Source organism: Staurois parvus, unplaced genomic scaffold (genome assembly GCF_062004578.1).
Source record: "Staurois parvus isolate SC_StPar_1 unplaced genomic scaffold, SC_StPar_1.0 ptg001928l, whole genome shotgun sequence".
NCBI lineage: Eukaryota > Metazoa > Chordata > Amphibia > Anura > Ranidae > Staurois > Staurois parvus.
The window spans coordinates 1-58,793 of NW_028319724.1; the positions used below are offsets into that span (position 1 = coordinate 1).

At 46.8% G+C, this 58,793-nt stretch overlaps 1 protein-coding gene across 1 annotated transcript; it reads right to left on the reverse strand.

Annotated features, from left to right (window-relative positions):
- Positions 1-2,853: 2,853 nt before the first annotated feature.
- Positions 2,854-48,142, reverse strand: IQCB1 (IQ motif containing B1; the record flags this gene model as incomplete). The annotated part of the gene is made up of 11 exons (XM_089664512.1): positions 48,005-48,142; positions 36,528-36,643; positions 30,197-30,359; positions 27,344-27,473; positions 22,547-22,640; positions 22,364-22,463; positions 22,213-22,246; positions 14,562-14,763; positions 10,415-10,524; positions 6,072-6,181; positions 2,854-3,029 (listed from the first exon to the last, which is right to left on the reverse strand). Coding segments are annotated over exons 2-11 (1,228 nt in total), but the record flags the coding sequence as incomplete, so codon positions are not given.
- Between the last annotated feature and the right edge of the window lie 10,651 nt (positions 48,143-58,793).

Below are 58,793 nucleotides of genomic sequence, written 5' to 3' on the forward strand. Positions count from 1 at the left end.
GGGAGCAGTGGGGGCCAGTGATTACCTGTATCAGGAGCAGTGGGGGCCAGTAATTACCTGTATCAGGGAGCAGTGGGGGTCAGTGATTACCTGTATAAGGGAGCAGTGGGGGCCAGTAATTACCTGTATCAGGGAGCAGTGGGGGCCAGTGATTACCTGCATCAGGGAGCAGTGGGGGCCAGTGATTACCTGTATCCGGGAGCAGTGGGGGCCAGTGATTACCTGCATCAGGGAGCAGTGGGGGCCAGTGATTACCTGCATCAGGGAGCAGTGGGGGCCAGTAATTACCTGTATCAGGGAGCAGTTGGGGCCAGTGATTACCTGCATCAGGGAGCAGTGGGGGCCAGCGATTACCTGCATCAGGGAGCAGTGGGGGCCAGTGATTACCTGCATCAGGGAGCAGTGGGGGCCAGTGATTACCTGCATCAGGGAGCAGTGGGGGCCAGTAATTACCTGTATCAGGGAGCAGTGGGGGTCAGTGATTACCTGTATAAGGGAGCAGTGGGGGCCAGTAATTACCTGTATCAGGGAGCAGTGGGGGCCAGTGATTACCTGTATCAGGGGCAGTGGGGGCCAGTGATTGCCTGTATCAGGGAGCAGTGGGGGTCAGTGATTACCTGCATCAGGGAGCAGTGGGGGCCAGTGATTACCTGTATCTGGGAGCAGTGGGGGTCAGTGATTACCTGCATCAGGGAGCAGTGGGGGCCAGTGATTACCTGCATCAGGGAGCAGTGGGGGTCAGTGATTACCTGTATAAGGGAGCAGTGGGGGCCAGTAATTACCTGTATCAGGGAGCAGTGGGGGCCAGTGATTACCTGCATCAGGGAGCAGTGGGGGCCAGTGATTACCTGTATCCGGGAGCAGTGGGGGCCAGTGATTACCTGCATCAGGGAGCAGTGGGGGCCAGTGATTACCTGCATCAGGGAGCAGTGGGGGCCAGTGATTACCTGCATCAGGGAGCAGTGGGGGCCAGTAATTACCTGTATCAGGGAGCAGTTGGGGCCAGTGATTACCTGCATCAGGGAGCAGTGGGGGCCAGTGATTACCTGCATCAGGGAGCAGTGGGGGCCAGTGATTACCTGCATCAGGGAGCAGTGGGGGCCAGTGATTACCTGCATCAGGGAGCAGTGGGGGCCAGTGATTACCTGCATCAGGGAGCAGTGGGGGCCAGTAATTACCTGTATCAGGGAGCAGTGGGGGTCAGTGATTACCTGTATAAGGGAGCAGTGGGGGCCAGTAATTACCTGTATCAGGGAGCAGTGGGGGCCAGTGATTACCTGCATCAGGGAGCAGTGGGGGCCAGTGATTACCTGTATCCGGGAGCAGTGGGGGCCAGTGATTACCTGCATCAGGGAGCAGTGGGGGCCAGTGATTACCTGCATCAGGGAGCAGTGGGGGCCAGTGATTACCTGTATCAGGGAGCAGTGGGGGCCAGTGATTACCTGCATCAGGGAGCAGTGGGGGTCAGTGATTACCTGTATAAGGGAGCAGTGGGGGCCAGTAATTACCTGTATCAGGGAGCAGTGGGGGCCAGTGATTACCTGCATCAGGGAGCAGTGGGGGCCAGTGATTACCTGTATCAGGGAGCAGTGGGGGCCAGTGATTACCTGTATCCGGGAGCAGTGGGGGTCAGTGATTACCTGTATCAGGGGCAGTGGGGGCCAGTGATTACCTGTATCAGGGAGCAGTGGGGGTCAGTGATTACCTGCATCAGGGGCAGTGGGGGCCAGTGATTACCTGTATCAGGGAGCAGTGGGGGTCAGTGATTACCTGTATCCGGGAGCAGTGGGGGTCAGTGATTACCTGCATCAGGGAGCAGTGGGGGCCAGTGATTACCTGTATCTGGGAGCAGTGGGGGTCAGTGATTACCTGCATCAGGGAGCAGTGGGGGCCAGTGATTACCTGCATCAGGGAGCAGTGGGGGCCAGTGATTACCTGTATCAGGGAGCAGTGGGGGTCAGTGATTACCTGCATCAGGGGCAGTGGGGGCCAGTGATTACCTGTATCAGGGAGCAGTGGGGGCCAGTGATTACCTGCATCAGGGGCAGTGGGGGCCAGTGATTACCTGTATCAGGGAGCAGTGGGGGCCAGTGATTACCTGCATCAGGGAGCAGTGGGGGCCAGTGATTACCTGTATCTGGGAGCAGTGGGGGTCAGTGATTACCTGCATCAGGGAGCAGTGGGGGCCAGTGATTACCTGCATCAGGGAGCAGTGGGGGCCAGTGATTACCTGTATCAGGGAGCAGTGGGGGTCAGTGATTACCTGCATCAGGGGCAGTGGGGGCCAGTGATTACCTGTATCAGGGAGCAGTGGGGGTCAGTGATTACCTGTATCCGGGAGCAGTGGGGGTCAGTGATTACCTGCATCAGGGAGCAGTGGGGGCCAGTGATTACCTGTATCTGGGAGCAGTGGGGGTCAGTGATTACCTGTATCTGGGAGCAGTGGGGGCCAGTGATTACCTGCATCAGGGAGCAGTGGGGGCCAGTGATTACCTGCATCAGGGAGCAGTGGGGGCCAGTGATTACCTGTATCTGGGAGCAGTGGGGGTCAGTGATTACCTGTATCAGGGAGCAGTAGGGGTCAGTGATTACCTGCATCAGGGGCAGTGGGGGCCAGTGATTACCTGCATCAGGGGCAGTGGGGGCCAGTGATTACCTGTATCAGGGAGCAGTGGGGGCCAGTGATTACCTGCATCAGGGGCAGTGGGGGCCAGTGATTACCTGTATCAGGGAGCAGTGGGGGCCAGTGATTACCTGCATCAGGGAGCAGTGGGGGCCAGTGATTACCTGCATCAGGGAGCAGTGGGGGCCAGTGATTACCTGTATCTGGGAGCAGTGGGGGCCAGTGATTACCTGCATCAGGGGGCAGTGGGGGCCACTGATTACCTGCATGGACAATCTCCAGCAGAGTGAGCTGCTTCTCCCGGAACATTCTCATAGCTCGGAGTCTCTGCAGGTGCAGTTGTTCCCGCAGTTCCTCTTCCTCTTTCTGTCTCTTCAGTTGAGTCATTTCTTGCTCTCTTTTTGCTCTACAAGTTAATAATTAGAAACAAAATTGACTTTCGAAGGCCTGACTATAAGTCCATTTCATACCATAGATTAGTCAGTTTAACTTTCTAGGTGATTTCTATATCAGTTTGAGAATGTTCAGATTGAAGCATCATCATTAATACTGGTTTGTTTCCTGTGTGAGATAAAAGGTACGTACAGTGATCTGCCACACTCGGGTACAGACGTATACCCATGATAAGGTAGGGCTCATTATCTGGATTAGCAGAACAAAGTATATATATTCTTGTTGCCCACGTCCTCTGACATAACTTAACCCCCCCCCCCCCGCCCTCTCTCTCTCCAGATGCACACTTTCCTCGATCCGATGGCCATGGTGTCTCTGTTTGTTTACATCCAGCCCCACAAATCTTCACTGTCCTGGCCGTGCCGGTGTATTAGTGCTGCATAGATTTCTATGGGGCTGTTAATCAAGGCCAGAAATGAACAGAGATGATCTAATTGAAGAATATGGGACTGTAAGACACAGACACAGCCAGGAGAGTGAGAATTTTGGAGCTAGTAGATGTAAACAAAGAGAACCATGACAGAAAAAGAGAACTATGCATCTGCGGAGGAGGAGGGTGGATTAGGTTAGGTTAGGTCAAGGGAAAATAGGATAAGTGCACTTATAGGGCCAATTCACACTGACTTATGCTAGAATATGAAAAATGGATATACATTTCAATCCTTTTTAGTCGCGCGATGACGTCTGTTGACATACATTTTGACATCCGTTGTTGTACGTTTTGACATCTCTTGACATGCATTTTAGCACGCATTCAAGTGTACTGCATTTTCACAGGATATCCTGTCCATTGCGTTGACATCCACTTACATCCGTTGAGTTGAGCTAAAATGCATACATGTTGCATTTTAGCGCAACGCAGGTCAATGCAGCGGTATGGTTTGAATAGGATACAGTGGAAGTCATTGTTTTTCAGATGTCCTTCCGTTTTAGCGCAGATCAACGCACTGGTGTGAATTGGCCCTTAATGTCACGTGCCCGATGAAGGGGTCCTGCCAGGCTCCAAAACATTGCTATTTTCTGTAACAATGTGATCGTGAATAAATCTTTGGACCCGTTCTGGAGATCCATGGTGCGCTGGTTACATTTTCTCGCTCCCACTTATTTTTTTTAAAGTGCACCCCACCTTTAATAGATCCAAATCTTAAATAGATAACATCTAGTTTGCTCTATTATAAACAATATTTTTTTTCCTGGAAAAAACGTTTTGCACCTTATTTAAATTTTTGGTTCCCCATCTACTGCTGCAATCAGCAATTTCCTAATTATGGGCACTCACTCCAGTGTGAGCTGCACCTCAGTGTTAAGGACTGGTAAACCGATTGTGACAATGGGTGTTCTATGCCAATTCAATGTGGGGCAGATCGTGGTCTCCACCAGGGGAGCATGTGCCATGCTGACAACCCAGGAGCACGATTGGGAAACATGGATCCCATAACAGGAAGTGCCTGAATAAGGACTGACATGGCAGGGTCATCAGGTATTATTATAATGAAAGCTACATCAGTTTTAGTAAGGACTTGTGAGAGCGGATATGCCAGAGACAAGTGAAGATGTCATACCGGCAGGGCGCTCTGAACATCCCGACATGGCCAAGATGCCTTGAATAGGATTACGAAAGAGCATGCACAAGTGAAGTCACCAGGAATAAAAATATGTCTCATGAATGGAATGGCTTGGGAGGACTTGGATGCTATAAACCAGTAATTATTATTATTATACAGTATTTATAAAGCGCCAATAGTTCGCTCAGCGCTGTACATTACAAAGGGGGACAGAACATGTGACAGAACAACAACAATACAATGCAAAACATGAGGGGATCGAGGGCCCTGCTCCTTTGAGCTTACAATCTTGGAGGGAGGGGATGGTGGCACAGGAGGAGATAGCTGTGGGGGATGGAGTGGTAGGAAGAGTGGAGGAGGTCGGCAAGTTAGCAGGGGGTGGGGTAGGCTTCCCCGAAGAGATGGGTTTTCAGGGTGCGCCTAAAGGAGAGGAGAGTAGGTGATAATCTGATGGGTTGGGTCAGGGAGTTCCAGAGGATGGGTGACACCCTGGAGAAGTCCTGGAGGCGGGCATGGGAGGAGGAGACCAGGGAACTAGAGAGAAGGAGGTCTTGTGAGGAGCGGAGTGTGCGTGTTGGGCAGTACTTGGATATTAGGTCGGTGATGTAGTTCGGGGCAGTATGGTGGACGGCTTTGTACGTCAGTGTTAGGATTTTGAATTTGATCCGTTGCGCAATCGGAAGCCAGTGGAGGGATTGGCAGAGGGGGGTGGAGGACACTGAGTGGAGGCCAGTGGAGGGATTGGCAGAGGGGGTGGAGAACACTGAGTGGAGGCTAGTGGAGGGATTGGCAGAGGGGGGTGGAGGACACTGAGCGGAGGTCAGTGGAGGGATTGGCAGAGGGGGGTGGAGGACACTGAGCGGAGGTCAGTGGAGGGATTGGCAGAGGGGGGTGGAGGACACTGAGTGGAGGCTAGTGGAGGGATTGGCAGAGGGGGGTGGAGGACACTGAGTGGAGGCTAGTGGAGGGATTGGCAGAGGGGGTTGGCAGAAACGGAGCGGTTGGAAAGGTGAATGAGTCTGGCAGCCGTATTCAGGATGGACTAAAGCGGGGATAGCCAGCGGTGAGGCAGGCCAGTGAGGAGGGAGTTGCAGTAGTCGAGTCGTGATATGATGAGGGAGTGGATGAGCTGTTTAGTGGTTTCTGGGGTTAGGAACGTGCGGATTTTGGCGATGTTGCGGAGGTGGAGTCTGCACGGGTTTGTTAAAGATTGGACTTGGGGCTGCAGTAATGAGTATAATCACATTGTAGAGAAGTTGTGATTGTGACGTTGCAAACAGAATAATAATGTTGTCTAAAGAGCACCCAGAGTAACAACAACTGAGACCGAACATTGAACACAACTAACAGTTTGCTGCTCTGTAACTCATAGGATGCTCTACCATGGGTGGTACAAGGGAGATGTAGGAATATTTCACGGATGTTCGTACCTAAAACTTCTCTGTAGTGATGTCACCAACCGTGGCAGCTTCTTCACCCTCCTTCGCACCAGGAATCCCCTCCACACAGCCTGAATGATGAGGGCGGCACGGTGTAGCCTCTATTCACACAACATCAAATTTCTGGTGAGTCCGCAAAGAAGCAGAAACTGAAAACACAGTCATACACAGAATAATGGTGGGAGAGGTTCTCTCTAGAAAGCAGATGCTCCACTCCTAATAACCCCCTAGTAGCACTTGTTCTTGTTTTTCAAGGAAACCGAGGTGCAGCAGATGTGACTGCAAGTGTCAGAATTAAACGCTAGTATATATGAAAAATGGATATACATTTACATCCATTTTAGTCGCGTGATGATGTCTGTTGACATACAGGTGAAACTCAAAAAATTAGAATATGGTGCAAAAGTTCATTTATTTTAGTGCAGCAACTTAAAAGGTGAAACTAATATATGAGACTCATTACATGCAAAGCAAGATAGTTCAAGCCGTGATTTGTCATCATTGTGATGATTATGGCTTACAGCTCATGAAAACCCCAAATCCACAATCTCAGAAAATGAGAATATTCCATGCAATCAATAAAACGCGGATTGTACATAGAACAATATCAGACCTCTGAAAAGTAGAAGCTGCATATGTACTCAGTACTTGGTTTGGGCCCCTTTTGCAGCAATTACTGCCTCAATGCGGCGTGGCATGGAAGCTATCAGCCTGTGGCACTGCTGAGGTGTTATGGAAGACCAGGATGCTTCAATAGCGGCCTTCAGCTCTTCTGCATTGTTCGGTCTCATGTCTCTCATCTTTCTCTTGGCAATGCCCCATAGATTCTCTATGGGGTTCAGGTCAGGCGAGTTTGCTGGCCAATCAAGCACAGTAATCCCACGGTCATTGAACCAGGTTTTGGTGCTTTTGGCAGTGTGGGCGGAGCCAAGTCCTGCTGGAAAATGAAGTCAGCATCCCCATAAAGCTCGTCTGCAGAAGGAAGCATGAAGTGCTCAAAAATCTCCTGGTAGACGGCTGCGTTGACCCTGGACTTAATGAAGCACAGTGGACCAACACCAGCAGATGACACGGCTCCCCAAATCAACACAGACTGTGGAAACTTCACACTGGACTTCAAGCATCTTGCAGTGTGTGCCTCTGCATTCTTCCTCCATACTCGGGGTCCTTGTGCCTCTCCATTCTTCCTCCATACTCGGGGTCCTTGGGCCTCTCCATTCTTCCTCCATACTCGGGGTCCTTGGGCCTCTCCATTCTTCCTCCATACTCGGGGTCCTTGGGCCTCTCCATTCTTCCTCCATACTCGGGGTCCTTGTGCCTCTCCATTCTTCCTCCATACTTGGGGTCCTTGGTTTCCAAATGAGATGCAAAAGTTGCTCTCATCAGAAAAGAGGACTTTGGACCACTGAGCAACAGACCAGGTCTGTTTTTATTTAGCCCAGGTAAGACGCTTCTGACGTTGTTTGTTGTTCAGGAGTGGCTTGACAAGAGGAATACGACATTTGAAGCCCATGTCCAGGAATCGTCTGTGTATGGGGGCTCTTGATGCACTGACTCCAGCCTCAGTCCACTCCTTGTGAAAGTCCCCAACACTTTTGAATGGCCTTTTCCTGACAATCCTCTCCAGGCTGCGGTCATCCCTGCTGCTTGTGCACCTTTTTTTTCCACACTTTTCCCTTCCACATAACTTTCTATTAATGTGCTTTGATACAGCACTTTGGGAACATCCAACTTCTTCTGCAATTACCTTTTGAGGCTTTCCCTCCTTATGGAGGGTGTCAATGATGGTGTCAGGTCAGCAGTCTTTCCCATGATTGTGATTCCTACTGAACCAGACTGAGAGACCATTTAAAGGCTCAGGAACCATTTGCAGGTGTTATGGCTTAATTAGCTGATTAAAGTGGGACACTTTGAGCCGAGAATATTCCACCTTTTCACAATATTCTCATTTTCTGAGATTGTGGATTTGGGTTTTTTTATGAGCTGTAAGCCATAATCATCACAATGATGACAAATCACGGCTTGAACTATCTTGCTTTGCATGGAATGAGTCTCATATATTAGTTTCACCTTTTAAGTTGCTGCACTGAAATAAATGAACTTTTGCACCATATTCTAATTTTTCAAGTTTCACCTGTACATTTTGACATCCGTTGTATGTTTTGAGATCTGTTGACATGCATTTTAGCATGCATTCAAGTTTACTGCATAGTCACAGAATATCCTGTGCATTGCGTTGACATCTGCTTACATCCGTTGCATAAATGCAACATGTATGCATTTTAGCTCAATGCAGGTCAATGCAGTGTTATGGTGTGAATAGGACACAGTGGAAATCATTGTTTTTCAGATGTCCCTTTGACATCTGTTGACATGCATTTTAGCACGTGTTAAAGTGTACTGCATTTTCACAGGATATCCTGTTCATTCAGGTATAGGATACTTCCAGATCTTTTTCAGGAATAGGGTACTGCCAAATATTTTTCAGATTTGCAATAAAACATTGCAGGACACCATTTATTGGTTTATAGTGGTCGTGTGACCACGTGCAGTGTGCTTTATTGCAGTGTGCAGGTGGGTGGCGAGAGCCCGCAGACGTGCATTACTTCCTTGTCCTGGACATTGGAGGGGGATGTTGTTGCTTTTTCTCCTAGACAGGATGATAGTTTGCAAAATGGGACACTAGCAGGCACGTTGTGCATCAGAATAGCAGCTTGTAGTCCCACATTGGGAGTTTGCAAATGGGGTGACCCCCACCATCACCACCACCACCACAGTGTAAGGCAGCGCTGTCACCCTGAAACTGGAAATGCAAACCACAAAACAGGATTTCCTAGAAAATCGGATACATTTTAAAAGATGGCAAGTGCAGAAAAATAAAAAATTCAGATGAGGTTAAAATGGGCAGTTATAGATTTTTTTTTTTTGCACTTTTTTAAAGAAGTTTTATTGCTGTATGCACAAATATACATAGTGTAACAGTTCTTAAGACATTGTACCAAATACAGGAATCTTAGAGAAAAGGGGGGAAACCAGCCATATTTCCACAATATTATCCAGTCATAACATGACAGCGCACATTGTGCCTCATAAGAGTTGGGCAGCTATAGATTTAATTTTTAGGGTTTATATACAAGTTAAAGCTGCAATGAAAATGTCACTATGTGGATTCTAGCGACATCATGTGATGCTCCTGAACTTGTTCTCCTGCAGCAATAGTCCGGGAGAAGGATCTGCAGGAATCCCTATACATTACATCAAAAGCAAACACTCGATGCAAACATTTTACATTCTAAAAACCTTCACATTCCGCATGCAGGGACCTCTTACAGTGGCCAGCGCTGACGTGGTGACGTCAAAAGCTGCCTGCACAGGATTACAAAAACAAAAGACAGGAGCAAGGGATACAAGTTAGAATAAAAATAACTGATTTATTGCCGAAATGATATAGCACACTTACAGTTAAAATCTGTTAGATCAGCGTGGGAAGCAGAGGGCAACAGGGCAGACACATACCCATGCAAAGCTGAAGTAGCGGCAGCCCCCAATCTGATAGCCAGCATACAGGGATTGGCGCTTCTTTTGACAGCTGTCAGAGCAAGATCCCTGCACACCACCTATTAGATTGGGAGCTGTCGCTACTTCAGCTTTGCCTGGTTATTTGTCCCTCCTGGTGCCCCCTCTGCTTCCCACGCTGATCAACGAGATTTTAATGGTAGGTATGCTAAACATTTCTTTTAACAAATCAGTTGATTTATTCTAACTTGGGTCCCACGCTCTTGTCTTTCTGTCATTTGAGCTGCACTGGATCACCCGGATCCCTTCGTGGAAGCTGCAGGATCCTATTACATCATCATTCTTGTCTTCCTTAAGGCCTGGATGTAAATTTTTGGTGCCACTGATTCTGGATACTGAAGCTGGGACCACTATGGTGGTTTGTGTATTTTGCTCAGAATTTCCAGCAGGCAGTTTAATAGCACCTAATGCGGGGGTGGGCAAACTGCGGCTCTCCAGCTGTTGCAGGACTACAAGTTCCATCATGCCTCTGCAAGTCATAGCTGTAACTGTCAGTTTTGTAATGTTGCAATGCCTCATGGGAAATGTAGTTCCACAACAGCTGGAGAGCCGCAGTTTGCCTACCCCTGACCTAATGCATCACAACTTGCTGTTGTGTTTTGGGTTTAGTGCTGAGGAATAACAATCCGTCCCGCGCTTTCCCTCTGCTGCATGGTAATTGTATTTGTTTAGAAAAAAAATTAAAAATCAATCTTTTACCAGCATCACTTGGAATAGTCAGTAATATCCTTCTTATATTTACCGTTTTTGTCCATTACCTGCATCTCCTGCTGCTGGTAAGAGGTGGAGTACAGCAGATCCAGGAGTCGGCTGAGCTCTCGGCCAAAACCTTTTCCAGTCCACTGCTTGCTCAGCAGAGATCGCAGCCCTGAGCAGACACAATATGGACAGCAAATTTGTTCATTTCATGGCAAACCTAAATGTACACGATAATGTTGTCTTTATATTGTATAATTCTTAATTCACTAAACTCAAGGATTAGGATCTTTATTTTCAGCAATCTAATTTTCAAAATATATTGGCTCTCAGCTGAAAATAATAGTGTATTTTGTTTAGGGATAAGGATCTGTATCCTGGCATATATATATATATACATACATACACACACACACACATATACATATACACACACACTTTAATGGTACCCCAGTCTTAGTCCGTAGGGTTCAATATTGAGTTGGCCCCGCCCTTTCCACGCACATGACCTTTAATGGCCCCCCAGTCTTAGTCCGTAGGGTTCAATATTGGGTTGGCCCCGCCCTTTGCACCTATAACAGCTTCAACTCTTCTGGGAAGGCCGTCCACAAGGTTTAGGAGGGTGTCTATGGGAAGGTTGGACCATTCTTCCAGAAGCACATTTGTCAGGTCAGGCACTGATGTCGGGGGAGGAGGCCTGGCTCGCAGTCTCCGCTCTAATTCATCCCAAAGGTGTTCTATGGGGTTGAGGTCAGGACTCTGTGCAGGACAGTCAAGTTCCTCCACCCCAAACTGGCTCCTCCATGTCTTTATGGACCTTGCTTTGTGCACTGGTGCGCAGTCATGTTGGAACAGGAAGGGGCCATCCCCAAACTCTTCCCACAAAGTTGGGAACATGAAATTCTCCAAAATGTCACCTTAAGAGTTCCCTTCACTGGAACTAGGGGGCCAAGCCCAACCCCTGAAAATCAACCCCACACCATAATCCCCCCTCCACCAAACTTTACACTTGGCACAATGCAGTCAGGCAAGTACCGTTCTCCTGGCAACCACCAAACCCAGACACGTCCATCCGATTGCCAGACAGAGAAGCGTGATTGGACCCTCCAGAGAACACAGCTCCTCTGCTCTAGAGTCCAGTGGCGGCATGCTTTACACCACGGCATCCGACGCTTTGCATTGCACTTGGTGATGTAAGGCTTGGATGCAGCTGCTCGGCCATGGAAACCCATTCCATGAAGCTCTCTATGCACTGTTGTTGGGCTCATCTGAAGGCCACACCAAGTTTGGAGGTCTTTAGCTATTGACTCTGCAGACAGTTGGTGACTTCTGTGCACTGTGCGCTTCAGCATGCGCTGACCCCGCTCTGTCATGTGACGTGGCCTACCACTTGGTGGCTGAGTTGCTGTTGTTCCCAGTTGCTTCCACTTTGTTATAATCCCACTAACAGTTGAGCGTGGAATATTTAGTAGCCAGGAAATGTCACGGATGGACTTATTGCACAGGTGACCACCTATCACGGGACCACGCTTGGAGTCACTGAGCTCCTGAGAGAGACCCATTCTTTCACCAATGTTTGTAGAAGCAGTCTGCATGCCTAGGGGCTGGATTGTATACACCTGTGTCCATGGAGGGGATTGGAACACCTAAATCACATGATATGGAGGGGATTGGAACACCTGAATCACATGATTTGGAGGGGGGGGGGCAATACTTTTGGCAATATAGTATGTATTTATATAGAGAGATTTTTATATTGTATGCATCCTGTATATATTATTGTATTCCAAATTACTTGTCAACTGCTAGTCGGCTGAAGAAAGCTTTGCGCTTTATGCAGTAGGGCTGTTTTGTGTCCCTTGTGCTATTGCAGATGTGAGATTTGCTGTAGTAATGTGTAGCAGGTATGATGTAGTGTCTGACTATCAGACATTCTGTAATTTGCAGTTCTAGAACAGACAAAAGAACTACAAACTATTATCAGTGTTGTCCTCTGCAGTATAATGCTGATAGCGCTCCTAATCTGCAATGCAACAGTTACAGACATATCAGGGTTTTATTTCATCCTCCCGCCGTCGCTCAGAAACATCCAGGCAGGATACTTTGCTGCAGCTGCTGAGTGCACAGTTTTTTTTTTACTGCAGCGTTTTCCACTCCTGCATGAATGTTTTAAAAAGGGTACGACTGCAGAAATCTGAAACACAGGCAGGTAGAGGAAACGGTCACTGGATTCATTATTTCAGATGCAGATTTCTGCCTATTTACTTATGATAATCTATTTCCCCCACTGAAAACATCTCTATAATCTGGCCATGCACAAGACAAGAAGGCACCATTATTTTAGAATGATATACACAAAAAAAAGCTTATTAACCAATTCAAGTCCAGACACTTTCCCCCCTTCCAGTCCAGACACTTTCACCCCCTTCCTGTCCGGACACTTTCACCCCCTTCCTGTCCGGACACTTTCACCCCCTTCCTGTCCGGACACTTTCACCCCCTTCCAGTCCGGACACTTTCACCCCCTTCCTGTCCGGACACTTTCACCCCCTTCCAGTTCGAACACTTTCCCCTCTTCCAGTCCGGACACTTTCCCCCCCTTCCAGTCCGGACACTTTCCCCCCCTTCCAATTTGAACACTTTCACCTCCTTCCAGTCCGGACACTTTCACCCCCTTCCAGTCCGGACACTTTCACCCCCTTCCTGTCCGGACACTTTCACCCCCTTCCTGTCCGGACACTTTCACCCCCTTCCTGTCCGGACACTTTTACCCCCTTCCAGTTCGAACACTTTTACCCCCTTCCAGTTCGAACACTTTCACCCCCTTCCAGTCCAGACACTTTCCCCCCCTTCCAGTCCGGACACTTTCCCCCCCTTCCAGTCCGGACACTTTCCCCCCCTTCCAGTCCGGACACTTTCCCCCCCTTCCAGTCCGGACACTTTCCCCCCCTTCCAGTCCGGACACTTTCCCCCCCTTCCAGTCCGGACACTTCCCCCCCTTCCAGTCTAGACACTTTCCCCCCTTCCAGTCTAGACACTTTCCCCCTTCCAGTCTAGACACTTTCCCCCCTTCCAGTCCGGACACTTTCACCCCTTCCAGTCCGGACACTTTCACCCCCTTCCAGTCCGGACACTTTCACCCCCCTCCCAGTCCGGACACTTTCACTCCCCTCCAGTCCGGACACTTTCACCCCCCTTCCAGTCCGGACACTTTCACCCCCCTTCCAGTCCGGACACTTTCACCCCCTTCCAGTCCGGACACTTTCACCCCCCTTCCAGTCCGGACACTTTCACCCCCCTTCCAGTCCGGACACTTTCACTCCCTTCCAGTCCGGACACTTTCACTCCCTTCCAGTCCGGACACTTTCACCCCCCTTCCAGTCCGGACACTTTCACCCCCCTCCCAGTCTGGACACTTTCACCCCCTTCCAGTCCGGACACTTTCACTCCCTTCCAGTCCGGACACTTTCACTCCCTTCCAGTCCGGACACTTTCACCCCCCTCCCAGTCCGGACACTTTCACCCCCCTCCCAGTCCGGACACTTTCACCCCCCTTCCAGTCCGGACACTTTCACCCCCCTTCCAGTCCGGACACTTTCACCCCCTTCCAGTCCGGACACTTTATATTATTATATATTATATATAGTGTTTATATAGCGCCAATAGGTTTGCTCAGCGCTGTGACAGCTTCCTGCCTAGGATTTTTGGTTGACAGGGTAGGTGGTGCACACTGGCTTCCTAGCAAACCAATGACACATTCCCAGCCCTATTCAGCTACCGGCCAAGAGATATTCTAGCTCACAGAAGAATGAAAACAAAGGGGCGAAGGATGCTTGCTGACACCATTATCCATATATGACCATGGCCATATTTGGGTTACTAACAGGAACCTCCCAGCCAGCAAGTGAACAAGGCCAGGGATTTGTTGTTGGTTGCTAGGACGCTGTCAACTGCACAACCATCTTAGCAACCAATGAAGCTCTGCTACTGGGGCTGAACGTGCACAGAGAGCAAGAACGTATAGACACTTCAACCTAGGTGCTGCCCCCCACCATGCCTCCAATAAATTTATGCAGGCATTATTTGTCATGCGGAGGCACAAAAGCATTCAAAAGAGTCTCGTAGACACGCATTATGAATTGCCCAGATAACTTGTAGATATTTTTTCTGTCACTGTATCTAAAGCAGGAATACATTCTGGTGAGGTACCTTTATAGCGAGTGCCCACCATCTGCACAATATTTGGACTGGATTCCAGTATGAGAAGTAGTGATCGTGTAGCAGCGTTTCCAGTGACGGGATTGGACGATGCTGAGAGCTTGTAAATTAGTTCATCCAATATGGGGTGCAGCGTGTCCTCTGGGACCTGATTTGGAAGAAACCCTGCAAAACACAAGAATGGGGGTTCAGTCTAGTTTGGGAGGGGGGTTATAACTGGAGATTTTCTCAGAAATCCTTCTCTTTCCATTTCTAAGCTTCCTCTTGATGTCTCAGCTGTGTACGTGATAAAAGAAAGGTTTCTGCAATCTTCACCCTGACATGAAGATGACTTGTGCTGAGTTGTGTACATCATCGTTTGCGTATTTTTTGGTGAATGGCGCATTAGGTTCTTATTAGAAGGAACACATGGGGGTTATTTACTAAAACTGATAAAAAAGCATGAGCAAATGAATGCTGAAACTCCTGCGCTGGACGATGAGCTCCACAATGTCAGTAACCCCACATGTAGTACTTTTTGGAAATGCAAGCCTTGCTGCCCTCAACGGACCAGGGAAATCCAAAGGAGCTGTGTGCAAAGAAACAAACCGAGGGTGCACGGGCCTAGTGCATTACCTTCTAAAAATGAGATTTACTGAATAAAGAGTACAATGAAAGAAATATGTATTTGCTCCCCTGCTGATTTTGAATGTTTGCCCCTCACAAAGAAATGATTGGTGTAAAAATCGAATGTTCGGTGTATTGTAACACTGAGAGACAGAATAGCAACAAAAAATTCAGCAGAAATGCGTCTAACAAATGAAGACCGATTTGCATGTTCATGAGGGAAATAAGTATTTGATCCCCTTCACAAAACATGACTTAGTACTTGGTGGCAAATCCCTTGTTGGCAATCATAGAGGTCAGATGTTTCCTGGAGTTGGCCCCCAGGTTCGCACACATCTCAGGAGGGATTTTGGCCCACTCCTCATGGCAGATCCTCTCCAAGTCATTAAAGGTTTGGTGGCTGACGTTTGGCAACTCGAACTTTCAGCTCCCTCCACAGATTTTCAATCGGATGAAGGTCTGGAGACTGGCTAGGCCACTCCAGGACAATAATGTGCTTCTTCTTGAGCCACTCCTTTGTTGCCTTGGCCGTGTGTTTTGGGTCATTGTCATGCCGGAACACCCATCCACGACCCATTTTCAATGCCCTGGCTAAGGGAAGAAGGTTCTCACCCAAGATTTGAGGGTACATTGCCCCGTCCATCGTCCCTTTTAAGCGGTGCAGTTGTCCTGTCCCCAGAAAAACACCCCCAAAGCAGAATGTTTCCACCACCATGTTTCACAGTTGGGATGGTGTTCTTGGGGTCATAGGCAGCATTCCTCCTCCTCCAAACATGGCGAGTTGAGTTGATGCCAAAGAGCTGGATTTTGGCCTTATCTGACCACAACACTTCCCACCAGTCCTCCTCTGCATCATTCAGATGTTCAGTGGCAGACTTCAGACGGGCCTGGACATGTGCTTTCTTGAGCAGAGGGACCTTGCGGGCACTGCAGGATTTCAGTCCTTGTCGGCGTAGTGTGTTACCAATTGTTTTCTTGGTGACTGTGGTCCCAGCTGCCTGGAGATCATTGACAAGATCCTCACGTGTAGTTCTGGGATGATTCCTCACTGTTCTCATGATCATTGACACGCCACGAGGTGAGATCTTGCATGGTGCACCAGACCTAGGGAGACTGACACTTGTTTTGTGTTTCTTCCATTTGTGAATGATTGCACCAACTGTTGTCACCTTCTCACCAAGCTGCTTGGCCATAGTTTGGTAGCCCAGTCCAGCCTTGTGTAGGTCTACAATCTTGTCCCTGACATCCTTGGACAGCTCTTTGGTCTTTGCTATGGGGGAGAGTTTGGAATCTGATGGTTTGATTGCTCCTGTGGACAGGTGTCTTTTACAGGTAACAAAATGCAATTAGCAGCACTCCCTTTAAGAGACTGCTTCTAATCTCAGCTTGTTACCTGTATGAGAGACACCTGGGAGCCAGAAATCCTGCTGAATGATAGGGGATCAAATCCTTCTTTCCCTCATGAACATACAAATCAGTGCATCATTTGTTAGACGCATTTCTGCTGAATTTTTTGTTGCCATTCTGTCTCTCAGTGTTACAATACACTGAACATTCGATTTTTAGACCGATCATTTCTTTGTGAGGGGCGAATATTTAACATCAGCAGGGGAGCACATACGCATTTCCTTCACTGTAGTATACTCACAAAAGAAAAAATCAAAGGCACATCACAAAAAAGACAGCATGGTCCAATCTCCCTAGATGGTGGATGTTGGGGGGACTGTGGGACTCCAAATTCTGACACGTTTCGAGGCAGAATCTCTTCCTCAGAGTCAAAGGAAGTTCTTCCTCGAAACACGTCAGCAATTTGGAGGCCCCCAGTCCCCCAGCAGCCACCATCTAGGGAGATTGGACCATGCTGTCTTTTTTGTGATGTGCCTTTGATTTTATTCCTCTGTGAGTATTATTATTATTATACAGTATTTATAAAGCGCCAATAGTTAGCTCAGCGCTGTACATTACAGAGGGGACAGAACATGTGACAGAACAATACCAATACAATGCAAAACATGAGGGGATTGAGGGCCCTGCTCTTTCGAGCTTACAATCTAGGAGGGAGGGGATGGTGGCACAGGAGGAGATAGCTGTGCGAAATGGAGTGGTAGGAAGAATGGAGGAGGTCGGCAAGTTAGCAGGGGGTGGGGTAGGCTTCCCTGAAGAGATGGGTTTTCAGGGTGTGCCTAAAGGAGAGGAGAGTAGGTGATAATCTGATGGGTTGGGGCCGGGAGTTCCAGAGGATGGGTGACACCCTGGAGAAGTCCTGGAGGCGGGCATGGGAGGAGGAGACCAGGGAACTAGAGAGAAGGAGGTCTTGTGAGGAGCGGAGTGTGCGTGTTGGGCGGTACTTGGATATTAGGTCAGTGATGTAGTTCGGGGCAGTATGGTGGACAGCTTTGTACGTCAGCATTAGGATTTTGAATTTGATCCGTTGCGCAATCGGAAACCAGTGGAGGGATTGGCAGAGGGGGGTGGCGGAGATAGAGCGGTTGGAAAGGTGAATGAGTCTGGCAGCCGTATTCAGGATGGACTGAAGCGGGGATAGCCAGCGGCGAGGCAGGCCAGTGAGGAGGGAGTTGCAGTAGTCGAGTCGTGATATGATGAGGGAGTGGATGAGCTGTTTAGTGGTTTCTGGGGTTAGGAACGTGCGGATTTTGGCGATGTTGCGGAGGTGGAGTCTGCACGAGTTTGTTAAAGATTGGACTTGGGGCTGGAAGGATAGGTTGGAGTCCAGAATGACACCAAGTACTTTGGCCTGCGGGGCGGGTTTGATGGTGGCGTTGTTGGGTGTGATAGAGAAGTCAATGGGGGGTGGTGTCCGGGCTGGGGGGAAGACAAGAAACTCGGTTTTGGAGAGGTTCAGTTTAAGGAAGTGGAGCGACATCCAGTCTGATATGTCGCTCAGTAGGTGTGTGATTTGGGTGGAGACTACTTTTTATTCAATAATCTCATCTTTAGAAGGTAATGCACTAGGCCCGTGTGGCCTCTGTTTGTTTCTTTGCACATATTTACTAAAACTGCATGGTGCAAAATCTGGTGCATCTCTGCATAGAAACCAATCAGCTTCCAGGTTTTATTGTCAAAGCTTCATTGAACCAGCTGAAGTTAGACCCTGGTGCAGCTGTGCATGGTAGCCAATCAGCTTCTGAGTGCACCAGTTTTAGTAAATCTACCCCATGGTGTTTTGGCACACAGGTAAAGTAACTTTTGTTACAGGGATGAGGCGGACTAAAGCTGAACTCCAGGATACTGCTCACTTTTGACCCTTTAGCTCCCTTCCCCTATGTGCAATAAAAATATGTAAAAGATTAAAAATGAATGCCGTAATTTTTTATTAAAGTGGTTGCAAAGGCTCAAGGGTTTTTTTACCATTATGCTTTCCCTGCATTAAGGTAACCCCCCCCCCAAGCCCCATCTCGATCCAGCACTGTGCATGGCAGCCTTGGCTCCCCTGGGACTCTCACTCTCTTCATTGGCTCAGACACAGCCATTGGCTCCCACTGCTTTTAATCACAGCCAGTGAGGAGGGAATGGGGGCGGGGAGGGGCCGGGCTGTGTATGTGTACTGAACTGAACTAGCTATGGGAGCACTAGGCAAGGGGGAGGGGCCAGGAGCGCCGGCAGGTGGGGGACCCGAGAATAGGAGGATCAGGGCTACTCTAAGCATAATCATTACAGAGCAGGTAAGTGTGACATGTTTGTTATTTTTTTTTAAATAAAAGACGAGCCTTTACAACCACTTTGATTATTGTTTTTCTGCCTTGTGATGTCATAAGCTCCATAAGTAACGTTTATTATGCCCAGGGGAAGGGGGTGCTCAGGAATCATATCCGCCTACAAAAGGGGGTTATCACCAGTCCTCCTACCTGGGTGTCATGTTTCACATGACTGTCATATGCCTTTAAGTGTTCTTTGTATTTTGTCTCTGCTCTTCCCTTTCCTCTGGTTTAGTTCATGCTGTATAGATAGCCCCACCCCTTTTCCCAGTAAGGCATTACAGCTTCTAGCCTCGTGTCATGAAGCAGATCACATTATGATCTTTTTACCTATATGATGTTCATTGTTGTTAGATTCTCTCAGTTTATGGAATAAACTTCACAAGATCTTTGAGGTGTCGTCTGGATCGAGTCACTGCCTGTGTTATTCAACTAAGATTGGAGTTATCGCTATCTCATCACAACTGTAAGTTACAGAGATCACACTTAGATTGGAAAGACAGAACACCAGGCCTGGGCCTCATTGGGTGCAACATAAAAGTAGTTGCCCTTGCAGGATTGTACACCACCAAAATAGGAACTGCAAAAATAACACCAAGCCACCACTGCTTAAGCCTTAGACCTTGGCCTTTTGACTGGTTCCTCACACCATCTTATGTAGGACTTCTATGTTCCTGTGCCCCTCTCTCAGCTCACCCAATTTTCCTGGCTATTGCCACTCTCCAGACTCTCTCAGTCCTTTTAGTCACAGCTCCCTGCTGCACAGGCCCACACCCCGGTCTCTCCATAAAGGATCTCCTGACACCCTGGGCTCTCTAAGTCTTCTGAGACATCTAGGTTCCCTTGGTACTCTGGACTCAATCATCTTGAGTCCTCCAGAAACAGAACCTCCTAACTCCAGCATGGAGTACGGTCTCCTGAGCAGAACACATCTGCTCCCTAACAGAAGCCCTGAACTATGTGCACCTGTACACACACCCTATTGGACACTGGCCAAACCTGGACACTGCTGGAGAGTTCTTCCTTTCCAAAGCTCCTCAAAGTCTCCAAACTCCGAAACCAAGTCCAGGAATACCAAAACCTAGAGAAAGCTGAAAAACCAGTTTTCTCCATTCATATTCAATATTTTAGAGCCCAGCACTCTGCATCAATGCAAACCCTGGGTCACTTCTACTTACATTCTCAGAGTGGCAGACCTCACATATATAAACTACCTTCTGCATAATCGATCCATACCTTGCTGTGAAAAAGTATTTACCTTCTTCCTGATTTATTTTTTTGCATATTTGTCACACCTAAATGATTCTGATCATCAAACAAATGTTATTACACAAAAGATAACTTGAATACACAATGCAGTTTTTAAATCATTTTGATTTATTAAGGGGAAAACGCTGTCCAAACCTGCCTGGCCCTATGTGGAAAAGTAATTGCCCCCTAAATCTAATAACTGGTTGTTTCACCCTTGATGGCAATGACTGCAATCAAGCGCTCGTAATAACTGGCAATGAGTCTTTCACATCGCTGTGACAAGCAGCCCGTTTATGCTGGAAAACCATCCAACAGACAAATTGGAGGGTTTTCCAGCATAAACGGCCTGTTTAGGGTCATGCCACAGCATCGCATTCAGATTTAAGTCCACACTTTGACTAGGCCACTCCAAAACCTTTTGGTTTTTTTGAGCCATTCAGAGGTGGATTTGCTGGTGTGTTTCAGATCATTGTCCTGCTGCTTAACCCAAGTGTGCTTGAGGTCAGGAACTGATGGCCGGACATTCTCCTTCAGTATTTTCTGGTACAGCTCAGCATTCATGGTTCCATCAATTACGGCAAGTTGTCCAGGTCCTGAAACTGCAAAGCAGTTCCAGACCATCACACCACCACCACCACCACATCTGTCTGTTGGTATGATGTTCTTTATATGAAATGCTGTGTTAATTTTACACCAGATGTAGCGGGACGTGCACCTTCCAAAAAGTTAAACTTTTGTCTCATCAGTCCACAGAATATTTGCCTAAATGTGTTGGGGATAATCTAGATGTTTTTTGCCAAATTTTAGACGAGCCTTTGTGTTCTTTTTGGTCAGCAGGGGCTTTCACCTTAGAACTCTCCCATGGAGGCCATGTTTGCCCAGTCTCTTTTTTATTGTTGAATCACGAACTCTGACCTTAACTGAGACAAGTGAGGCCTGCAGTTCTTTAGATGTTGTTCTGGGTTCTTTTTGGACCTCCTGGATGAGTTGTCGTGGTGCTCCTGGAGTAATGTTGGTAGGCCGCCCACTCCTGGGAAGGTTCATCGCTGTTCCAAGTTTTCCCCATTTGTGGATAATGGCTCACACGGTGGTTCGCTGGAGTCCCGAATCCTTATGGCTTTGTAACCCTTTCCAGACAGATACATGTCAATTACCTCGTTTCTCATCCAGGGGTGGACTTACCATTTGGAAACTCGGGCATTGCCCGAGGGCCCGGGATCAGTAGGGGGCCCCATGAGATGCCCCTGGTACCTTTTTCATAGGCTTTTTTGAGTTTGGGCAAGGACACAGGGGCCCCATGATCCCCTATTGCCCGGGGGCTCAATGAGTTCTCAGTCCGCCCCTGTTCTCATCTGTTCTTGAATCTCATTTGCATCTTGAATGATGATTGGTATAGCCGGCACTCGCCTTCTCAAATAATAAACTTTATTGAGCGAGTACAATGTGCATATAAAATGGCTTACGCGTTTCGCAATTAGCTTTAGTCATAGCCATAAAGTACAAGTCTTTTAACGCGCTTCATTTCATCATGCAGCTTCTATTTAAGTGATTTATTGATTCAACAGCTCTGGTAGTAATCAGGCCTGGGTGTTGCAAGTGAAATTTAACTCAGCTTTCCAAAAAATGTGGTTAATCACAATTAATTCATGATTTAACAAGGCAGGTTTGTAAAGCTTTGTTCCCTTAATGAATGAAATCCTCATTTAAAAACTGCATTTTGTATTTACTTTGGTTATCTATGTGTGATATTAAAATTAGTTTGATGATCTGAATCATATGGGCAGCACGGTGGCTAAATGGTTAGCACTTCCGCCTGGCAGTACTAGGGTCGTTGGTTTGAATCCCAGCCACGGCACCACCTGCCTGGAGTTTGCATGTTCTTCCTGTGCTTGCGTGGGTTTCCTCCGGGTACTCCGGTTTCCTCTCACACTCCAAAGACATGCTGGTAGGTGAATTGGATCCTGTCTAAATTGTCCCTAGTATGTGTATGTATGAATGTAAGCTAGGGACCTTAGATTGTACGCCCCTTGAAGGTTAGGGACTGATGTGAATGTATAATATGTATGTAAAGAGCTGCGTAAATTGACGGCGCTATAGAAGTACCTGAAATAAACAAATAAAATTTAAGTGTGACAAATATGCAAAGAATAAAAAAATCAGGAAGGGAGCAAATACTTTTTCACAGCACTGTATATGGCTACAATAAAAGGTAACAGCTACCTGTTCGCTCTCAGAATGTTCTGCAGAACCGACATGACAGAAGTCCCAGTTTCCACGTCATCCGTCATCAGCAGCTGCAAGAAGTGTTCCTGTCTGGAGACTGAAATGACACACAGGACATAGTAATTCTAGGTTATTCTTTGTTACCATAAGAGTCAGACAGATGCACTTTATATGGTTTACCATTTTCTGTCAGCTGCACGTGACCACTAAACAGCCAGCATAGCGAATCCATCACCTGCCTGAAACATCGGAACAATTCTGTCCTCTCTTCATCCTATAGATTGATGAATAAATGGACATTATAGACACAGAAGCATCAGAGGTGCCATCAATTCATGCTATCAGATGTGAATTTTGTTCATCTTGCTCTTGAAATGTCCCTCGTCATTAAAGTGATATTGAAAAAAAAATGCTTTTTAGTAACAAACATGTCTATACCTACCTGCTCTGTGTAATGGTTTTGCACAGAGCAGACCTGCTCCTCCTCTTCTCGGGTCCCCTGCAGGCACTCCTGGCTCCTCCCCCTTGCAGAGTGCCCCCATAGCAAGCTGCTTGCTGTGGGGGCACTTGTGCGTATTTGCTCCTGAGCAAGCTCTGTATGTCCAATGACACACAGAGCATGGATCAGTCTTGCCCTCTCCTCACAGGCTGTGATTGACAGGAGCGGGAGCCATTGGCTCTGGTCCAATGAGGAGGGAGAGAGCCGTTATTGTGCACAGTGCTGGATTGAGATCGGTCTAAGGTAAGTATAAGGAGGGTAAGTATAAGTATTGGGGGGAGCTGCACACAGAAGAGTTTTTACCTTCATGCATAGAACCACTTTAAGAATCCCCAAAATGAAGTACATTTTTCTTCTTAAAGTAGAACTATAGACAAAACTTTTTTTTTTCATTTTGGAAAAAGGGAGGGTTACAACCCATCATATTTTTTTTTTCTGCCATCTATGTTCCATTAGGGAGATTTACCTTCACTTCCTGTACCATGGCCAAAACAGGAAGTGAGAGAAAATCACCACAAATTAGGGGAATCCATTGGGGCCCCCAGGTCACCAGAACTAGTACCCCAATTGGAAGATTTATCCTCTATTACTGTTCTGAGGGCAACCCAAAATTTGGGATTTTCTTTTAATTTCGGAAATGGTAAACAAGACAAAAAGGGTGAATCTCCCTAACAGAGGTAGAGGTAGCAATAAAAACCTAAAAAGTGGTCTAATCCATCTCCGCTCTATCCAAAACTAAAAAGAAGAAGTTCTGCCTTTAGTTATACTTTAAATGAAGTACCAGAAACCGACCATTACAACCTTGGCAGAGTGAAGACACCAGAAATCTTAAGAGACATATTCGTGAGCTGGAAAGATTGTGACGTAAAACCAAATCCCAACCAGCATTCACCTTCTATAAATCTGCTTTCTTAAAATACAATTCCTCCCTCCATGCTGCCAAACAAGCCTACTTTGTCACCCTTATTAATAGCTTGTCATCCAGTCCTTGTCATCTCTTTACTTTTAACTCTCTACTTTCTCTACCTCCACCCAGTACCTCACTCACTGCTTTATGAGATTGCCAATCATTTCAAAAACAAGATTGATGCAATTCGTAGGGACATCGCCACTGCACAGGCATCCATCCCACTTAGCATACCTTATACTAAACCTCCCTCAACACTTTCCTCTTATTACTTTGCTACTACCAAAGAGGTCACTAAAGTTTTTTTCCGAAGCCCATCTCACCACCTGCCCCCTGGATCCTGTCCCCTCACAACTACTACGGTCACCCTCTTCTTCCATCCTATGCTCTCTCACTCACATCTTCAATCTCTCCCTCTCTAATGGAGCCTTTTCCTCCCCTCTAAAGCATGCGCACATCACTCCCGTACTTCAAAATGCCACACTGGACCCCCCAAACCTGAACAACCTAAGACCCATCTCCTTGCTCCCGTTTATCTCTAAACTCTTAGAACGCTTAGTCTACAATCGCCTGAGCTCCTACCTCACTGACAACAACCTTCTTGACCCTTTACAGTCTGGCTTTCACTCACTCCACTCCACTGAAACTGCCCTACTAAAACTCACTAATAATTTAGTAACTATTATAACCAATGGCCACTACTCCGTACTCTTACTACTTGACCTCTCTGTGGCTTTTGATACTGTTGATCATCCCCTCCCCCTCAAAAAACTCCACTCTTGGCCTCCAAGACTCTGCTCTCTCCTGGTTCTCCTCCAACCTATCGCAGTGCTCCTTCAGTGTTCCTTTTAACTCGGTCTCCTCCTCTCTACTTCCTCTCTCTGTAGGGGTCCCTCAAGGTTCTGTTCTTGGACCCCTTCTCTTCTTCATCTACACCTCCTAATTGGTCACTTGATAAACTCCCATGGCTTTAAGTACCATCTCTATGCTGATGACACACAAATCTATCTTTCTATACCTCACCTCACCCCTTCAGCCTCCTCCTCACCTCACCCCTTCAGTCTCCTCCTCACCTCACCCCTTCAGTCTCCTCCTCACCTCACCCCTTCAGTCTCCTTTCGCATTACTAACCTACTAAGTGACATATCAGCATGGATGTCACTCCACTTCCTCAAACTCAATCTTTCTAAAACTGAGCTCATAATAATCCCTCCAGCCTGTGCCCCCTCCCCTGAATTCTCATCAAGATGAATAATACAGCCATCATTCCCTCCCCTCATGCCAGGGTACAAGGTGTAATCCTGGATTCCCATCTGTCCTTTCAGCCCCAAATCCAATCACTGTCCAAATCGTGTAGACTTCACCTCCGCAACATCTCCAAGATACGACTGTTCCTAACCCCGGAAACCAATAAGCAACTCATTCACTCCCTTGTTATATCTCGCCTTGACTATTTTAACTCCTCATTAGCCGACCTCACCGCAGGCTATCCCCTCTTCAGTCTATCATGAATGCTGCTGCCAGACTCATCCACCTTACTAACTGTTTCCATGTCTACCACCCCTCTCTGCCAATCCCTCCACTGGCCTCCACTCAGTGTCCTCCACCCCTCTCTGCCAATCCCTCCACTGGCCTCCACTCAGTGTCCTCCACCCCTCTCTGCCAATCCCTCCACTTGCCTCCACTCAGTGTCCTCCACCCCTCTCTGCCAATCCCTCCACTGGCCTCCACTCAGTGTCCTCCACCCCTCTCTGCCAATCCCTCCACTTGCCTCCACTCAGTGTCTTCCACCCCTCTCTGCCAATCCCTCCACTGGCTTCCCATCGCCCAATGAATAAAATTCAAAACATTAACAATAACATATAAAGCCATTTATAACTCTGCCCCAAGTTACATCACCAATCTTGTCTCCACCAACCTCCTGCTCTCTAGCTCCCTTGTCTCCTCCTCCCGTGCTCATCTCCAGGACTTCTCCAGAGCCTCCCCCATCCTCTGGAACTCTCTACCCTAATCTGACTATCGACTACTCTACCCACTAGACCCTAAGCATTTGCCTAGGGTGGTGCCGCCCCCAGGCAGAGGGGACACATGGGTCAATCTGATCACCCAAAAAAAAGCTGACACAGTGCTGCTCTACTCACAGACAGTAATCAAGGATTAGTGTCCTGGCTGGCCGAGACCCATTTTTGCTTGTTCCACTGCTGATGCTACTGTCCCCTGGTTGCTAGGACAGCCTGGGGTCTAGCAACCAGTGCCATCACATCACCTAATGCACAGCACAGCAGAGGCCCCAGCATTCAGAGCAGAGGATTTTACTTTCACCTCCTCTGCTCCTAGTGGTTAACTCTGCCCACCTCCTCCAGCATCTGCGGCGCCATTGCTCAGATTGAAGGGAACTGGATTTGAGTCTCAACTCTGAGACTCTGAGGTGAGGAAGGGCACCGGGGATGGACCCATTTGTGTCATGACAGGACAGGAGTCAAGCCGAGACCTATACAGGGAGGACAGATGACACCCTCGGATGGGAGGAGGAGGTCACATCCTTAGATCTCAGGGTTTCATGCTGGGACTTGTAGGTCCCAGTATGAACCCCTCAGAGCTAAGGATGTGAAACCCGCCCCCCCTAACTAGTGAAGGACTACAGGTCCCAGCATCAACCCGTGAAACCTAAGGGGTCACATCCTTAGATCTCAGGGGTTCATTTCATGCTGGGACTTGTAGTCTTTCACTAGTGGGGGGGGGGTCACATCCTCATCTCTGAGGGATTCATGCTGGGACTTGTCTGCACTGCTTGCACTTTAGTTCCCGTAGGCCATGGTGGTACAAGTCCCCCAGGGGCCCTGGATGGCCATATTGTCCTCCCCTCACCTTTGTTTTCATGTTTTCCCTGATGCATCACTCCACCATTGGCTCCAATTTAGACTGCGGGGGGCACCAAGATATACCATGGTGGTGTAATTTGGTTTTGTGCTGCCCTAAAATCGGGCGAACTATAACTCATCTGCCGCAGTGTCAGATGGGACTTGTAATTTACTCATTCACAGATCCCTGTAAAAGAAGGATGCAGCTTTGCGGGTGATTTTTAAAGTGGTTGTTCCCTGGGGATCAGGTAAATTTTAGGGGGGACTGAGGGAGGGAGGGGGGGGGGGCTGCTGCATACAGAAGGTTTTTTACCTTCATGCAGAGAATGCATGAAGGTAAAAGACCTTGAGCCATTACAACCAATTTAATTGGCAATTTACATTTTTACCGAGTATCAAGAGCATAGCTATCACTATACCTTCTGGTCTGAGCTTCAGCAGCTGCAGAATCATATGCAGCTGCTCTGCCTGGACCTCCCCTCCTCCTGTCCAATCACAGAGTGCTTTGTGTTATTTGAATCATTAATAAAATACAATACCTTCTGTGAATGGACATCGGAGGGGGAGGGGCGGACAGCTGCTGCTGTGCTACTGGATTTCAGCTTTGAAATGATGCCACGTAGTCTTGTACAGATGTTGCCATACAGATACATTTATCAACATTTTTCATAGTTTTATTTTGCCTTAGAAAATACAAACAGAATAAGAACCTTGACGGAGCGGACATATCTCGCCTGAATGCGTCTTCCCAGCACCAGCATGTTGAGGACAGCAGAGGGCAGGATCTGAGAGTGAAACTCTTCTGCGTCATTCTTAGGATTCAGTCCTACACAGCAGGAACTGGACAAAGACACAACAAACTATGAGCACTCTGTTAGGCGGGATAACATGGAAAAACGGGAGTCACATCCAGTGTATGAAGAAGGTAAAATTACAAGATATCAAGTGAGACTCAAACAATAAATGCTGTAAACAAAATCAGAAGTATGAGAGGACTCCAGTTTTCAATCAGGCATTTACACCGACACAACAAGCCTGCAAACATATATTCCTGGAGAAAAACACCTGAACAACAGTCCTGTCATACAAAGTGGGAGAATTTCACTCCCGGAATGCCCGTCGTGTAGCCCTATGGCGGGGAATCGCACAGCCATTGGCACTCAAGAGTGTTCTGACATGTTCTAACTCGCACTCTTCTGGGTCGTAGACCAGTGGACTCGGTCCTTACGGAGTAGTAGAAGAAGTAACATGTGTGTGTGTGTTGCCTTGTTGGTGGAAAGTGAGTGACAGGAATCTGGAGTGGCAGATAAACATCCAATTTTGTGTAAAAATTGGCAAAAGTGCGAGTGAAACTTTAGCTGTGTTACAACAGGCTTATGGGAAATCCAGTGTTTTTGAATGGCATAGGCGGTTTAAGGAGGGGCGGGAAGATGTCCAAGATGATGCAAGAAGTCTTTTTTATCTATCAATAATATTTTTTTATCTATTTGTATGAGAAATGCTGTTAACCCCTTGGCGCCAGCATCTCCTGGCCCTTTAACCCCCCTGGCGGTATTCCCAAGTGTAGCTCGGGGTAAAGTTTCAGCACCAAAAGCGGTAACCACGTACTACACTCAGGAATACACTGCAGCGTTGCTCCGGGATCCCTCCTGCACTTACCTTGTCCTTCGCTCCCGCGATGTCCCCCCTGCAGCGTCCCCGGCAATGTTCTCCGGCTGATGCCGGCATCTGTCTTCCATTCCCTGCGACGTCGGGGCGTACCGACCAACAACGCCACCATCAGTCCCACCCCGCAAGCCAAAGTCCTGGGTGTCACTCTAGACTCAAACCTGTCCTTCCAACCCCATGTCCAATCACTGGCAAACTCATGCAGGCTCCACCTCCGCAACATCTCCAAAATACGTTAGTTCCTAACCCCAGACACTACTAAACTACTCGTTCACTCCCTTATTATCTCATGTCTGGACTATTGCAACTCCCTTCTCACCGGTCTACCCCAACACAGGCTTTCCCCTCTTCAGTCTATCCTGAACTCAGCGGCCAGACTCATCCACCTTACCAACCGCTCCGCTTCTGCCACCCCCCTCTGTCATTCCCTCCATTGGCTCCCGATTGCCCAAAGCATTAAATTCAAACTACTAACATTGACATACAAAGCCATTCATAACGCTGCCCCAAACTACCTCACCGACCTGATAGCCAAATACCACCCAACCCATAACCTTTGCTCCTCACAAGACCTCCTACTTTCTAGCTCCCTGGTCTCCACCTCCCACACTCGACTGCAGGACTTCCCCCATCCTCTGGAACTCACTACCCCAATCCATCAGACTGTCACCTACCCTCCTCACCTTTAGGCGCACCCTGAAAACACATCTCTTCAGGGAAGCCTACCCCACCCCCTGCTAACCTGCCGACCTCCTCCACTCTTCCTACCACTCCATCCCCCACAGCCACTTCCTCCTGTACCACTATCCCCTCCCTCCTAGATTGTAAGCTCGAAAGAGCAGGGCCCACGAACCCCTCGTGTCTTGTATTGTTATTGTATTGTCTCATGTACTTTCCCCCACTATAATGTACAGCGCTGAGCAAACCTTTTAGCGCTATATAAATACTGTATAATAATAATAATATCGGCTACATTGGCCCTTTAACCCCTGAAGAAGATTGATATTATATTGAAATATATTGAATATGGGCGGCACAGTGGCTTAGTGGTTAGCACTTCTGCCGTGCAGTAAATGGGTGATGGGTTCAATTCGCAACCATGGCGCCTCCTGCATGGAGTTTGCATGTTCTCCCTGTGTTCGCGTGGGTTTCCTCCGGGTACTCCGGTTTCCTCACACACTCCAAAGACATGCTGGTAGATTAATTGGCTCCTGTCTAAATTGTCCTGGTTTGATCCCTGGCCATGCGGGATCTCCTGCATGGTAGAGTTGGGGAAAGTCCTGGCAACCTACCCTGTAAAATAATTGCTAAGAGAATTCATGGAAAAAGTCGCTTACGTGTGACGATCCATGCAATCGCCAAGGGTCGGATACGACTGAATGGATAGATAGATAGAAGATAGATGGATAGATAGATAGAAGATAGATAGATAATAGATAGATAATAGATAGATAGATAGATAGATAGATAGATAGATAGATAGATAGATAATAGATAGATAGATAGATAGATATTGAATATGGCCAAAATTGTAGCATTTCAAATATATGTCAATATATTAGGGAAGAATATTTTAAAAATATATTTCCAATTTATTTTTCTTCCATAGGGGTATTCTGGACATCTAGTGAGCTGTGACAAAGTTACTGCTCAGCGTTTTGTAAAATTTAATTTCAGGAGCATTTTCAGCAGTGGCACAGTCATCTAGAAAAGTGCGTCACTTCACAAGGGGCTACTCTGAAGGTGACAACAGCCGCTAGCGTATAGGTAAGCAAATTTTTTTTTTTTTGTGGACAGTCCATTCTGGGAATTGTTACACCTTGTATAATATCATTAGAAGACCATGAACTGAATAATTTCATTTTAACGCTCTTTATTGACACTTGGTACTCTACCTTAGAATATCGGCTAGACTGGCAGCTGTTGCCCAGCCTCCTTCCACCCGACTGTAGTCCTGTTTCAAAACCAGCACACAATATTGGACAAGGCCGTAGTTATACAGGTCCTCTTTAATTCTCTGCAGTTCTTTGCTTCCAGCAGCTGCACTTTTTAAGATCTCTGCAGACACAATGATTAATTATTAAAAGGAAAACCACAGATTAAACCCCATTTTCCAGTACCCCCTCACCCCTATGTACTTTTCTAAATTGTCTCTACTGTAAGATAACATCTCTTTGCAAAAGCTTCTCTTTCGGTGTTGCCACTATTTTGTCACACTTTTTGAGAAGTCCCATTATCCCCACTGCAAGACTTAAATGTACGATAAAACCCAACTTAATAATTCCTTGCATAGGGGCCGTGCCCTCACTACAAGGGTTAATTGCTTGTTTTTGTTTAGGGAAACAATAAAAGGATATATTTACTTAAGCTTTTGCACCCCCAGGCTCTGAAGGTCTAGGGTCCTGACGCCATTCTGGACTTGAGGGACAGTTCACCACCAGAGCATGGGGGAGCACCACCCGGGGAGCAGAGGATCAGGTAAGTAAAACGGTTTCTCCTCTCTCCTAGACAAAACAAGCTATTAAACCTTGCAGTGTGGACTCACTAGAAGGGATCATTTTTTGTTTAGTTGGGCTTTAAGTCTAGACTCTGCATAAGATGACTTCAGAGTGTGACTGCTGGCTGGAGTGCCTCACAGAAGAGGCTTCTGGGATATTGGTCACACAGTGTGGTGGAAGCCTGCTGGAGCAAAGAGTGGGGTGAGCATAGAGCCTATTCCCCTATCCCCCTGTACTGAGCCCTCCTGACAAAAAAAAAAAAAAAAATGTTCAAAGAAACCTTTTCCACATTTAACCCTAACCCTCCTTGACTGGGTCCTCCTGACCCCCCTGTACTGAGTCCTCCTGACCCTCCTGTACTGGGGCCCTCTTGATTTCCCATATACTGACCCTCCTAACACCCCCCCTCCCCCCATGTACTGAGCCCTCCCGTACTGGGCCCTCTTGATCCCTCATGTACGGAGTCTTCTTGTTCACCCTGTACTGGGCCCTCCTGACCCCACCGTACTGGTCCCTTCTGACCCCCCTGAACTGGGACCTCCTGACTTCCCTGTACCAGGCCTTCTTGATCTGCCATGTACTGTGTCCTCTTGACGCCCCTGTACTAGGCTCTCCTGACCCCCCCTGTACTGGGTCCTCTTGACCCTCCCTGTACTGGGCCCTCTTGATCTCCTTGTACTGGGCCCTCTTGATCCCCCATGTACTGGGCCATCTTGATCCCCCATGTACTGGGCCCTCTTGATCCCCCATGTACTGGGCCCTCTTGATCCCCCATGTACTGGGCCCTCTTGATCCCCCATGTACTGGGCCCTCTTGATCCCCCATGTACTGGGCCCTCTTGATCCCCCATGTACTGGGCCCTCTTGATCCCCCATGTACTGGGCCTTCTTGATCCCCCATGTACTGGGCCTTCTTGATCCCCCATGTACTGGGCCTTCTTGATCCCACATGTACTGGGCCCTCTTGATCCCCCATGTACTGGGCCCTCTTGATCCCCCATGTACTGGGCCCTCTTGATCCCCCATGTACTGGGCCCTCTTGATCCCCCATGTACTGGGCCCTCTTGATCCCCCATGTACTGGGCCCTCTTGATCTCCCATGTACTGGGCCCTCTTGATCTCCCATGTACTGGGCCCTCTTGATCTCCCATGTACTGGGCCCTCTTGATCTCCCATGTACTGGGCCCTCTTGGCCCCACATGTATGAATGATTCATACTCTGGATGGTCTAGGGGTGTGAGTGGGGTACTCCAAGGTTCAGTGTTATTAGTGGGGTACCACAAGGTTCAGTGTTGGGACCCTTACTCTTTAATATATTTATAAACGATATAGGGTCTGGGATTAAAAATACAGCTTCAATCTTTGCAGATGACACCAAGCTGTGCTGTGGAATAACGTCCTTACAGGATGTCTCCAATTTACAAGCCAACCTCAATGCTCTGTGTAATTGGGGGACTATGGGGCCAATGAGGTTTAATGTTGATAAATGTAAGGTTCTGCACTTGGGGGCTAAGAATATGCATGCATCATACATACTAGGGGGTACAAATGGGGGGGGGGTCAATGGTGGAGAAGGATCCGGGGGGGGGGGGTAGTCAATGGTGGAGAAGGATCTGGGGGTTCTGGTAGACCACAAGCTTAATAATGGCACCAATGCCAAGCTGCAGGTTCTAAAGCGAGTAAAATCCTCTCTTGTATTAAAGAGGTATAGACTCCAGAGAGAGAGATATCATCCCCCCCCCCCCGGTACAAATCATTAGTAAGACCACATCTGGAATATGCAGTTCAGTTTTGGCCTCCAATTCACAAAAAGAACATTGGGGGACTGGAGAAAGTACAGAGAAGGGCAACCAAACTGATAAGAGGCATGGAGGAGATCAGCTATGAGGAGAGATTAGAGGAACTGAATTTATTTTCTCTTGAGAAGTGGAGATTAAGGGGGGATATGATCTCCATGTATAATACATAAGGGGGGATATGATCTCCATGTATAATACATAAGGGGGATATGATCTCCATGTATAATACATAAGGGGGGGATATAATCTCCATGTATAATACATAAGGGGGGATATGATCTCCATGTATAATACATAAGGGGGGATATGATCTCCATGTATAATACATAAGGGGGATATGATCTCCATGTATAATACATAAGGGGGGATATGATCTCCATGTATAATACATAAGGGGGGGATATGAACTCCGTGTATAATACATAAGGGGGGATATGATCACCATGCATAATACATAAGGGGGGATATGGTCACCATGTATAATACATATGGGGGGATATGATCTCCATGTATAATACATAAGGGGGGATATGATCACCATGTATAATACATAAGGGGGATATGATCTCTATGTATAATACATAAGGGGGGATATGATCTCCATGTATAATACATAGGGGGAATATGATATCCATGTATAATACATAAGGGGGGGGATATGATCTCCATGTATAATACATAAGGGGGGGTATGATCACCATGTATAATATATAAGGGGGGATATGATCACCATGTATAATACATAAGGGGGGTATATGATCTCCATGTATAATACATAAGGGGGGGGGATATGATCTCCATGTATAATACATAAGGGGGGTATGATCACCATGTATAATATATAAGGGGGGATATGATCACCATGTATAATACATAAGGAGGGATATGATCTCCATGTATAATACATAAGGGGGATATGATCTCCATGTATGATACATAAGGGGGGATATGATCTCCATGTATAATACATAAGGAGGGTGGATATGATCACCATGTATAATTTATAAGGGGGGGATATGATCTCCAATATAATACATAAGGGGGATATGATCTCCATGTATAATACATAAGGGGGGGATATGATCTCCGTGTATAATACATAGGGGGAATATGATATCCATGTATAATACATAAGGGGGGATATGATCTCCATGTATAATATATAAGGGGGGATATGATCTCCATGTATAATACATAAGGGGGGTATATGATCCCCATGTATAATACATAAGGGGGATATGATCTCCATGTATAATACATAAGGGGGGATATGATCTCCATGTATAATACATAAGGGGGGGATATGATCTCCATGTATAATACATAAGGGGGATATGATCTCCATGTATAATACATAAGGGGGGATATGATCTCCATGTATAATACATAAGGGGGGGATATGATCTCCATGTATAATACATAAGGGGGGATATGATCTCCATGTATAATACATAAGGGGGGTATATGATCCCCATGTATAATACATAAGGGGGATATGATCTCCATGTATAATACATAAGGGGGGATATGATCTCCATGTATAATACATAAGGGGGGGATATGATCTCCATGTATAATACATAAGGGGGGATATGATCTCCATGTATAATACATAAGGGGGGGATATGATCTCCATGTATAATACATAAGAGGGGATGTGATCTCCATGTATAATACATAAGAGGGGATATGATCTCCATGTATAATACATAAGAGGGGATATGATCTCCATGTATAATACATAAGGGGGGATATGATCTCCATGTATAATACATAAGAGGGGATATGATCTCCATGTATAATACATAAGAGGGGATATGATCTCCATGTATAATACATAAGGGGGGGGGATATGATCTCCATGTATAAATACATCAGTGGTTCATATAGTGAACTCGGTGTAGAGTTATTCACCCTGAGGTCATCACAGAGGACAAGGGGGCGCTTTTTACGTCTGAAGGAAAAGAAAAGGTGTCTCCAAACACGGAAAGGTTTCTTCACAGTAAGAGCTGACTCTCCTGTGCTGAATCCTCCAGACATCCCTGTACTGGACCCTCTTGATCTCCCATGTATTGAGCCCTCCTGGCCCCCCATGTACCAGGCCCTCTTGATCCCCCATGTAGCAAGCCCTCCTGACCCTGCCTGTTTTGAGCCTTCCTGACCCCCCTGTGCTGTGTCCTCATGACCCCTCTGTACTATGTCCTCCTGACCCCCCTGTACTGAGCCTTCCTGACCCTCCTGTGCTGAATCCTCCAGACATCCCTGTACTAGGCCCTCTTGATCCCCCATGTACTGAGCCTTCCCGAATCCCCTGTAGTGGGGTCATGTGATTCAGGTAGATCTTTACCTCCCAAAGATTGTCTATCCCTGGTTTATACCTTGCTATGTAAGTTCTAACTGTTAGCAAATGTTTTTTGGGGGGGCAATTCCAGTTCTGGTTTAAAATAGAAGTATGGGTTTCAGGAAAAAAAAATGATTAAAAAAAAAAAAATTATACTCATTGCATCTGTCTCCCGCTGCTTCTAAGACTGAGAACTGAGCGTACAACAACCACTAATTTCTCAGTTCTCTGTGAGCAGAAATCTGGGGACTGTCAGTCACCAGCTCTTTGCTCTGACCCTCCAGCACTCACTGGAGTGCAAGGCTGTGGAGGTGGGGGGGAGAGGCTGGCCACTGATCGCTCCGTTCTCAGTGAGCAGAGGGCTGGGGACTGTCAAGTCGCTGGCTCTCTGCTCTAACCCTCCAGCACTCACTGGAATGCTGGGCTGTGGAGGTGGGGAGAGGCTGGCCATCGATCACTTCATTCTCAGTGAGCAGAGGGCTGGGGACTGTCAAGTCACCGGCTCTCTGCTCTAACCCTCCAGCACTCACTGGAGTGCTGGGCTGTGGGGGTGGGGGAGAGGCTGGCTACCGATCGCTCCGTTCTCAGTGAGCAGAGGGCTGGGGACTGTCAAGTCACCGGCTCTCTGATCTAACCCTCAGCACTCACTGGAGTGCTGGGCTGTGGAGGTGGGGGAGAGGCTGGCCACTGATCGCTCTGTTCTCAGTGAGCAGAGGGCTGGGGACTGTCAAGTCGCTGGCTCTCTGCTCTAACCCTCCAGCACTCACTGGAATGCTGGGCTGTGGAGTTGGGGGAGATGCTGGCCATCGATCACTTCATTCTCAGTGAGCAGAGGGCTGGGGACTGTCAAGTCACCGGCTCTCTGCTCTAACCCTCCAGCACTCACTGGAGTGCTGGGCTGTGGGGGTGGGGGAGAGGCTGGCTACCGATCGCTCCGTTCTCAGTGAGCAGAGGGCTGGGGACTGTCAAGTCACCGGCTCTCTGATCTAACCCTCCAGCACTCACTGGAATGCTGGGCTGTGGAGTTGGGGAAGATGCTGGCCAGCGATCACTTCATTCTCAGTGAGCAGAGGGCTGGGGACTGTCAAGTCACCGGCTCTCTGCTCTAACCCTCCAGCACTCACTTGAGTGCTGGGCTGTGGAGGTGGGGGAGAGGCTGGCCACCGATCACTCCGTTCTCAGTGAGCAGACGGCTAGGGACTGTCAAGTCACTGGCTCTCTGCTCTAACCCTCCAGCACTCACCGACCATATGTTTGGGATCTTTTCAGAGCCTAATCCGGCTCAGTCAACAGCAGGCTAAAACTGAGAGTTTTCCAGGAATACAGAACAAACTGCACACCTGTGACAGGAGAAGTATATAGCAATAGTTTTGGCTATACTTCACCTTTAAAAGAAACATTTAATGATAGGAATATAGAAACGTCTATTGCAGACTTGTTTTTGAAGATGCATGTTCCAGGGCAGGCCTTCTCATAGGTAGTAGAGGAAGTAGATTGCACTTTCAAATAGAAGTCAGCAATTACAATTTCTATTCTGACCGGCTCCCATATCAGGAGTATTAGAGGGAAGATGACAGATGAAGCCTTACCCTTCAGTTTCAGGAGTAGGATTGGCACTGAACTGCTGCTGCTCTCGGTCAGTTGGGATGCCAGTTCCAGCACCCGGGAATCCACCGTCACCGCAGTTGTCTCGCTCATGTCTCTTCTGTGTGACAGAAAACAATGCAGGAATAAGATTCCGTCCTGAAATACATTCTGAGGATCTACACAATGAAGGCGAAACCGAGCAACCAACCAATCAGATCCTTTTCAGGACAGAACAATGACATCTGGACTCTGATGTAATGCTGGGGAGACAGAATCATATCCCTTCCAGATGACTTCAAAACAAGAAGCCCCGGAGGAGATTTGTCAACGTTCCTGTACGCCAGCGCAGTGCGAAGAAGCCAATGAGACCCCATTTACTATTAGATCTCAGCCGGGTTCATTAGCTCACTCCCCAATTTCTCGGCATTGTATTATTGTGTATTAACCCCTTTGGTACCAGAGCTAGTTTTGCATACTTTTTTTTTTTTTCCCCACACACGTTTTAAAAAATAAAATTTAAGGCTTGAGGATTACAATCCCTATTCCAAAAAAAGTTGGGGCTTTGTGTAAAATCTACATAAAAACAGAATGCGATGATTTGCAAATCTCATAAACCCGGATTTTACTCACAATAGAAAACAGAAAACATGTCAAAATGTTTAAACTGAGAAAATGGACCATTTTAACCGCTTCAAGTCCGGACACTTCCCCCCCCCCTTCCAGTCCGGACAATTTCCCCCCCTTCCAGTCCGGACACTTTCACCCCCTTCCTGTCCGGACACTTTCACCCCCTTCCAGTCCGGACACTTTCACCCCCTTCCAGTCCGGACACTTTCACCCCCTTCCTGTCCGGACACTTTTACCCCCTTCCAGTCCGGACACTTTCCTTCCCTTCCAGTCCCGACACTTTTACCCCCTTCCAGTCCCGACACTTTTACCCCCTTCCAGTCCCGACACTTTTACCCCCTTCCAGTCCCGACACTTTTACCCCCTTCCAGTCCCGACACTTTTACCCCCTTCCAGTCCCGACACTTTTACCCCCTTCCAGTCCCGACACTTTCACCCCCTTCCAGTCCGGACACTTTTACCCCCTTCCAGTCCGGACACTTTCACCCCCTTCCAGTCCGGACACTTTCACCCCCTTCCAGTCCGGACACTTTCACCCCCTTCCAGTCCGGACACTTTCACCCCCTTCCAGTCCGGACACTTTCACCCCTTCCTGTCCAGGCCAATTTTTAGCTTTCAGCGCTGTCACACTTTGAATGACAATTGCGCGGTCATGCAACACTGTACCCATATGAATTTTTTAGCATTTTTTTAGACAGATAAAGCTTTATTTTGGTGGTATTTATTCACCACTGGGATTTTTATTTTTTTTTCCTATATAAATGAAAAAGTCCAAACATTTTGAAAAAAAGTGTTTTTCTTATACAAATTTGCAAATAAATAATATTTCATCATAAATCTTGGCCAAAAACTTATTATCTTTTTTTTAGTAAAAAAATTTTTATTTTATTTTTTTATATTATTATTTTTTTTTTCTAGATACTGTCATCCTAGCAGTACAGTGTCACCATGGTGACACTGTACTACTTGTGGGGGGTGATGAAGATTTTTTTTTTTTTTTACACTGATTGCTTTTACACCCATAAGGGCTGTAAAAGCAATAATTTCTCCTTCTCTCAGGCTGCATTCTTGCAGCGATTGAGAACTACTGTGTGAGCTGTGATTGGTCACAGCTTGTCACATGGTACAAGGCTGTTGTGAATAGCCCTGTACCATGTGACCTCTGTGATCATTCACAGATTTAACACGTGGTAAGCAATGATGTCAGAAGTGACATCTTGCTTACTACTCTGCATGTGATCACTGATTTGCCAATCAGTGATCACATGATCGGGACCTCGCACAGAGGTCCCGTACCACGATCGGTGTTCCACTGTGTCCGGAGGAAACAGTGGGTACCGGATCGCGGTGCTGCGCGCTTCCAGTCCAAAACGGCGGGTGCCGTTTATGAACGGCAACCTGCCCCTGGACTGCCACCATCCGGCCATTTATATACAGCGGCCGAACGGCAAGTGGTTAAGGGAAAAATCAGGACAGTGTGAAACCGATGGCAACAACACATCTCAAAAAAGTTGGGGCGGGGCAACAAAAAGCTGGCAACGTAAGTGGTACTAACAAGAAAGAGCTGGAAGAACATTTTGCAGCTAAGTTAATTGGCAACAGGTCAGTCACATGGTTGGGTATAAAAAAAAAGCATCTTAGAGAGTCAGAGTGTCTCAGAAGTGAAGATGGGCAGAGGTTCCTCAATCTGTGAAAAGCTGCATCTAAAAATTGTCCAACAATTTCAGAATAATATTCCTCAACATAAAATTGCAAAAACTTTAAATATATCATCTTCTGTAGTTTATAATACCATCAAAAGATTCTTTGAATTTGGAGAAATCTCTGTACAAGGGACAAGGACAAAACCCAATATTGGATGGTGGTGATCTTCGGGCCCTCGGGCAGCTCTGCATTAAAAACAGGCATGATTGTGTGATGGACATCACTGCATGGGCTCAGGAAAACTTCCACTGTCTGTGAACACACCTCGCTGTACCATCCAGAAATACAAGGTAAAGCTCTATCATGGGAAGAAAAAGCCATATCTGAACATGATCCATCTTCTCTGGGCCAAAGCTCATTTAAAATGGTCTGTTGCAAAGTGGAAAACTGTTCTGTGGTCAGATGAGTGGAAATTTGACAATTCCCATGGGAGGCAGATTCCAGCTAAGCACATTGCTGCCACTGACAGGTGTATGTCACAGCTTTCACCCTGATCACCCTTCCTAGGAATGGAGGCCACTGGAAGGGTGAGGGGGGCACTGATTTTAAAAGGAGGGTGACAACCTAAAAGGACAGAGAAGATGATGGAATTTCAGTAGGCACAAGTTCAAAAAGCAAAGATGAGGTGGGGATTTGCAGCACAGGTGATGCAGGAGGTAGGTAGTTACTAGGTGATCCCAAATCCCAGCGCCCCGCAAGATGAACTCCATGGAGCAGTGTCACAGGGTGCCCAGGGATCGGGGAGCCAGGGCGGGTGCAATGAGAAACTGAGTTCTGCGAGTCATAGGAAAAGATTGGGTCTCTATTGCAAACAGCAAGTCCCTGAGTCCCCTTCATCCCTCTTGGACCCTGAGCACCAGCAAGCCAACACTCTACTTCAACAGAGTCTCAGCCTCAGCCTACCTCAGGTTCTCCCCACTGCCTCTCCTAAGCCATTCTCCCCCACTCAGCATCTCGTCCCAGAGGGCGGCACTAACTTTTGGGAGTCTCTGCAGGTGCCGCCCATGCTATGCTAAACATGGCACCCCTGACATTCCTGCAGATGTGCACAGGATGCCGTGTTTTCATAGCACCGGGGGTGAAGTCATCAGCAGGGCTTATGCTGGCGCCAGCCCATAGGGTGTCACCTGGGTGCGGTCCCCACGCTCATATCAACACCACTGCTGTAAAGCAACCATAGGGCCCGTGTCCTCCAAACTAAAGAGGAGAGGGACTTTCCTGCTTGTTATCATCACCCAGTACAAAAGCCAACATCTCTGATGGTATGGGGGTATCCTCTCCATCATGACCAACAACGCCACCATCAGTCCCACCCCACAAGCCAAAGTCCTAGGTGTCACTCTAGACTCAAACCTGTCCTTCCAACCCCATGTCCAATCGCTGGCAAACTCATGCAGGCTCCACCTCCGCAACATCTCCAAAATACGTTCGTTCCTAACCCCGGACACTACTAAACAACTCGTTCTCTCCCTTATTATCTCACGTCTGGACTACTGCAACTCCCTCCTCACCGGCCTTCCTCATCACAGACTATCCCCGCTTCAGTCTATCCTGAACTCAGCGGCCAAACTCATCTACCTTACCAACCGCTCCTGCCACCCCCCTCTGTCATTCCCTCCACTGGCTCCACCCCCGTCTGTCATTCCCTCCACTGGCTCCACCCCCATCTGTCATTCCCTCCACTGGGCTCCACCCCCCTCTGTCATTCCCTCCACTGGCTCCTGATTGCCCAACGCATTAAATTCAAACTACTAACACAGACATACAAAGCCATTCATAACGCTGCCCCAAACTACCTCATCGACCTGATACCCAAATACCACCCAACCCGTAATCTTCGCTCCTCACAGGACCTCCTATCTTGCTCCCTGGTCTTCTCCTCCCACGCCCAACTACAGGACTTCTCCAGGACTTTCCCCATCCTCTGGAACTCCCTACCCCAATCCATCAGACTGTCACCTACCCTCCTCACCTTTAGGCACACCCTGAAAACCCATCTCTTCAGGGAAGCCTACCCCACCCTCACCTAACAGCCGATCTCCTCCAATCCTCCTACCACTCCATCCCCCACAGCCACTTCCTCCTGTACCACTATCCCCTCCCTCCTAGATTGTAAGCTCGAAAGAGCAGGGCCCTCGATCCCCTCGTGTATTGTATTGTTACTGTCTTGTCTCATGTTCTGTCCCCCACTATATTGTACAGCGCTGAGCAAACCTTTTGGCGCTATATAAATACTGTAGAATAATAATAATGGGGGGCCATTAGTGTGTATGGAATGGGCAGCTTCCAAATCTGGAAAGGCACCATCAATGCTGAAAGATACATCCAGTATTTAGAACAGTGTATGTTCCCATCCATATGACGTCTTTTTCAGGGAAGGCGTTGCATATTTCAGCAGGACAATGCTAAGCCCCATACTGCATCTATGACAACAGCATGGCTTCATAGTAGAAGAGTCCGGGGGCTTTACTGGCCTGCCTGCAGTCCAGATCTTTCACCAACTAGAAATATTATTATAATATATGTTAGAATCCTATAATAACGTTTTTTTGAGACATGTTGTTGCCAATTTCAAAATTCCTGTATCATTTCCTTAAAATGGTCCATTTTCTCAGTTTAACTCTGTCACTGCCAGGTCCATACATCTGACAGAGGGCGGGTTTTACACATCTGACACCCCGGTAAAGCTGCCCAGGCCCTGATTAGCCATGTTTGGGTTGTGTCATCCAAGAACCGTGCCCAGCGATCCTAATTTCTGTGTGTCCAACTTCCAAATAATGCTGCTCCCCCCTTCCTTGTCTCATACCATAGGATGCACACACCAAATTTTTTTGTTTTATAGCCTCAAATAAAAATTAATTCATTAATAAAAATTCAAGCCCCCGTGCATACACACAAATGAAAATGCGTGCGTAGGTCCGGCATGCATATGTAAACAGTGATTGTACCACACATGTGAGGTACAGGACAGTGGTGGTCAACTTGAAAATTATAGAAGGCCTCAAGTGTAGCCTCCGACACCTCCAGAGGGCCGCACAATAGCAGATCATTATCATACCTCAACACCGAGGCATTTTGGACCTGCTGCATTGTTTGTAGCATATTGCACTGCACACTGAAAAGGCTGGAAGCAATAATAACCCACAACATTGGTGTCAGAGGACGCAATAATAACCCCCAACACTAGTGTCAGTGAACGCAATAATAACCCCCAACACTGGTGGCAGTGGGTGCAATAATAACCCCCATCACTGGTGTCAGTGGGTGCAATAATAACCCCCATCACTGGTGTCAGTGGGTGCAATAATAACCCCCAACATTGGTGTCAGTGGATGAAGTAATAACCCCCAGCATTGGTGTCAGTGGATGCAGTAATAACCCCCCGCATTGCTCTCAGTGGATGCAGTAATAACCCCCAGCATTGGTGTCAGTGGATGCAGTAATAACCCCCAGCATTGGTGTCAGTGGATGCAGTAATAACCCCCCGCATTGCTCTCAGTGGATGCAGTAATAACCCCCAGCATTGGTGTCAGTGGATGCAGTAATAATCCCTGCATTGCTGTCAGTGGATGCAGTAATAACCCCCGCATTGCTGTCAGTGGATGCAGTAATTACCCCCTGCATTGGTGTCAGTGGATTCCGTAATAACCCCCTGCATTGGTGTCAGTGGATACAGTAATTACCCTCTGCATTGGTGTCAGTGGATTCAGTAATAACCCCCTGCATTGGTGTCATTGGATACAGTAATAACCCCCACATTGGTGTCATTAAGCGAAATAATACCTCCCAGCATTGGTGTCAGTGAATGCAAAAATAACCTCCAACATTGGTGTCAGTGAATGCAATAATAACCCTTAGCACCAGATTCAGTGCTATTAACTCTCCCGTCCCCTTTGGTGGTTATGGCAGTGAAAGTGGAAAAACTGTACAATGGCAGACGGAGGGGGTAGAGCGCATTGCTGCAGCCTCGATTTTTTGCTCCACTGTGCAGCCACCACCAAATGTGACCCATTCAGGTGCATGGGACTGTGCAGTAACTGGGTGTACGGCAGGTGACTGCGCTGTAACTGGGTGTATGGCAGGGGACTGCGCTGTAACTGGGTGTATGGCAGGGGACTGCGCTGTAACTGGGTGTACGGCAGGGGACTGCGCAGTAACTGGGTGTACGGCAGGTGACTGCGCAGTAACTGGGTGTATGGCAGGGGACTGTGCAGTAACTGGGTGTATGGCAGGTGACTGCAGTGCTGCATACTTTCGCTGGTTAAACAGGCATTCAGGAGGCGACATATCAAATGAACTCCATTGCAAATGTGAAGAAGCCTTCTGACCCAACGATTGGACGCGTGATCTGAAACTTCGCAGGAAGCGTTTCAACGCAGCACAATAGGCTTTTTATTATATTCGAGGTGCCCATTCACACTGGAGTGTGGTGCGGTTTGAAAAAGTACGTGTTGTACCCCATTAGAGCGTGGGAAACATGCATACAAACCTACTTTTTTTGCCTAGTAACTAGCTTTCCATTGGTTAAATTTAATTTAAAAAGCTGCTTACACTGGAAACATCACAAAATTGTGCAAATCGCAAAAAAAAAAATTAACCTAAAGCAGCCAATCAGAAGCTTGCATTCCCTGTTACCCATAAACCTCCATTCTTTAAGCCATAGCCATACCACCCAACTTTCTGAAATGGGAATGAGGGACACCTATAAATAAAAGTATGTATTCATAGGCCACACCCCCTTACATGGAAAATAAATACACAAAAAATGATTGGTTAAACCCACAAGTGCATTTCTATGGGACATACTAAAAGTAATGACAGAATGGAATGCCCATAGACTTTAACAGGGCAGCGGAATTCCCATAGAGAATAATGGAGTCAGAAGGGAATGCCCATGGAGAATAATAGTCAGAAGGGAATGCCCATGGAGAATAATGGAGTCAGAAGGGAATGCCCATGGAGAATAATGGAGTCAGAAGGGAATGCCCATGGAGAATAATGGAGTCAGAAGGGAATGCCCATGGAGAATAATGGAGTCAGAAGGGAATGCCCATGGAGAATAATGGAGTCAGAAGGGAATGCCCATGGAGAATAATAGAGTCAGAAGGGAATGCCCATGGAGAATAATGGAGTCAGAAGGGAACGCCCATGGAGAATAATGGAACAGAGGGGAATGCCCATGGAGAATAATGGAACAGAAGGGAACGCCCATGGAGAATAATGGAACAGAGGGGAATGCCCATGAAGAATAATGGAACAGAAGGGAATGCCCATGGAGAATAATGGAACAGAGGGGAATGCCCATGGAGAATAATGGAGTCAGAAGGGAATGTCCATAGAGAATAATGGAACAGAAGGGAATGCTCATAGAGAATAATGGAACAGAAGGGAATGCTCATAGAGAATAATGGAACAGAATGGAATGCCCATAGAGAATAATGGAACAGAAGGGAATGCCCATGGAGAATAATAGAGTCAGAAGGGAATGCCCATGGAGAATAACGGAGTCAGAATGGAATTCCCATAGAGAATAATGGAACAGAAGGGAATGCTCATAGAGAATAATGGAACAGAATGGAATGCCCATGGAGAATAATGGAGTCAGAAGGGAATGCCCATAGAGAATAATGGAGTCAGAAGGGAATGCCCATGGAGAATAATGGAGTCAGAAGGGAATGTCCATGAAGAATAATGGAACAGAAGGGAATGCCCATGGAGAATAATGGAGTCAGAAGGGAATGCCCATAGAGAATAATGGAGTCAGAAGGGAATGCCCATAGAGAATAATGGAACAGAAGGGAATGCCCATAAAGAATAATGGAACAGAAGGGAATGCCCATGGAGAATAATGTAACAGAAGGGAATGCCCATGGAGAATAATGGAACAGAAGGGAATGCCCATGGAGAATAATGGAACAGAAAGGAATGCCCATGGAGAATAATGGAGTCAGAAGGGAATGCCCATGGAGAATAATGGAACAGAAGGGAATGCCCATGGAGAATAATGGAACAGAAAGGAATGCCCATGGAGAATAATGGAGTCAGAAGGGAATGCCCATGGAGAATAATGGAACAGAAGGGAATGCCCACAGCGAATAATGGAACAGAAGGGAATGCCCATAGCGAATAATGGAACAGAAGGGAATGCCCATGGAGACTAATGGAACAGAAGGGAATGCCCATAGAGAATAATGGAACAGAAGGGAATGCCCATAGAGAATAATGGAACAGAAGGGAATGCCCATGGAGAATAATGGAACAGAAGGGAATGCCCATGGAGAATAATGGAGTCAGAATGGAATGCCCATGGAGAATAATGGAACAGAAGGGAATGCCCATAGAGAATAATGGAACAGAAGGGAATGCCCATAGAGAATAATGGAACAGAAGGGAATGCCCATAGAGAATAATGGAACAGAAGGGAATGCCCATGGAGAATAATGGAGTCAGAAGCATTAGACATATCACATAAATCCCTAGCAGACATACTCTCCAAGTTTAGTGGTGATGTATAAAATTGAGATGAAGCAAGATTATCATTGCTTTCTATGGAATGAGAAAGGTGAATGACAAAAGGGAATGCCCATAGAAAAGAAGGGGAAGCAAAATATGAATTTATTTGCAGACAAATCTGTGTCACGTAGCAAATTCACCTTTCCCACGCGTGTTCCCCAAGTAGAGTATCAGATTTTAAGAATAAAATTATTTGGGATTATAGCTGTTTTCTAGGAAATTACAGATGAATGACACAAAGAAAAATGTGACCTGGAGTCAGAACCAAACATTATATTGTCAAAAGTATTGGGCTGCCAGCCTTTCCACGCACATGACCTTTAATGGCCTCCCAGTCTTGGTCCGTAGGGTTCAATATTGAGTTGGCCCCGCCCTTTGCAGCTATAACAGCTTCAACTCTTCTGGGAAGGCCGTCCACAAGGTTTAGGAGGGTGTCTATGGGAAGGTTGGACCATTCTTCCAGAAGCACATTTGTCAGGTCAGGCACTAATGTCGGGGGAGGAGGCCTGGCTCACAGTCTCCGCTCTAATTCATCCCAAAGGTGTTCTATGGGGTTGAGGTCAGGACTCTGTGCAGGCCAGTCAAGTTCCTCCACCCGAAACTGGCTCCTCCATATCTTTATAGACCTTGCTTTGTGCACTGGTGGGCAGTCATGTTGGAACAAAGTTGGGAGCATGAAATTATTATTCTCTATGGGCATTCCCTTTGTTCCATCATTCTCTATGGGCATCCGCTTTGTTCCATTATTCTCTGCGGGCATCCCCTTTCTTCCATTATTGTCTATGGGAATTCTCTCTGTTCCATTATTCTCTATGGGCATCCCCTTTGTTCCATTATTGTCTATGGGAATTCCCTCTGTTCCATTATTCTCTGTAGGCATTCCCTTTTTTCCATCATTCTCCATGGGCATCCACTTTGTTCCATTATTCTCTGCGGGCATCCCCTTTGTTCCATTATTGTCTATGGGCATCCCCTTTGTTCCATCATTCTCTATGGGCATCCTCTTTGTTCCATTATTGTCTATGGGAATTCTCTCTGTTCCATTATTCTCTATGGGCATCCCCTTTGTTCCATCATTCTCTATGGGCATCCCCTTTGTTCCATTATTGTCTATGGGAATTCCCTCTGTTCCATTAATGTCTATGGGCATCCCATTTGTTCCATTATTCTCTATGGGCATCCCCTTTGTTCCATTATTGTCTATGGGCATCCCCTTTGTTCCATTATTCTCTATGGGAATTCTCTCTGTTCCATTATTGTCTATGGGAATTCCCCTTTGTTCCATTATTGTCTATGGGAATTCTCTCTGTTATATTATTCTCTATGGGCATCCCATTTGTGCCATTATTCTCTATGGGCATCCCCTTTGTTCCATTATTCTCTGTAGGCCTTCCCTCTGTTCCATTATTCTCTGTGGGCATCCCCTTTGTTCCATTATTCTCTGTAGGCATTCCCTCTGTTCCATTATTCTCTGTGGGCATTCCCTTTGTTCCATTATTCTCTATGGGAATTCTCTCCGTTCCATTATTCTCTGTGGGCATTCCCTTTATTCCATCATTCTCTATGGACATCCGCTTTGTTCCATTATTCTCTGCGGGCATCCCCTTTGTTCCATTATTGTCTATGGGCATCCCCTTTGTTCCATCATTCTCTATGGGCATCCCCTTTGTTCCATTATTGTCTATGGGAATTCTCTCTGTTCCATTATTCTCTATGGGCATCCCCTTTGTTCCATTATTGTCTATGGGAATTCTCTCTGTTCCATTATTCTCTATGGGCATCCCCTTTGTTCCATCATTCTCTATGGGCATCCCCTTTGTTCCATTATTGTCTATGGGAATTCCCTCTGTTCCATTATTCTCTATGGGAATTCCCTCTGTTCCATTATTCTCTAGGGGCATCCCCTGTGTTCCATTAATGTCTATGGGCATCCCATTTGTTCCATTATTCTCTATGGGAATTCTCTCTGTTCCATTATTCTCTATGGTCATCCCCTTTGTTCCATTATTCTCTATGGGAATTCTCTCTGTTCCTATATTCTCTATGGGCATCCCCTTTGTTCCATTATTCTCTATGGGCATCCCCTTTGTTCCATTATTCTTTATGGGCATCCCCTGTGTTCCATTAATGTCTATGGGCATCCTCTTTGTGCCATTACTCTCTATGGGCATCCCCATTGTTCCATTATTGTCTATGGGCATCCCCTTTGTTCCATTATTCTCTATGGGCATCCCATTTGTGCCATTATTCTCTATGTGCATTCCCTTTGTGCCATTATTCTCTATGGGCATCCCCTTTGTGCCATTATTCTCTATGGGCATCCTCTTTGTTCCATTATTGTCTATGGGCATCTCTAATGTCCCCTTTTTTATCACATCTATTCCTTTATATTGATGTGTGAAATGTGCAAATACAACAATTTAGAAATTAGATAAATACTGCACTTTATATGCAACTTTATAGATCAGAGCAGAAGGGATGAATGAGGGACTTTGTTCCAAAAGAGGGACAGTCCCTCGAAATCAGAAACAGATGTTAGCTATGGCCATAGCAGCGCTGTAACCCATAGCAACCACAGCTGCCTCCCTCCCCCCGAGCTACTGGGTCTGTAATGCCCCTTTCTCAGTCCTCTCACCATGAAGGGCCTCTCACAGGTCCCTATGTAACCGGCCCGGTGCAGCTCCTCGTCTCCTAGCAACCGATAACAACTCCAGCCAGGCTTCCCTTCCTGCCCAGGCCGCGGCCGCACTGCATTTCGGGAGAAAACAGCCGGTCCGCGGAATCGCTACTATTGGCGATAACTTTTTTGAAACTAGAGGTTCATTTATTTATACAAGGTTGTCTCCTTTGTCTGCGCCATTTTGTTGACGTCTTTTCCATTGATATAAAGGGCTGATCGGCCGTACTGAAGACACTGCAGATGACAGAAGTTGTTCTAGGAATAGAAATCCTTTACTGAGCTTTCCCAGGAACAGGTAGAGAGGGCGGTGTTTGCTGGTGACGTCATATCCAAACGGCGAATCACGGCGGCCAAATTTTTTCCAGGCCGCCAATCGAAAGCCGCCGAACTCCCTGGCCCTGCCTCCTGATGTTTGGCACACGGAGTCTGTGGCTGGCCGAGGCAGATGTTCGGAACTGGAGAGCGCAGCGATGAATGGTTCGGCCTGTTCGATGTTTGACAGCAAAGAGCGAGTGCTGAGACTCGGGGAGAGCTTCGAGAAGCAGCCGAGGGTCGGATTCCACACCATCAGATGTAAGAAGGGGGCGGGGAGTGTGGTAACCCATAGCAACCAACTTTCAGATGCCCATATATGGGGGATCAGAGTGCAGTAACCCATAGTAATTGACCCAAGGCTGCCCGTTAACAGGGATCAGAGTGTAGTAACCCATAGCGACTGACCTCAGCCTGCCTATAGATGGGGGAGGAGGGATCAGAGTGTAGTAACCCATAGCAACCGACCTCGGATCACCTCTGGCTGCCCATAAATGGGGGATCAGAGTGTGGTATCCCATAGCAATGGACCGCCAGCTGCCCATAAGGGAGGGGGGGGGGACATTACATAGCTACATAGTTAGTCTTATGTATTATACATGGAGATCATATCTCCCTTATGTATTATACATGGAGATCATATCCCCCCTTATGTATTATACATGGAGATCATATCCCCCCTTATCTATTATACATGGAGATCATATCCCCCCTTATGTATTATACATGGAGATCATATTCCCCTTATGTATTATACATGGAGATCATATCCCCCCCTTATGTATTATACATGGAGATCATATCCCCCCTTATGTATTATACATGGAGATCATATTCCCCCTTATGTATTATACATGGAGATCATATCCCCCCCTTATGTATGTATACATGGAGATCATATCCCCCCCTTATGTATGTATACATGGAGATCATATTCCCCCTTATGTATTATACATGGAGATCATATCCCCCCTTATGTATTATACATGGAGATCATATTCCCCCTTATGTATTATACATGGAGATCATATCCCCCCCTTATGTATGTATACATGGAGATCATATCCCCCCCTTATGTATTATACATGGAGATCATATCCCCCCCTTATGTATTATACATGGAGATCATATCCCCCCCCTTATGTATTATACATGGAGATCATATCCCCCCCCTTATGTATTATACATGGAGATCATATCCCCCCCCTTATGTATTATACATGGAGATCATATCCCCCCTTATGTATTATACACGGAGATCATATCCCCCCTTATGTATTATACACGGAGATCATATCCCCCCTTATGTATTATACAAGGAGATCATATCCCCCCTTATGTATTATACACGGAGATCATATCCCCCCTTATGTATTATACACGGAGATCATATCCCCCCTTATGTATTCTACATGGAGATCATATCCCCCCTTATGTATTCTACATGGAGATCATATCCCCCCTTATGTATTCTACATGGAGATCATATCCCCCCTTATGTATTCTACATGGAGATCATATCCCCCCTTATGTATTCTACATGGAGATCATATCCCCCCTTATGTATTCTACATGGAGATCATATCCCCCCTTATGTATTCTACATGGAGATCATATCCCCCCTTATGTATTCTACATGGAGATCATATCCCCCCTTATGTATTCTACATGGAGATCATATCCCCCCTTATGTATTCTACATGGAGATCATATCCCCCCTTATGTATTCTACATGGAGATCATATCCCCCCTTATGTATTCTACATGGAGATCATATCCCCCCTTATGTATTCTACATGGAGATCATATCCCCCCTTATGTATTCTACATGGAGATCATATCCCCCCTTATGTATTCTACATGGAGATCATATCCCCCCTTATGTATTCTACATGGAGATCATATCCCCCCTTATGTATTCTACATGGAGATCATATCCCCCCTTATGTATTATACATGGAGATCATATCCCCCCTTATGTATTATACATGGAGATCATATCCCCCCTTATGTATTATACATGGAGATCATATCCCCCTTATGTATGTATACATGGAGATCATATCCCCCCCTTATGTATGTATACATGGAGATCATATCCCCCCCTTATGTATTATACATGGAGATCATATTCCCCCTTATGTATTATACATGGAGATCATATCCCCCCTTATGTATTATACATGGAGATCATATTCCCCCTTATGTATTATACATGGAGATCATATCCCCCCCTTATGTATGTATACATGGAGATCATATCCCCCCCTTATGTATTATACATGGAGATCATATCCCCCCCTTATGTATTATACATGGAGATCATATCCCCCCCCTTATGTATTATACATGGAGATCATATCCCCCTTATGTATTATACATGGAGATCATATCCCCCTTATGTATTATACATGGAGATCATATCCCCCCTTATGTATTATACATGGAGATCATACCCCCCCCTTATGTATTATACATGGAGATCATATCCCCCCTTATGTATTATACATGGAGATCATATCCCCCCTTATGTATTATACATGGTGATCATATCCCCCTTATGTATTATACATGGAGATCATATCCCCCCTTATGTATTATACATGGAGATCATATCCCCTCTTATGTATAATACATGGAGATCATATCCCCCTTATGTATTATACATGGAGATCATATCCCCCCTTATGTATTATACATGGAGATCATACCCCCCTTATGTATTATACATGGTGATCATATCCCCCCTTATGTATTATACATGGAGATCATATCCCCCTTATGTATTATACATGGAGATCATATCCCCCTTATGTATTATACATGGAGATCATATCCCCCTTATGTATTATACATGGAGATCATATCCCCCTTATGTATTATACATGGAGATCTTATCCCCCCTTATGTATTATACATGGTGATCATATCCCCCCTTATGTATTATACATGGAGATCATATCCCCCCTTATGTATTATACATGGTGATCATACCCCCCCTTATGTATTATACATGGAGATCATATCCCCCCTTATGTATTATACATGGAGATCATATCCCCCCTTATGTATTATACATGGTGATCATATTCCCCTTATGTATTATACATGGAGATCATATCCCCCCTTATGTATTATACATGGAGATCATATCCCCTCTTATGTATAATACATGGAGATCATATCCCCCTTATGTATAATACATGGAGATCATATCCCCCCTTATGTATTATACATGGAGATCATATCCCCCCTTATGTATTATACATGGAGATCATATCCCCCCTTATGTATTATACATGGAAATCATATCCCCCTTTATGTATTATACATGGAGATCATATCCCCCTTTATGTATTATACATGGAGATCATATCCCCCTTATGTATTATACATGGAGATCATACCCCCCCCTTATGTATTATACATGGAGATCATACCCCCCCCCTTATGTATTATACATGGAGATCATATCCCCCCTTATGTATTATACATGGTGATCATACCCCCCCTTATGTATTATACATGGAGATCATATCCCCCCTTATGTATTATACATGGAGATCATATCCCCCCTTATGTATTATACATGGTGATCATATCCCCCCTTATGTATTATACATGGAGATCATATCCCCCCTTATGTATTATACATGGTGATCATATTCCCCTTATGTATTATACATGGAGATCATATCCCCTCTTATGTATTATACATGGAGATCATATCCCCCCTTATGTATTATACATGGAGATCATATCCCCCCCTTATGTATTATACATGGAGATCATATCCCCCCTTATGTATTCTACATGGAGATCATATCCCCCCCTTATGTATTATACATGGAGATCATATCCCCCCTTAATCTCCTCTTCTCAGTAGAGAATACATTCAGTTCCTCTAATCTTTCCTCATAGCTGATCTCCTCCATGCCTCTTATCAGTTTGGTTGCCCTTCTCTGTACTTTCTCCAGTTCCCCAATGTTCTTTTTGTGAATTGGAGCCCAAAACTGAACTGCATATTCCAGATGGGGGTGGGGGGGGGCTAACATGATCTCTCTCTCTGGAGTCCATACCTCTCCTAATACAAGAGAGGATTTTGTCGCTTTACAACCCGCAGCTTGGCATTGCTGCCATTATTAAGCTTGTGATTTACCAGAACCCCCAGATCCTTCTCCACCATTGACCCCTGTGGGGGGCCCATGGAACACAGCTCACTTAGGAGAGGTGGGGAGACCCGTCTCAGCTCCCCATATCCCTCTTATGTGTAAGTCACAGACTGACCCCTGTTAGGGGTACAGGGTGATCTGTCCTAATATTGTGTAGACATGTCTAGGAGATAGGTGGGGTGGGGGGTTATGGATTGTTTGGTGTCATATGGCTGCATCCCATTGTTCTATTGTTTGTCAGGCTTGGGTGCAAACTATTATGGGATGTATGTGTTTATGTGTATTGGCTTAGTGGGGGGTGTTGGCAGTAGCCCTCCCTCCTGATGGGACTGTCTGCTGGTGTGAAGTTTGAATACCTGTTTGTCTCTTGTTACTAAATGGGTCAGTTCCGTTACAACCCCCCTAGTATGTATGATGCAAATTCTTAGCCCCCAAGTGCAGAACCTTACATTTATCAACATTGAACCTCATTGGCCCCATAGTCCCCCAATTACACAGAGCATTGAGGTCGGCTTGTAAATTGGGGACATCCTGTAAGGACGTTATTCCCGGCACAGCTTGGTGTCATCTGCAAAGACTGAAATCCCCGACACCATATTGTTTATAAATATATTAAAAAGTAAGGGTCCCAACACTGAACCTTGGGGTACCCCACTAATAACACTGAACCTTGGGGTACCCCACTAATAACACTGAACCTTGGGGTACCCCACTAATAACACTGAACCTTGGGGTACCCCACTAATAACACTGAACCTTGGGGTACCCCACTAATAACACTGAACCTTGGGGTACCCCACTAATAACACTGAACCTTGGGGTACACCACTGACACCCTAGACCATTCAGAGTATGAATCATTAACAACTACTCTCTGTATAGATCTTTTAGCCAGTTTTCTAACCATTTACATACAGATTTTTCCAGCCTGTAGACTTTAGCCGTGTGGGGAACTGTGTCGAACGCTTTTGCAAAATCCAAGTATACCACGTCCACCGCCACCCCTCTGTCCAAGTATACCACGTCCACCGCCACCCCTCTGTCCAGGTATACCACGTCCACCGCCACCCCTCTATCCAAGTATACCACGTTCACCGCCACTCCTCTGTCCAAGTATGCCACCCCTCTGTCCAAGTTTACCACGTCCACAGCCACACCTCTGTCCAAGTTTACCACGTCCACAGCCACACCTCTGTCCAAGTATACCACGTCCACAGCCACACCTCTGTCCAAGTATACCACGTCCACCTCCACCCCTCTGTCCAAGTATACCACGTCCACCTCCACCCCTCTGTCCAAGTATACCACGTCCACCTCCACCCCTCTGTCCAAGTATACCATGTCCACCGCCACCCCTCTGTCCAGGCATACCATGTCCACCGCCACCCCTCTGTCCAGGCATACCATGTCCACCGCCACCCCTCTGTCCAAGTATACCACGTCCACCGCCACCCCTCTGTCCAGGTATACCACGTCCACAGCCACCCCTCTGTCCAGGTATACCACGTCCACCGCCACCCCTCTATCCAAGTATACCACGTCCACCCCTCTGTCTAAGTATACCACGTCTACCGCCACCCCTCTGTCCAAGTATACCACATCCACGTCCAACCCTCTGTTCAAATATACCACGTCCACCGCCACCCCTCTGTCCAAGTATACCTAGTCCAACACCACCCCTCTGTCCAAGTATACCACGTCCACAGCCACCCCTCTGTCCAAGTATACCACGTCCACAGCCACCCCTCTGTCCAAGTATACCACGTCCGCAGCCACCCCTCTGTCCAAGGATACCACGTCCGCAGCCACCCCTCTGTCCAAGGATACCACGTCCGCAGCCACCCCTCTGTCCAAGTATACCACGTCCACAGCCACTCCTCTGTCCGAGTATACCACATCCACAGCCACTTCTCTGTCCAAGTATACCACGTCCACAGCCACACCTCTGTCCAAGGATTTGCTCACCTCATCATAAAAGAAATCAGATTTGTTTGACAACTTCTGTCTTTCATGAATCCATGATGTCTGTTGCTTAGAATATTTTCTTCCAGCAAGAACTCCTCTCTGTGGTCTTTTATTAAACTCTCCAGTATCTTCCCAACTATAGAAGTTACACTAACAGGTCTATAATTACTTGGGAAAGATTTGGCACCACATTGGCCTTAAGCCAATCCAGTGGTACTATGCCAGTCATTAAAGAGTCCCTAAAAATGAGAAACAATGGCTGTGAGATGACAGAACTCAATTATTTAAGGCCCCGTGGGTGTATGCCATCCGGTCCAGGGGCTTTATTCACCTTTATTCTGTCTCAATATTTCTGGATCATATCAATTGTGAGCCAATGTGGATCATCTGGAGCTGTGTCAGTACCACCCCCCATTATGGACAAGAGCCCCCCCATGCTCCATTGTATAGACAGAGCTGAAGAAGGGATTTAATAAATTTACCTTCTCTTCGTCCCCAGTCACCCACTCTAGATGGTTCTGTAAAGGGCCTACATGCTGGGACCGGACCTTTCTACTATTAATATATTTGAAGAATTTTTGGGGGTTGGTCCTGCTATCTGTCGTTCATTTTCTATTTTATTTCCTTTTTGCGCATTCTTTGTAATGTTTAAACGATGATCGCGTTCCTTCATTTTTATATTTAATAAAAGCTCTTTTCTTATTATCTATAGCTTTGATAACTATGGCCATAAGCCACATAGGTTTGATTTTTAGCCTTTTATACTTGTTGCCCATGGGAATATATTTTGCAGTGTGTTCACATACAGTCTCTTTGAAGAACTCCCATTTCTGTGTTGTGTTCATCAATGCCAATATTCCCTCCCAGTCTAAGTCTTGGAGAACAGCTCTCAGTCTTGGAAAATTAGCTCTCTTAAAATTGAGCGTTTTTATTTTTCCCGTATGTGCTCGCTGTTTACAGCTAACAATAAATTAAATCATGTTATGATCACTGCTACCCAGATGTTCTTTTATATGGACATTCATAATAAGCTCTGCATGGTTTGAGATTACCAGGTCCAGCAGAGCATCATTCCTAGTTGGGGCCTCTATGACTGTACCATAAAATTGTCCTGTAGTAGGTTTAAAAATGTTTGCCCTTTAACTGTTCCTGCAGTACCATTACTCCAGTAATAGTTAAAATCCCCCATTATTATCACTGTCCCAGCCCTTGCAGCCCTTTCCATCTGTGAAAGGAGCAGAGTTTCCGACTCCTCATTAACATTGGGAGGCCTATGACAAACTCCAATGATTACCTTTGTAGTACCGCCCCCCATGTGCAGTTCCACCCATAATACTTCAGCCTCATCACACTCTCCATCAACTAGGTCCTCTTTCACACTCACTCTGAGATCACTTCTCACATAGAGACAGACACCACCACCTTTCCTATTCCCCCCGTCTCTCCGAAAGAGAACCTAGCCAGGAATATGAATGGCCCAGTCATGTGAAGAATGAAGCCAAGATTCAGCAATACCAATTCAATCCTAGTTCTCTTCATGCACCAAACCTTCCAACTCACCTATTTTGCTTGGCAGACTTCTAGCATTGGTGAACAAATACATTAATTCACTGACACCTTGTTCATTCACCGACACCTTGTTCACAAGTATTTAGCATATTTTTTATTTTCGTACAAATGGTACCAATTCTAGTGGTTGTTTGTAACATGGGAACCTGAACCTTCTTATCATCTGCCATAGCCTTCCCCCCATCTTTCCCCATTCCACCCACCAATAAATACTTACCCCTGTCTGATCTGTCTACCCCATTATAATTTTCTCTCCCCCTCCATCCTAGTTTATATACTCCTCCAGCCTTCCCTTAAACCTCTCCCCCAGCACAGCAGACCCCCTTCCATTTATTATTATTATTATTATTATACAGTATTTATATAGCGCCAAAAGGTTTGCTCAGCGCTGTACATTAAAGTGGGGGACAGAACATGAGACAATACAGTAACAATGTAATACACGAGGGGTTCGAGGGCCCTGCTCTTTCGAGCTTACAATCTAGGAGGGAGGAGGTAGAGGTACAGGAGGAAGTGGCTGTGGGGGATGGAGTGGTAGGAGGAGTGGAGGAGAATGGCTGTTAGGTGAGGGTGGGGTAGGATTCCCTGAAGAGAGGGGTTTGCAGGGTGCGCCTGACGGTGAGGAGGGTAGGTGACAGTCTGATGGATTGGGGTAGTGAGTTCCAGAGGATGGGGGAAGTCCTGGAGAAGTCCTGCAGTCGGAGGAGACCCGGGAGCTAGAGAGTAGGAGGTCTTGTGAGGAGCGAAGGGCACGGGTTGGGTGGTAGATGGATATCAGGTCGGTGAGGTAGTTTGGGGCGGCGTTATGAATGGCTTTGTATGTCAGAGTTAGTAATTTGAATTTAATGCGTTGGGCAATCAGGAGCCAGTGAAGGGATTGGCAGAGGGGGGTGGCAGAAGAGGAGCGGTTGGTGAGGTGGATGAGTCTGGCTGCTGAGTTTAGGATGGACTGGAGCGGGGATAGTCTGCGATGAGGTAGGCCGGTGAGGAGGGAGTTGCAGTAGTCCAGGCGTGAGATAATAAGGGAGTGAACGAGTAGTTTAGTGGTGTCTGGGGTTAGGAACGTACGTATCTTGGAGATGTTGCGGAGGAGGAGCCTGCATGAGTTTGATAGTGATTGGACATGAGGTTGGAAGGAAAGGTTTGAGTCCAGAGTGACACCTAGGACTTTGGCGTGTGGTGTGGGATTGATGGTGGCGTTGTTAGTTGTGATGGAGAGGATGGGGGGGGGGGGCGCGGGCTGTGGGGAAAACCAGGAGCTCGTTTTGGAAAGGTTTAACTTGAGGAAATGGAGCGACATCCAGTCTGATATGTCATTTAGGAGGTGAGTGAGGGGGTGAGGTGAGGGGTGGAGAGGTAAATTTGTGTGTCATCTGCATAGAGGTGGTAGTTGAAGCCATGGGAGTGTATTAGTTTGCAGAGGAGGAGGTGTAGATGGAGAAGAGAAGGGGTCCGAGGACGGAGCCTTGGGGGACCCCAACAGAGAGGGGGAGTGAGGGGGAGGTGGCAGCGTTACAGGTAACGCTGAAGGAGCGTTGGGATAGGTAAGAGGAGAGCCAGGAGAGAGCGGAGTCCCTGATGCCGAGGGGAGTGTAGTTTAGTAAGGAGGAGGTCGACTGTGTCGAAGGCCGTGGAGAGGTCGAGGCGCAAACCATCTCTAGCATATAGGTTGCACCCCAATGAAATGTCAGCCCAGTGCTCTAGAAACCCAAATCCTTCCCTCCTACACCAGGTCTTCAGCCATGCATTGAGTTCTCTAATCTCCCCGTCTTTCCTGAGTTGCGCATGGCACAGGTATTATTTCAGAGAATATCACCTTGGAGGTCCTTCCCTGCAACTTGCAGCCTAATTCTTTAAATTGAGTCTTAAGGAGCCTCCACCTTCCATGTATTCTGTCATTGGTTCCAACATGGACCAAGACAGCTGGGTCATGCCCAGCCCCTCCCAGTAATTTATCAACCCGGTCCACCACATGCCGAACCCTGGCACCAGGGTGACAGCAAACCATTCGGTTGAGGTGTTCCTGGTGACAAATTATTCTATCAGTCCTTCTGATTATAGAATCCCCTACTACTACCATCTGTCTAGACCTTCTTGCACTACCCTCACCACCCCTCCCAGATGACCTGCCCTCCCGGCTGTTAGGGATAGCAGTGACATTCGGGGCTGCCACCCCTGAGCTTGCTACCCCCACATCTTCACCCAACTTGGCAAATCTGTTTGGGTGCTCAAACCCAGGACCGGCCTTCCTTTTCTGTGAGCCCCTACCACTCCCTCTCGTTACAGTAACCCATCTTCCTACCTGATTAGCCCCTCCGCCCTCCACATCAATCCCATTAGCTACCTGCTCAGAGCGCAGAAGACCCCTTTCAAGGTTGTCGGTTCTGCCCAGTGTTGCAACTTTCTCCTCCAGATCTCTTAACGTGAGTTTCCAGAAATGCAACCCTCTCACATCTGTCGCAGCGGTATCCATCCTAGAGCTGTTGCTCCATTGTTGCATACATGCGGCACACTGTGCACCGCACAAAATCTTCCCCCCCACTAGACCTCATATCCCAGTTACAATATTAACAGGAAATATCAGTTGCCACTTACAGGTCAGTAGACTCTCGTTAGACTCCTGTTTCCAACTCCGGTTTTCAACTCCACTTATCAAATGTCCACTTAGAATGCAGTAACCCATAGCAACAGGGGATCGGCATATGGTAACCCATAGCAACTGACCT